Source organism: Phytophthora ramorum (assembly GCF_020800215.1).
Source record: "Phytophthora ramorum isolate Pr-102 chromosome Unknown Phyram_PR-102_s0002, whole genome shotgun sequence".
NCBI lineage: Eukaryota > Oomycota > Peronosporomycetes > Peronosporales > Peronosporaceae > Phytophthora > Phytophthora ramorum.
Genome location: NW_027150648.1, coordinates 963,564 through 1,032,890, shown reverse-complemented (window position 1 = coordinate 1,032,890; position 69,327 = coordinate 963,564). Strand labels below are relative to the sequence as shown.

Sequence of the window (69,327 nt, the reverse complement as noted above, 5' to 3'; positions counted from 1 at the left end):
CTGACGTTCATTACGCTATCTGCACGTCCGGCGAATCCGGCTTCACCGAAGTGAGTAGCGGTCTGGACATTGACGCGGAGTATTTGGATGGACCGGTGAGTATTGAGAAACAGGAGTTGAGCGATGGGTCTTCTTCGTGCGAGATTGTAGCGAAACCGACGGCGTTGACGCCGACAGCATTTGCTCTCCTTACCGGTGACGTCTTGCCAACTACTGTATCGAGAAAACTGGAGGCAGCCTCGCACGTGGCGATGGATGAGACGGAATGTCAGTGTTTGTCTACCCGTCGCCCTTGCATCTTCTTGCACAGTTTGGGCACCCCGAATGATGAAGCGGAGCTGCAGGATACGCCATAGTTGACCAAGCGAAAGTTTGGCGATATTCACGGCCATGATCCATGCTGTTCTACGATCATGTACGCAGCCCTGAACGCGATAGATGCTGGCTGGAGGAATGACACGCTCCAGCAGAAGGTCTGCGACCACTCATTTTCAATGAGTGAACTCCTCGGGCACACTATTGACAACACCAATATCGTGACGCACTCGGTGGGCGGTTTGGTCATGGCTGGCGCTCTTGCCAAGGGGAAGTGCAAGTTTTCGCAGACGACGTCGCGGGTGGCCCTGAGTCTCCAGATGCTTGGTAATATGGCGACCGACTTCCTGCTGGATGTATGCAACGACGAGGACCCACCACCACCACGGGTTTGATGAAATTGATTTGTCAATGCCCCATAACAAAGTTGCGCACCTACCAAAACGAATGGTACAGCACTCCATCCATCAATGCGGCTTATGTGGCTGCTCAAGAAGCGTACCGTGGGAATGTGACGGCTGCGATGTGCAGCGACAGTTTCGTTGGTCTTCTGTCGAGATACTTCGCCTCCTGCATCTTTGCTGGTGGCACAAGTCCTCGGAGAACGATGGTCTCGTAGAGTTCCAGAGCTGCTTGGGGGGGGGGGGGGGGGGCTCGACGAGAATATTTTTGGCAGTCATTACCTTGATCGATTCTACAGGCCGCAGTTAAATCACGCTGACACTGCGTTTTTAAAGGGCAAAGGTTTCCTCAAGGACTCGCAAAAGTGGTTTGAGTTCCTGGCGTTATAGCCTAGGTCGTTGAACCCTGAAGATTTTTGGGGGCATGAAGGTCGGATATTTTTTTTATCTAGACCGGATGACTCGGCATGGTACGCACGGCGGCGCTTGAATGGAACCCATTCTAAATCCCATATCACTGCACTTGACAACAACATAGCCAGCACTACGTTGACCTACGCACTTCACCATCATCGATCGAAGTCGGAGACTAGAAAAAACTTTTGAGGCCAACTGCGAATTGAGACAAATAAAGAAGCAGAATCGATAAATTGCATACGCCATTAGACCGGTAGGCCTACGGTTGCGAGTTTCCTGACTTCTGACGTATCCAATGCAGTTGAGAAACGCGGTTTCAGTACGATATGGTTAGTTGTGACGACTCAGCACTTTATTGATCTCCTTTAGTGACGTGAGGAGCTTCAGTTCTCCGAATCGAAGAGGTAGCTAATCGGCGAGTCGAGCGATTCCACCGCGCCACTGAAATAATCGCCGACCAACATATATTTCCTTACTTCGGTGCTTTAGCTAGCATAACGATCATGCCTACAGTTGCACCTACACCTAACAATGCCACTGCGACATCAAAAACAGTCCGATTCCACCCATGCTTGGCCACATATGCCCGGAGTATGCCAACACTCTTTTTGTTGAGCGCCGATGGGTTTTTGCTCAGTAGCCCTTTGAGTTTGCTGCTCTTCTTGAGACCCTCGACATCTTTCGGAGTGAGCTTGGTTGGATCCTTTCCGAGTAGTCCTTTGACGCGGCTAAAAAGGTTCTTGCTCTTCTGCGATAATGTCTTCAGCGCGCCAGCAATTGGACCACCTCTCTCTTCACTTTGGACGTCGACGGGCTTAGCAACACTCGCAGTATCGGAGCTCTGTAGACCCCGTGAACGAAATGCTGGTAAATCCTCGTGATGGACTTCATCTCTTTCCTCGGCCTCAGCTCTGAGTTTTCTCTGTCCGAGGTTTCCACGGTCACCGTCGTGAATGGGTTGATCTTGGCCGCGGTTGTTGTCAGCGATTTGTTTCATGCTCAGTCCATAGCAATTGGTAGCGAACACGACGAGCACTACAACCAACAGGAAGCTAAGACGCATCGTGGATGACTTGTGAATTGCTGGAGGCATCGAAAAAGTTAAATTCAGAGTGAGAAGACCTGCTTAAAACTACAGGCTGCAAGACAGATTACGACTGCTTCCTTGATAGCAGCTTGTGAATCCCATGAACACAAGGGCAAACACATACTACGTGGTCACCGCGTAAACAACCCCCCGGACCCCAGCATTTCGCCACGGTGACACCTTTTCTGTCTGTGTTCGTGCACATCGGAACCAGTGGCTGAGCCAGTTCTCATGTCGTCAGCTTGTGTCTCTGACAGCTCGTTTCGACCAGTCTGGCTCAGACTCTGGGTGGGTCAATGTCCGCTGGAGTTGGCTACGAAAGCTACCCTTTCTAAGTCGTAGTATGTTGCCGACGGGACGAGGTCCATGAGGGATTACAGTTTCTAGACGAAGCTCAAGAGTTCTAGCCTACCGGTAGGTGTGTCTACATAATCGGAAATCGAAGTGTAGAAAGTGTTGGCATGGTCAAAAACTATATTAAATCCCATATTCGTTCTGTAAATGACGCACAGTAGACAATTCTCCGCTAAGTTTTGCTGGGTTTAAGCTGCTCAAAGCAATGCTGACTTCAGATGACGCTCACAAATCTTCGGAAAGGAATGTACTATGTTCCATTCCGGCCATCGGTGGAGCCCCATGCTGTACTTGAGCTACACATTTGTTGTGTACGTACAGCCTGGGGTTTCAGGATGACAACGTAATGTGCGTTTACGCGGTGACCACGTCGTTTGTGTTTACCCTTGTGAATCCCATGATTGCAACTAGTGATCATGGGATAAGTTATGCCCTGGCTTTCAATGTTTTGGTAGCAGCTACACCCATGCTTTTGCACACTTGCATCTGTTTGGTATGGAAACTGTGGGGCACATTTAGCACCAAGTTCGAAATGTCGTTTGCGCTAGAGCTGTCGTTTACAGCCCGGGAAATACAATATAAGCACGATTCGGTTTTTAATACCTAAGGCAAGGAACAAGTGTATTCCGACAAATGAATGTACATTGAATTGATAAAACACACTCCATGCACATCTGTACTACCTGTGCGAGGTAAATTGCGGCTTGCAGTTGCACATTTGCCGGGGACATCTGTACTTAAGTATGGAAGATAGTCTGGTGTCTTGCTGACTGTGCTGCACGAACAAGATTACTGTGTAAGGCACCTTTTGTCGGGCTCTTGACACTTGACAGATTCTGACTCCCATGACATCCGCCCTCGGATACTTGAAAACGCTTGCAGTTGCTCTACAGTATGTACAGTTGTGCACCTCGTTTTACGTCCAATCGCACTACCGTTGCAGAAATGAGAGTCGGACACTACTCGTGCATGTATCGATAAGGTAGGTCGTCGTCGATGGTCTCGTTGATGACCACACATGTCATGTTTGCAACTTTTTGTGGTGGCAAGGATGACTCATCCTTGCAGTGCTGCGCAGGAGACAGAGCTTAGGCACGCGTGTTTCATTCAAAATTAAGCCTCGTACTCCTCGAACCTCCGCTGCCACAAGGAAGCCGCCATGCGTACTACCAGCTATCTTTTGGCTCTTGTGCTGGTTCTCTTTGCTTCAACCTGCTATGGCCTCCGTTCCGACGAACCCACCCACAAAGGTAACGCAGAGACTGCTATCGATCGCATTGAACCCACGGTAGTCAACAAGAATGACACAAGCGGAGACAATGACTCAAAATACCCCACAACTGAACCTCATGCCTTTGACTCGAAGACCCTTGATGAGCAGAAGGAAGAGCGAGGCGTTTTCGACTTCTTCAAGTTTAAAAACCTGTTCCGGAAGAATCTCGCGCCTACGAAGGCATTGTCCCAGAAGATCCTCCCGTCCGACACGGTGATGGCAGTTGTTCAGAAGAATCCTACGACCAGCAAACTCATGGGGATCCTGAGAAATAGCCAGCCGAAGCTCACGGAGAAGGACGTCTCGTTCTTCAAGAAAAACCCTGTATTCGGGAAACTGAAGGCGATTTTCGCAAAGAAGCCGGCGGAGATCACCAAGAAGGACATTCAGCTGATGCAGCAGACTCCTGGTTTGAGCAGAGCGAAGTCACTGTTAGGCACGAACCCGTCGACGAAGAGTTTGAGGCAGGTGCAAACTTATATGAGGGAGACCCGTGGCCATCCTGCAAAGTACGCCATCTTGTTCGTCGCTTTGGTGATTGGGAGTATCTTAATAGGTGGCGGTATCATTTTGTCCTAGCAGAAGAGGACACAACAACAGATGAAATGAAATAGGAGTTCACTTTTCGAGTACAGTAATTGTGAACTATGTTTGATGAGCCAGTAGATTTCTTCGTACATGCTGTGGGGTGTTGCCATGGACATTACGTACAACTTAGAGGAGCTGGATAACGTTCCACACCCCCGGTTCAAGGAAGGTAAACGAGTTTAAGTTAGCTTCCATTTCACAACAGCCAAGAACACACACCAGAGCATCTCGGGTTCGTTCAACATCCAGTTCCTGGCCGAAGGAGTGCAGTTGAGTGCAATCTGCGTTCGTTCCGCTGACTCCGACTTTGTTACTGCTGTCACGACGTCATGGTGGGGAAGGTGACGGAGAACACCAACCCCTGTTTCCTCTTGACGGTCCTATGCGTCAGGAGTGCTACGATGATGTTCTAGGACACTGCTACCGGACCAGGTGGCTTCGAGGTGCCGTGGTTTGGTAAAGCCTCTCACGACGTATTCGTGAAGGCGCTGATCTCGTCGAACTTCAGCCGGAAATGGATCTTTCGTCTCGGCGCGAACTCCGCGTGAGGCCGGGATGGAGAGAGGAGATGAGCTCTGTGAGAAGGGCACGGTGTCGGCTACCTGTCTGGCGTTTACCGCACAAGAATCAACCTGGGCGTGTGGGGCCTGGTGACCCCTGCGCGTTTTCAACATCAACACCAAGGCGCGACGGGTCTGGCGGACCCTTCGTGTCCAAGATCTCACGCCGACAACGCTTGGGGCCTGGTCAGCCCTTCGCGTTTCCGTTCAAGTACCAAAGCACAGAGGACTTGGTGGCCCTCCTGTGTACCTGTTCTCCACCGTGGCGAGAGGACTTGGTGACCCTCTTGCTTCCATGCGTGCCATGCCGAATCACCTGGCCTTGACAAAGAATTCCTAGGCTTTAAAAGCCCTCAGGGATTTCGGGCTTCAACGCCCCCAACCGATACAGGAGTCTATAGCTAGCATGACTAACGAAATAGATGACCCCCCCCCCGCCCCGATTTTATTTTATTATGTAGTCTATCAATACAGAATTTTGCGACGGAGGAGGCGTTGATGACGTCCAAGTCTCCGAAAATCAGCGATATTCTGGCAACTGTACATCTTTCAACAGCAAAACTACTGCAGTATTTATCATTTGGCGGGGGTGCCGCTGAAGCCACTACAGTGCATGCAATGACGACCAACGTTGCTCAACAGCTCACGAAGTGCTTGCTCGAAGCAAGATGGGAATCACTCAGAAGCGAGAGGACTAGCTCCATGTGCTTCAAGTAGTAAGTAGGCCTTCATACTGTCAAAATGCCACTGGCAATGTCAGAGCCTCTTTGCATTTGCTATGACAACCCCCTTTTACTGCGTATGTGACGCGGCTCTGACTGTGAACTGCGATCGCTGAGGCGCTCTTGATTCCGAATCAAAACGGTCTCATGTGAACTTGCTGAAATCAATGCTGGAACATATAAGTACTCAGAAGACCTCGCCGAGATGCCTGTGAGAAGAATGCCGATTCAGCACTGACGAGATCGGGAGATGGGGTGTGCGTGAATAAGAAGACGAGGAGAGAAAGTGATCAAGAGACATCCCGGTCGGGCCTCATCCCAGCCACAATCGATGACGAACGAAGATGCAGTTAGGCCGACTGCATGTCTGGTAGATACCAATGGGTGTCTGCTCGATGAAGAAGAGGGGGGGGGGGGCAGGAAAAGTGGACGAGCGAGATGGAGAGAAAGTCAAGTCCGTCACTTGCAACCAGTCAGGACCGAATCGCCTTGCTGGAATGGTCATTAGAGTTCAATCCGTACCGGGGTCAGTAACACAATATACCCACCCAATATCAGCTCTCGCAGATCCAACAATTCTTACACAAGTTTGATTCCGCTCGGTAAGTGGACTCGGGCTCATTTGACGCGTGGGCACATGTATGAGCCGTTGCGTTGTTGCTCGGGAATAATTGCACTTTTATTCGTCAAGGAATACTGTGGGGTTAAAGGCACGATTCGATCTATCTAAGCAACAATCGTGTTTCGATTCGACGAGAATTTTACCAGGCTGTGTTCACGATTTTGTGAGGCTTATCGAAATCGATACGCTTGGTCGATTTCATGATTATGAAGTTTTAATGATGACGAGGTTTACGAGTTTTTTGCAATGATGCAGATTCAAAGTGATGGGGACGGGTTGTAAGCGCGTGTTTCATTCAAAATTAAGCCTCGTACTCCTCGAACCTCCGTTGCCACAAGGAAGCCGTCATGCGTACTACCAGCTATCTTTTGGCTCTTGTGCTGGTCCTCTTTGCCTCAACCTGCTATGGCCTCCGTTCCGACGAACCCACCCACAAAGGTAACGCAGAGACTGCTATCGATCGCATTGAACCCACGGTAGTCAACAAGAATGACACAAGCGGAGACAATGACTCAAAATACCCCACAACTGAACCTCATGCCTTTGACTCGAAGACCCTTGATGAGCAGAAGGAAGAGCGAGGCGTTTTCGACTTCTTCAAGTTTAAAAACCTGTTCCGGAAGAATCAGGCGCTGAAGACTTTGCCACAGAAGAATCTCGCTTCCGACACGATGATGGCAGTTGCTCAGAAGAACCCTGCTAGCAGCAGACTCGTGGGGGCCCTGGGAAAGAACCAACCGAAACTCACGGAGAAGGACGTCTCGTTCTTCAAGAAAAACCCTGTATTCGGGAAACTGAAGGCGGTTTTCTCAAAGAAGCCGGCGGAGATCACCAAGAAGGACGTCCAGCTGATGCAGCAGACTCCTGGTTTGAGCAAAGCGAAGTCACTGTTGGGGAAGGACCCGTCCAAGGCGACACCGAAGGATTTCAAGCGTGTGGGAACCTTTCTGTCGAAGAACCGTGGCAACCCTGACAAGTACTGGAATATCTTCTACGGCCTCATCTGCTTGGCTATGATGGGAACTTTTCTTTCCATTGCGTTAGTTGGGTTGTAAAAGGTGAGCAATTCTGCATCAAGCGCCCGGGCGTCCAGAACAAACAAATGAAATCTGAGTGGATTGATTTACTATTGAATTATGACCATAAACGACAAGAGTCGTAGTATTTTGCATTGGTCGAATCAAAGAGTCGTCCTTACTTCGGTGCGCTAGTAGCAAGAGCATAGATCAAGACTGCGAGTGCACTTACTCCAAAGCTGCCATCACGGCATCTATATAGACCCGCTTCATGCCATTCTTGGCCAAATACCCCCGAAGTATGCCAGCACTCTCTTTGTTGAGAGTCGATGATTTTTTGCTCAGTAGTCCTTTGAGTTTGCTCTTCTTCTTGAGATCCTCGACATTCTTTTGGGTGAGCTTGGTTGGATTCTTTCCGAGTAGTCCTTTGAAGCGGTTGAAAGAGGAGTTCTTGTCCTTCTGTGCGAATGTCTTCAGCACGCTGGGACTTGGGCCTCTCTCTTCTTTTTGGACGTCCATCGGCTTCGCAGCACTCGTCGTATCGGTGTCCCGTAGATCCCGTAAATGAAATGTTGATAAATCCGCGTTATGAACTTCGCCTCGTTCCTCGGCCTCAGCTCTGGGTTTGATCTGTTCGAGGTTTACACGGGTACCGTGGGGAATGGAGCGAATCTGTTGCCATCGATTTTCTTCATGCTCGGTCCATGGCAATTGGCAGCGAGCACGACGAGCACTACTACCAACAGGGATCTAAGGTGCATCCTGGGTGGTGTCGTGTGAAATGTTGAAGGCAAGGAGGAGGTAAATTCAGAATAGAGAGAGAGGTCAGACTTGTCTATTTAACTTTACGGTTTACAATATGTCTGGAATTTTCGAAGCCAGGATAGCAACGCCGGTATCGGTTCTCGACCCGGTGGTTGTACTTGACTCACCACCGATGGTGGTGCTTCTTTTGGTTGTCTCGATAGTATTTGTAAACAGGTGAGCAATCGCGTGCCCTGAATTATGGTGTGCGGTCTTCTTCGTTCTCGTGTTGCCAACGCACGTATGTGTCTGAGTCCAGCGTTTAGAAATTTTTGAACGCTTCCGTGCAGTGTGACCTTTCCACCGTTGTGAACGACTCGATTGCGTTGAATCCATAGTAGTGTGATGCAGATGGAGCTGAGGATTCACCATACCCTCTTCCAGTCTTCTCCATACTGCTCCGGGTCATCCGCTACTGTTGCCTGGAGTCGCTGCTGGATCGCAGCAGGTATCTTCGGCGGTTTGCATGATATGCAGTTCCTCTTGAAATTGCGTATGTGCTTTTGTGCCCAGTCTTGCCCTGTCCATTGATTGATGAGCGCTCGCCAGCAGGCTTGTGTAGACGCGCAGTCCCAAAAGATGTGGACTAGTGTTTCCTTCTGACAGCTAGGTCATTTTGGCAACTGTTGTTGTTCTGCCGCTCTGCATGGTACAGGTTCAGCTGCTTGACTGCTAATCGATAGTTTACCCACACTTGGTACTCTGTGATTGCATTTCGGTGTGCCCATATTTGCGCCGGTGTCTGCTGCATAACGTGGTTGTGTAGGTCGTCTTGAGCGGCCCAAGATTAATTCAGAATACAAGGATGCCTGAAGGCCAGGTTCTTATCATATTTCCCAATGGTAAACACATACTACGTTGTCCTCGCGTAAACTCAAATTACATGCACAGAGAACCCTGTCCAACTTAACATCATTGTTATCTAATTTCCTTGGTGTTCTTAATCACTTATCGATCCACCGACTCGGTAGTCAGGCTTAAATATGGCTGTGGTTCTCCCTCTACTATCTAACAGACCTGTTATATTTATGGGGAAGTGCGTCCACGGATAGTAATAAGTTAGGCAGGTTCTCTGTGCTCGCATGGCCTCGGAATAATTTCTTATGTCTGAAAGATACAGGTCGCCAATCGCCCGGGCTCCAGCATTCACTATGGCGGCACCTTTACTGTTTGAGCACATCGCAACCAGTGCCTGAACCAGATCTGATGCTGTAAAGTTAAGTCTCTTCATTCGGCACCATTGGATTCAAAGGAATCACTTCGCAACCTTCCACGCAGCGTTTACGTCTAAAGCACTATAGTCAAAACATTGCAACGCGACGATGAACCTTCGTGTTTCCCTCCTCGCTGCGATTGCCTCGCTCGCTGTGGTCAAAGCCGATGTTGAGATGATCGACCATGACACCGTCCAGCCGTTCGATCAGCCAGAGCCCACCACCGACTCCGAGAAGCCTGCCGTCAAGTTCAAGCCGCAGCTCCACATTTCGTACGGATGACACCCGTACCCTGCAGTAAATGCGAATGGTTCTGTTAACGCTGGACTGAAGTGGGCTGGCTGGGACGACGGAGACTGCAAGGGCTCTGGTCTGGGCTCACAAGTGTACTCACGTTCGGACTCGTACAAGGACAAGTGGGCTATCATGTACGCCTGGTACTTCCCCAAGGGCCGACAGTACACTTCTGCGTACCGCACGGGCCACCGCCATTACTGGTCGTATGGAATTGTAACGGGTCGATGGCGACAGCGGCCCTCGGGCAAGATGGACGGCACAGCGACGGCGCGACGGTGGCTGGCGAGGAGATGCGGTGCGGCAGAGTAGACGCAGCTGACGGAGATGAGTGCGGCGCTGAAGCCGGCGAAGTGAGCGAAGAGGCGGACGGAGGGGAGGTATTTGTGTGAGACGGCGGCGGACGAGACAGAAGCACCGAAGGTCCAGGAAGGTCAGGCGCAGTGGATATGGCGTGCGTGCGTGCGTGCGGGTGAAGAACCTGGACTAGAGCGCAGTCGGCGAATCGCAGCCGAAGCAAAGGGATCAGTCTCGAACTTGCAGCCTGGAGCGCAAGCGGGGACAAGCAGCAGACGGCGGACTTCCTGCCAACGACGGTGAAGTGGGAGCAAAGGACGGCGGACTTCCTGCCAACGACGGTGAAGTGGGAGCAAAGGACGGCGGACTTCAGTCCAGCGACGAACGGAGCGAGCAAGGGGTGCGAGGTGCCCCGAGTTGGTCGACGGCTGCACGTAGGGCAGGCACCACTGGGTGTACGCCCGAGTGGCTAGACGAGCGCGGCGACTGGTGCCAGGTGGAAAGCCGCCGAAGGTGTCAGTGGTAGCTAGCAACGGACGGAGTAGGCGAAGGACGCAGAGTAGTTGACGGTATAATAAAGTAGGTGCTTGTCCAGCAGGACGAGTGCCGGCGCAGGGGTCCACAGTTGGTCCCCTGACGGCCAGCACACGGAGTACGAGTCACTAGTGACGGCAAACTGAGTACGCGACCAGCCCGGCGTGCAGGGTTACGGCAAGACACGTTACATGGTGGTCATACAGGGGCCTCTACGACAAGTGAATACGCTAGGGGCTTCCAGTGGGTCGAACACACAGGAATCGACGATGACAATGACGTTCACGCAGCCAGCGCTAGGAGTTACGACGCGATCGGCGTCGAGGACACGGACTGTACGAACAAGGACGCCAGGAGCTGAAACGACAGTACAACCGGCTGCACCCACGAGTGCAGCGACAGCTACAGGAACCCCACCAGTACCCTCGCCCACTGTTCTGGGAGCTGTGAGCTTTAGTGACGAAGCAGGTAATACGACGAGCGACGATGTGGGCTCGGGCATGACGATGCTTAACACCGTGCTACAGCAGCTGCTTACGACCATCGCACGCTTGGACACAAGAGTCAATAGCATCGAGACAACGGGAGCTGCGGCACCAAGGCCATCAGCAACGCCAGGCAGCAGGCAAGCAACGGCTCAGCGGGCACCAACAAGAAGTCGAGCAAGTGAACCAGGCGATGGTGACGCTTCAAGCAGTACGGATTCGCCAGACAGCTCGCACGGAGACGACGCGAGCAGCGATTCACCAAGCAGCGACCCGTCGAGCAGCGACTCGTCGAGGGGCAGCCGTAGGAGACAGTCTGGCGGCAGACCGACACGACGAGGACGTGACAAGGAGAAACGCCGCAACCTCAAAGACTTGGAGTTGCCCACATACACACCGTCCCCGAAGATGTCGGTGTCTACCTGGATTGACCGGGTGGACTTGGCCCTAGAAGGTGCGAGGCATTCAGGACGTGGAACGTGGACGGACAAGGAGCTGTACTTCGTGCTGGGCAACAAACTCATGGAAAGCGCCGCAAAGTGGTGGGTGACGACGAATCGGAAGTTACCCAGACATCAAAGGACCTGGCCGACGCTGAAGAAGGCACTTCTACGACGGTACGGAGAGAGACTAGATAAGTCGGCAGCAGAGTGGCGCGTGACGCAGCGGATCATGATGCCTGGTGAAACGTACGCTGACTTCGCGGCAGGATTACGTGATGCCACTGGCCGGAATCGGGTCAGCGAGCGCGTGCTATTAGCTCAGTTTTACCGATGTCTGGACCGGACGATGCGCTCGTTAGTGAAGCAAGAGCCGAAGCCGACAACACTGGAAGAAGCCGTCGATAAGGCGGTGGAGATCGACGACAGCGGCGAAAACGTAGCGCAAGGCATGCACAACATCGGGCAGGCGTGGCCCACGGCATCCAGTGCTTTCATGGCCCCGATGATGAGCGCCACGAGGCAAACGATGCTGGTACCCGGCGTTGGAAATGCTGTCTGGACAAATTCGGTGACGACACCACGGGAAGCAACGGCTGCGACGAGCGGTGCAGAGTCGGAAAACTTCGCGCTCTTCACGAACCCGGCCGGCGTCCACAACGTCATCTCTGGAGTCTGGGAGGTGCCAGAAGATCGCGTCTGGAACGGCCACTGCTGGGCCGTATCGAAGAAGAGGGTACGGCAGCGAAAAGAAGCCCGAGCGATGGCAGCGTACCGGAGGCTCGCGGGCGAAGTGAACGGGAGAAATGAAGGACGGGCGGCGCGTTACGGGGCAACTGTCCGCCCAGCAATGGCGAGGGACAGGTACTTGCACCTGAAGGCGGAGGTGGCGGAGAATGGCGTCCTGAACATCGAACAGGGCGAGCAACAAGAATCAGCTGAGGACGCCAGACCGTCGGCGGTGCCCCAACACCAAAAGAACGATGTTGTTGAAACTGAGGAAGGCGTAGCGGGCGTGCCGGCAACGACGTCCACAATCGCGACTGTAGTCACGGGCAGCGAGCAAACTGACGAGAACGAGCGGGAGCAAGTTGCAGGCGGCAGTGCTCCACCAGGACGTAGTGCCCTTGAAGCAGACGCGCAGAGGAACAGACGGTGGTGGGCCGAGTCACGACGCCAACGACGGAGTGGAGTTGACTCTACAGCTCACCGACAACGAGATCATGACGGCGCAGCACAACAGTAAGATGGTGCAGAGGTTAAGCGGGGAAGGCCAGTTCCGCGGGCAGAAGGTCGAAACGGCCTACGGGCTGGTGATAATTCATACGGAAGCGGGGCGGCGAGTCGTTCTGCCACCAGCCTTATGGCCGGTCGTGTTCAAGGAGTGCCACGACTCAGTCTGGGCAGGACACTTGAGAGGACCGCACACGTACGCGAGGATCGCAAGGTTGTATTGGTGGCCGGGGATGCAGAAGGAGGTGCGAAGGTGGGTGCGCGGGTGCCAAGAATGCGGCAGTCGCAAGGCCCGCCTCCGCGAAGTGATCCCTACGCTGCGCAGTCTACGCGGCGGTGATGTTGGGGACCGATGGGCACTGGACGTGGCAGGACCGTTCCCAGTTGCGGCAGGTGGCGAACGCTATGTCATCGCGGCGGTGGAGTATGTGACGAGGTACGCCGTCGCTACGTCAGTGACGCAACACACGGCGGAAAACGTGGCAGCGTTCCTGATGAAGGAGGTGGTGCTGCGGTTTGGGCCATTCCGTGAGCTGCTAACGGACGGAGCCCCAGAACTCACTGGCAAGGCCATAGAACAGTTGATCGTGTTGTTGCAAGCGAACCAGATCAACCCGGTGCCGTACAGGCCCCAGATGATCGGGTTGGTGGAAAGATTCCACCGGACATGGAAGGATTGTGTCGCGATGTACATGGCGGACGAGAGGCAGAACGACTGGGAGATGTGGGTGAGGTTCGCGGTGTACGCATATAACTCCGCACGTCACTCTACGGTGGCCTTAACGCCCAACGAGTTGATGATGGGCCGGAAGCTGCGTGCCCCAGGTGTGCTGATGCGGCAAACAGAGGTCAGCGAAGCTGGAGAACTGCTAAACTATCACCGGGAGTTGCTGAGGTCGATGGAGCGGAATCGGGAATGGGCGGAGCGCGCGCGCGTCAAAGAGCAAGCCCGACAAGCGAAATACTACAACCGGAAGGCGAAACGGGGGCGCGAGTTTCACGTTGGCGACCGAGTCTGGCTGTTCAGACCTCCACGGGGGCCGAAGGCGACAAAGTTCGTGCACCCATGGATGGGTCCGTTGCGAATCATAGAGCCAGCAGGCTACGACAATTTCGTGGTCCGGCGTGAGGATAAGACGGGAGATCAGGAGGAGTTTATAGCTCATTCTTCCTTTCTCACGACCTACCACCAGTCCGCTGAGTGGCTGGTGCAGGCAGCGCGAGATCTCGTGGCGCAACTCGATGACGAGAGCTTGGCGGCGGAAGGGAACGATGGCGAGGCGGGACGAGCGTCTATACGAGCAGAGGCGGCGCCCGTCAATACGGCAGCGGCACGCCAATCTACAAAGAGAGGTCGAAAAACAGTGGAGCCGGCGAGCTGGCTCAATAGCTCCGACACTCGCGTGGTGGAAGGACGACGACGGAGGAGGAGGAATCGAGCTGGCCAGTACATCCTCGAGTACGAGGTATGGCGCTTCCCCGAGCTACCTAACAGCGACAAGTCCGCGGATAAGCGTTGGGTGTCCGTCAGTGAGTACGAGGAGCTCTACGTGTCGGGGAGAATCGTGGAAGATCCTCGACGTGAGGAAGGCGTGTAACGGGTCGATGGCGACAGCGGCCCTCGGGCAAGATGGACGGCACAGCGACGGCGCGACGGTGGCTGGCGAGGAGATGCGGTGCGGCAGAGTAGACGCAGCTGACGGAGATGAGTGCGGCGCTGAAGCCGGCGAAGTGAGCGAAGAGGCGGACGGAGGGGAGGTATTTGTGTGAGACGGCGGCGGACGAGACAGAAGCACCGAAGGTCCAGGAAGGTCAGGCGCAGTGGATATGGCGTGCGTGCGTGCGTGCGGGTGAAGAACCTGGACTAGAGCGCAGTCGGCGAATCGCAGCCGAAGCAAAGGGATCAGTCTCGAACTTGCAGCCTGGAGCGCAAGCGGGGACAAGCAGCAGACGGCGGACTTCCTGCCAACGACGGTGAAGTGGGAGCAAAGGACGGCGGACTTCCTGCCAACGACGGTGAAGTGGGAGCAAAGGACGGCGGACTTCAGTCCAGCGACGAACGGAGCGAGCAAGGGGTGCGAGGTGCCCCGAGTTGGTCGACGGCTGCACGTAGGGCAGGCACCACTGGGTGTACGCCCGAGTGGCTAGACGAGCGCGGCGACTGGTGCCAGGTGGAAAGCCGCCGAAGGTGTCAGTGGTAGCTAGCAACGGACGGAGTAGGCGAAGGACGCAGAGTAGTTGACGGTATAATAAAGTAGGTGCTTGTCCAGCAGGACGAGTGCCGGCGCAGGGGTCCACAGTTGGTCCCCTGACGGCCAGCACACGGAGTACGAGTCACTAGTGACGGCAAACTGAGTACGCGACCAGCCCGGCGTGCAGGGTTACGGCAAGACACGTTACAGAATCGTCTGGACCGATGTCTTGTCGTCTGATAACTCGACCATTCTGGGTGTGTCAATATCCGCTGATATTGGATTTGGGAAAGCCACCCCTCCCAAGTCGAAGTATGTTGTGGATGGTACGACCGTCAAGTTCGACTCTTTTTGGAGTTTCTGGGGCAGTAAGCTGGGAGTGAAACTCACGACCAAGGAGGGAGAAATGCAGGATCTCATCACGTGGGAGCAGATGACGGAAGAAGCACGAACTGCATTGACTGATGCCGACTTCGACGTCGAAGGAAGGTTGTGATGCCCATGAGTGATAATGTTTTCACGACGAAGCTCAAGAAGGCCTACCCGTTTTAGACTACCATAATCGGACGTATACTTTTGGAGTTTAGTCCTTACTATTTCATCACAAATTGACAGGACAATCCTTTCATTCTGAATTTACCTCCTCCTTGCCTTCAACATTTCACACGACACCACCCAGGATGCACCTTAGATCCCTGTTGGTAGTAGTGCTCGTCGTGCTCGCTGCCAATTGCCATGGACCGAGCATGAAGAAAATCGATGGCAACAGATTCGCTCCATTCCCCACGGTACCCGTGTAAACCTCGAACAGATCAAACCCAGAGCTGAGGCCGAGGAACGAGGCGAAGTTCATAACGCGGATTTATCAACATTTCATTTACGGGATCTACGGGACACCGATACGACGAGTGCTGCGAAGCCGATGGACGTCCAAAAAGAAGAGAGAGGCCCAAGTCCCAGCGTGCTGAAGACATTCGCACAGAAGGACAAGAACTCCTCTTTCAACCGCTTCAAAGGACTACTCGGAAAGAATCCAACCAAGCTCACCCAAAAGAATGTCGAGGATCTCAAGAAGAAGAGCAAACTCAAAGGACTACTGAGCAAAAAATCATCGACTCTCAACAAAGAGAGTGCTGGCATACTTCGGGGGTATTTGGCCAAGAATGGCATGAAGCGGGTCTATATAGATGCCGTGATGGCAGCTTTGGAGTAAGTGCACTCGCAGTCTTGATCTATGCTCTTGCTACTAGCGCACCGAAGTAAGGACGACTCTTTGATTCGACCAATGCAAAATACTACGACTCTTGTCGTTTATGGTCATAATTCAATAGTAAATCAACCCACTCAGATTTCATTTGTTTGTTCTGGACGCCCGGGCGCTTGATGCAGAATTGCTCACCTTTTACAACCCAACTAACGCAATGGAAAGAAAAGTTCCCATCATAGCCAAGCAGATGAGGCCGTAGAAGATATTCCAGTACTTGTCAGGGTTGCCACGGTTCTTCGACAGAAAGGTTCCCACACGCTTGAAATCCTTCGGTGTCGCCTTGGACGGGTCCTTCCCCAACAGTGACTTCGCTTTGCTCAAACCAGGAGTCTGCTGCATCAGCTGGACGTCCTTCTTGGTGATCTCCGCCGGCTTCTTTGAGAAAACCGCCTTCAGTTTCCCGAATACAGGGTTTTTCTTGAAGAACGAGACGTCCTTCTCCGTGAGTTTCGGTTGGTTCTTTCCCAGGGCCCCCACGAGTCTGCTGCTAGCAGGGTTCTTCTGAGCAACTGCCATCATCGTGTCGGAAGCGAGATTCTTCTGTGGCAAAGTCTTCAGCGCCTGATTCTTCCGGAACAGGTTTTTAAACTTGAAGAAGTCGAAAACGCCTCGCTCTTCCTTCTGCTCATCAAGGGTCTTCGAGTCAAAGGCATGAGGTTCAGTTGTGGGGTATTTTGAGTCATTGTCTCCGCTTGTGTCATTCTTGTTGACTACCGTGGGTTCAATGCGATCGATAGCAGTCTCTGCGTTACCTTTGTGGGTGGGTTCGTCGGAACGGAGGCCATAGCAGGTTGAGGCAAAGAGGACCAGCACAAGAGCCAAAAGATAGCTGGTAGTACGCATGGCGGCTTCCTTGTGGCAACGGAGGTTCGAGGAGTACGAGGCTTAATTTTGAATGAAACACGCGTGCCTAAGCTCTGTCTCCTGCGCAGCACTGCAAGGATGAGTCATCCTTGCCACCACAAAAAGTTGCAAACATGACATGTGTGGTCATCAACGAGACCATCGACGACGACCTACCTTATCGATACATACACGAGTAGTGTCCGACTCTCATTTCTGCAACGGTAGTGCGATTGGACGTAAAACGAGGTGCACAACTGTACATACTGTAGAGCAACTGCAAGCGTTTTCAAGTATCCGAGGGCGGATGTCATGGGAGTCAGAATCTGTCAAGTGTCAAGAGCCCGACAGAAGATGTCTTACACAGTAATCTTGTTCGTGCAGCACAGTCAACAAGGCACCAGATTATCTTCCATACTTAAGTACAGATGTCCCCGGCAAATGTGCAACTGCAAGCCGCAATTTACCTCGCACAGGTAGTACAGATGTGCATGGGGTGTGCCTTATCAATTCAATGTACATTCATTTGTCGGAATACACTTGTTCCTTGCCTTAGGTATTAAAAACCGAATCGTGCTTATATTGTATTTCCCGGGCTGTAAACGACAGCTCTAGCGCAAACGACATTTCGAACTTGGTGCTAAATGTGCCCCACAGTTTCCATACCAAACAGATGCAAGTGTGCAAAAGCATGGGTGTAGCTGCTACCAAAACATTGAAAGCCAGGGCATAACTTATCCCATGATCACTAGTTGCAATCATGGGATTCACAAGGGTAAACACAAACGACGTGGTCACCGCGTAAACGCACATTACGTTGTCATCCTGAAACCCCAGGCTGTACGTACACAACAAATGTGTAGCTCAAGTACAGCATGGGGCTCCACCGATGGCCGGAATGGAACATAGTACATTCCTTTCCGAAGATTTGTGAGCGTCATCTGAAGTCAGCATTGCTTTGAGCAGCTTAAACCCAGCAAAACTTAGCGGAGAATTGTCTACTGTGCGTCATTTACAGAACGAATATGGGATTTAATATAGTTTTTGACCATGCCAACACTTTCTACACTTCGATTTCCGATTATGTAGACACACCTACCGGTAGGCTAGAACTCTTGAGCTTCGTCTAGAAACTGTAATCCCTCATGGACCTCGTCCCGTCGGCAACATACTACGACTTAGAAAGGGTAGCTTTCGTAGCCAACTCCAGCGGACATTGACCCACCCAGAGTCTGAGCCAGACTGGTCGAAACGAGCTGTCGGAGACACAAGCTGACGACATGAGAACTGGCTCAGGCACTGGTTCCGATGTGCACGAACACAGACAAAAAAAACACTTCCGCAAAACTCAAGATTTACAGCTACAACCGGTTATTGACAAAATCATAACCAGAGCAGGAAATTCAATCTGGGGAGGAGCGGCTCTTACACAGAGCCCTAGCAACCTATGGGACCGACACGGACTCTTCACAGACTTTCAGAACTGGGCACTCTATAGAGTGGCAATCGGAGCACTCAACCTCTGGCACACGGGACGAGAAATCAACCAAGGATGTCAACGAGAAGGCTGCACAGCCACCTATGAGACGATCGACCACGTAGTTTGGGAATATGCACATGCACAAGCAGCATGGGCACAATGAATCGACAAATAGACTGGAACAACAGCTAGCAACGACAGACGACAAGAACTAGAAGAGGCAAAGGGTCACGGACAGACCCCCCCCCCCCCAATTACGACAGAATTTCTATCAGTAGCTCAACAATGTATTACCCGATGGACAACGCACCACACAGTAGCGATGAACACATTGTGGAGAATCTGGACATCAGCACAAACCCAGATGAGCAAGTGAACAAAGGATGGTTTTTACTCAGAGAGGAAACCGATATGACATGACACGGAGTGACAGCATCAACATCAGGTTCCCGACCCAAGGAACCCGACAAGCCAACGCGGTGGAAATACTGGATAATGGGCTCCAAAAACTAAAGAAGTTCGGACACTGACACAAACCCACAAGACTCGACAATTCCACCTGCAACAACCCAGCACAACAACAGACCCGATGCAAAGCTACTTGTCCAACTTCAAATTACGAGATCAACCAGAACCATCACCTCCCAGACAGAGGCACGACATCAAGTCGCGTCTTTTATATTATCAAAAGACTTCTATAGAAAACACATAAACATCAAATAGAAGGCCACTTAACCACCACTGAACGAACCGAGATGCTCTGGTGTTTGTTCTACGCAAAATCTCTCTAAGGAGAGTCACTAGTGCAAGGTTGCATGTGCCAGCATTCGTATTATCTTGTTGTGTAGTATCGTCACGTTTGCTTAGTCTCCTATTACGATACCTTATCTGCCGCCACGGAACGTGCATATCGGTGTGGCCTGCAGCGACGAGAACAGTTAAGACAAGAAGGCAGCTCTCGGATATGTGGCTGAATCTCTGATGTGAAAGTTAGAGATCCAGTTCAATTCGCGGTCAATCAGAATGGTCAAACACATAGGCTAAATGCCAATAGTACGCTCTGACTTGATACGGTTGCTGTTCTCGACAAGAACCAATGCCAAATGTCAAAGAGTGTTTGGTGAATCAATACGAAGATCATAATGGTCGACGCAAATGGAACATTTGATTCACAGTCCTACTTTTACGCACTGCCATTCGACAGCAGTCCTTCCCAAATTAGCATCACCACGTAAGCCTTACTTCCTTTTGAGATACACTTCTCGAAGAACCGGAGGCGCTGAGAACGAAAAAATCTTGGAAATGACGCTTTCGTCCAATCGATGCAACGAGCACCACCTGTTTGATGCCGCATGTTTCGTACTTTCAGGCTCTTTCGATAATGCTTGCCGGGACCCAACAACGCTTAAAAAAGCGAGTTTGATTGGCATTGGTAGCTGGAGCGACCGATCAGTGGGGTTGTGATGATACCTCTAAGTACTGGTAATGCTGAGATGGTACACACACCTCAAGACATTCCAGTCTTTGATTTAGTTCCAGTACCGCAGCATTGCTACCACAGTCCTCTCACGTAGCCTCTCCTCATCATTTTCATACAGATGAACACGAAGCCAGCGGATAATCGGAGCGAGCGGGTTACTCAAGTCAGTCAAATCCTGAGCCAGCAGCAGATCATCGTCCAAATGACAACTCAACTCAGAGACTAGTTCATGTCGAGCACGGTATTCACTGAAGTCTAACTGTGCTTCAGCGATAGCCCCGCAAAGTGAAAGCTTTTCGAGATTGGGGCAACTTTGAAGGATCTTATTAACATCCGGCTCCATCGGTAACCCTGCCAACGTCAGAGACTTTAGCGGACCGCCAACCGTTCTGATAAAGTGAGGAAGACCAGTAGACATGGCTGCCTCTGGATCAGGATTCCATAACCTACGCGGCGAAATAAATCGAATCTCCAGTGATGATACACCACCCAAGCTTTCTTGCACCGATGGGTTACTCGAAAGTATCAGATTTCGACGCTCAACGTTGCCCAGACCAAAGCCAAGAAGTATGACGTTCACCCACTTGCTTTTACCATCATCACTAAAAAATCGAAGTGATGGTATAGGAATGTCAAAACTAATGTCATCAACGTCCAGGATAGGCTGTCCATCCATATTCATTTTCGATCGAATTGGAGAACCGGACTTCAACGTTGCGTCTCGTTCCGGGACCAGACTAGGTAAGTTGCCAAAACACATATCTTGCTCAGGATGATCGGACTTGAGAATAGCAGCAAAGCCCTCCATGTCCTCAATGCTCAAGTAGCCAATCCAGACCAGTGAAAGCGATTCTATTGACGACCTCGTGCGCACTCTCTTGGAAAATATTCCGTAGGCCAACCACTGCCCGGTGCCCACTGATTCTGGGGTAATTTGGCCCTGCACAAAAGTTTAGAGAGAGCTTTCGTACTGTCTGACAGACGACCATCGCTGATGGCACTTGTTCAAAGTCATACATCATGAAATCCGAATAGTCCAGAACGATTTCGTCAATCTGGCGGGAGCTTACTACCTGATTTGTCGTCTCACTTACAGAATACCAGTTTGTGTTCCTCAGTTCATGAGTGCGATGGGTACTGTCGAAAAGTCGTGACAACAGCTTCCTCAAAGCAACTCTTCTCGTGCAGTATTCGAGTTCTTCCGCCACCACCAGCCGCACTGAAAGTCGTGAGAATCGTACACTGCTACGTACCAAGTTTCCTATCACATCGGCCATTTCAAGAGAAACTCGACTGTCAGAAATATCTACAACCAGTGGTTCCAGAACAAAAGCGCATCGCAACTTTCCATTTTCCACGTCTGCGGTTCTCTTCTGCTCGTAATCCACCCACTGCTGTCTCACGACACCTTCAGTGGCTTGAATACTTAAAAGCGGGTTTAGATACCCAACAGGCATCCTTTATCTTCTGGAGATTGGTTCCTCCATCCTTATAAAGGCCAGATCATTTGAACTGGAATCTTCAACTCAACCCCTCGCTGCTTTAGCTTCAAATCCCCACTCAACGTTGCGATCTTCTCCAAAGGCTTCAAATACTCGGGGCTTGGATTGGCGCGTTGGTTAATGCCACAAAATCAAACGATATCTTGCTCCAGCATTTCAGTATCTCTCTCCTCGCTTTCCGTGATATACAACACTTCCACCTTCTCTTCATATTCTTGTTCTCCTGGGTTTCCGAAATTCACTCCGCACTTCTTCTCATGCAGAACTCTCCACCCACTTTTGTCGACATAGGCAACAGCTGCTAAATGTGCCACAGCGTCACGAATTTGCTGAAAATAACCATGAAATTCCGCGTCGTTGTTGTAGGGCGTGCCTCTTAACGTTAAATTTCTGTCTCCCATCGAGGTGGCGTCAGTGTCGAACCGCGTGGGGACTTTCACTAGGAGGTTGCGTTTAGGGGGAGTTTGGTGCGTGGCCTGGAGATACACCGTGTAGGACACTCGCCCTCGTAGAACGGCGCACTATGGCGCCAAGACGGCCCTCCACTCCCACACATGGCAATCCACATTCTCAAAAGTACTCTGTAGGTATCCCAAAATTACAACGTGGGCACGAAAATGGTCAACCCTAGAATTCCAAGTCAGAGCCGGTTTGGTCGATGCTTGGCAATACTATTATAGTATCAGCGTTAGCACAGAGTGACTGATGTAGGCATCCGTATTCTTGGGTGGTTAAAATTTATAATACGTTCGTCTCGACGATTTGCGATGAGGTCAACTTCCCCAACTTCAAATTTGGAGCGTAGGCTTTGAGATAAAACACCATTGAAAAAACCAGTTCTTCGGGGTTGCAAATGGCCTTGGCTGAACGGCTGTCCTATCCGAGAGTTAATGCTGCAAGCACCACTGTATTCAAACTCGACTTGCGTCCAAAAGCCCGCACATCACTCCCGAAGGTCATTCTGTGTTGCAGTGCAAGTTAACGATAAACATTTTGTCCCTGATCTTCACGCAGAATTAGTGGAAACAGCGGGAGGTGCTGCTGTTTTATATTTTAAAAATAATATTAATAATAAAGTACCGGCAGCAATATGGCGCAAACATGTTGCCAATCCCGAAAAAGATCCAAGCCGGTTCGAGTGCCGATCTCTCCCGAAAGCGTGTTCTGAATCCTATGATGACGGTACCGGTTCGAGTGCCGATCTTTCCCGAAATCGTGTTCTGAATCCTAGTGACTGTACTGGTACCGCGAAAGGCTTCATTTAATGACGGTTGACAAGGACTAAAAATTATGTAGTTGAGGTAAGTGAAAACAGCAAAGTTGCGGTGGCGAGTTGACGTGGTTTTAAAGTGTAAACTTCACATTTTAAAAACCATGCCAGGGATCGCCAAACGCTGCAAGCACTGCTTTGGCGATCGCTGACTCAGATCTGCTTTTCCTGGTCAGCATATGCTTTCCGACATCTGGGCTCATTTGAATGCAACACGGTATTAATAAATAGTAGTAGTAGCTTATATTATAATGCTGTATTATAAATAATGGACCGATTCCCGAAGCATTTTTCCGACTGATTTTCCGACTAAACCTTGGATATACAGATCGCGTACAACCCGTTTATTTGGGTGTGCATATGTTCGGGCTCGGTGGAGGCAAAACAAGTTTAGACACGATTCTACGTGTAGCTCCGCGAATAGGAAAGAGATCAGTTGTGAAGCAGCTTATGAATCTGTTGGGTATTATCCCCCCCCCCCCCCCCCCCCGGGAATCTGTCGAGTTGGTGCAACCATGTAAGGCGCAATCGAAATGTAAGCAAAAGTGTCTATAATTGGCGTTTGCTGTCCATTTATTCACGAAATTGATGCGATAAATCCTGCGGGAATCGGCCCAATACCTAAGTTCGTATTATTAATAATAGACGCTCTTTCTCTTAATAAACGCTCTTTCTCCCAAGGCTACACATCGTTGATGTGCAGCCCGCACAAATCCCACCTGCTGTCCCAATGGGACTCCTATTGGTGGCCTCCAGCTCACATGCTCAGTCCACAACTCGCTAACAACCTCTCACGGGACTTCAGGGAAGACGAACTCGCTAACTGACCATGCGGCCAATCTATCTGCTTCTTGTGGCCTTGGCGCTCTTGCTCGCTAGTACCAACGCTGCGCTGGCAAGTGCTCGCACTTCGGATCGATCACTTGAGGTGATCAGTGACAAACGTTGCCCTCTTCGCCTGTAGCGATTTTGCTGGAGTCGTAGAAGCCTACCGATCAAGGCGTCAGCGGTGACTTCGACTGACACTCTCACTCTGCCACTCAATCGTCGGGGAGGAAGATCGCTGCGTGTGGAACAAACAACAAACGTCGAAGACGGCGACTCCGAGGAGAGCGGCGTGAATTTGTGGACAAAAATTTCCAAGCCTGTGAAACTCAAATTGTGGCGCTGGAGAGGCAAATCACGACGACTTTGTCAAAAGCGAGCTCGGAATGAAGGCCTTGTCAGGAGCAGCGCTTAAAGCGCATCCGAACTACCGTACCTATCTGAACTTCAAACTCGGCAAGTGGTACCGAAACGAGAAGCTTACCACGCTTGGTGCCTGGGAGCGCTTGAAGCTGAGTGACATTCCTGTTGACAAGCTTCGCAGTACCGACGACTACATGATCTACGTCCGCTATGTGAATATCTTTGACGATAATGCTATGCGAGCAGTGAAGGCCAAGCGCAAGACGCCCCCTCAGTAGTACTAATTTTGATAGTGAGGCGTCCAAGCTGGAGATGTTCGAGAGAGCGTGGATTTGGGAGTGACTAAAAGATCCGACGATTACGTTTTAACGGCGCTGGGAATGAAGGAGGTATCAGAAGAGGAGGTGCTACACCACGCAAAACTTCGGATTATTACATATATATGAAAACATCATTGGAAATGACGTATCTAAAGGGATAGATGAATCATCACACTGGTCAAAGTTCAGGTTAACCCTTTCGCGCTAAAAGGATACTTTTTTCGCCCTTTAAGGGTTTTTGCAAAACATGGTGCGAATGAGACGTGTCCAGGGGCGCATTTTGTGCCCTTTTAGCTTTTTGAGGTCTGACGTACTCACGTATTTTGTTACTACCAATCACAGCAGAGGGTGCAAGCGCATGCCTTGGTCTGGCTCTTTAAAATACGTGCGATGTCACCCATTTGCGTTCATAAACTGAGGATCCCCCATCATTTTTTTTATCTTACCGATTCAACCCTCCCCTCAGCGCCAGTCCTTACAAACAGCTATACACATGCACCATTCAGTTGCAGTGGAGCTATAGTTAAATTAAGACACACGCACTACCTCAGCCATGCGCACCAGCTTTCTCGATTGGGAAGACAAACAACTTGTTCAGATCGCCTACGAGTTTGAGAAGGAAGGCATTCGGATCACATGGGCTTACGTGGTGCGTCGCATGACCAAGTCTAAGCGGACAGCTGCCAAGCTTCGGCTGCGCCTCGCATCTCTCAAGCGGACGTATGGTAAGTTCGTCAAGGACTTTCCGCGCTGCTTTTTCGGTGAATCAGCGCCAGAGCGGTGTTTGCTGTCGTCTGCAGATGCCCGGCACGTGGGGTCGTCAGGAAGCGTAGCAGTGAGGCGGAAGGTGGAGCCATCATGGTGAGGCGACAGATGGGCGCAGTGACGAAGCGGTCGGCTGCGGTGATGAAGCCGTCGAGCAGTGCAGTGATGGAGCAGTTGGGCGGCGCGTCGGATTCGTCGATCACTCCGGCGATGGAGCAGTTGATTTGCGCGTTGGAGCTGTCGGCGTGCACAGTGGTGAAGAGACCTGGTAATGCGTTGGAAACGCAGTCGGTCAGTGTAGTGCTGGACTTCAGGCTCCGCCCCGATTGCCAGCAACGTCATGTTTTTCGTTGCTCCTGCTGCATGACGCAATACGAGTCCTGGCCTCGATATTTAGCAATATTACTGCGGGAGACATTCGCCAGGACACTGGTAGAACGCAAAACAATGCGGGGGAGTTGCTGCCATCCGGGGTTGCTGCCATGATCACGGATCTGGGGCCATTGAACACGCATGACATCTTTCTTGATGTGGGCGCTGGTATTGGCAATGTACTAGCTCAAGTTGCTCTTACTACCTGCATCAGCAAATGTGTTGGGGTCGAAGTTCGCTCTGATTTGTGTACTCTCGGAGAACAGCACATTCAAAGACATGCTGATTCATTCCCACTTCTGCGGAAGGTGGTCATGAAGGCTACAGACGTACGAGACGTGGCACTATCTGTACGAAGTCCAACTTGTGATGCTACAATTATCTACGCGAATTACTTTCTTTTCGAAGAATCAGCAAAGCTGTTTGTAGCCCAAGAACTTAGCGCCATGCCAAACGCACGAATTATTGTTGCGACTGCTCGCTTCTGTCCGCGACACAGTGGTAGATGTTCGGAACCATTCTGTCTCCGCTGGAAGCTAGCCGACGAACGGATGGTTGAATGCAGCTGGAAGTCTAATTTGACCCCGATCTATATTTTCAACAAAATATAGTGATAAAACCACCAATACTACAAACTTCTTGAGCACTGCGAGGAACGCGTCTGCACGAACACCAATAGCTTGGCCGACAGCATGTTCACACCATCACCCCGACCGTCACCGCTAGCAGCGGTGGCAGAACCACCCCATCCAGCAGCAGCAGAAGCACAACCTGGCCAGCATCGCGCCAGCTTCAGCAGCTCACCCACCGACGACAGAAGCTATAAGATAATTTGACGCACAACGTCTGGCTTTGGGCTTGGTTCAGGTAGGTTGCGCTTGGTAGGATTACTTTCAGCAGCGGTGCTTTTAGCTTGAGCTAGAGACGAGCCCCTGCGAATGTTACCTTTCACGGTGAACAGATCTTGGAGCAAATAAAACCTGTGAAATTTATCCCAACATGTCCAAGATTGCTGTGGACACATCCAGCTCGGTGGGTGCTTCTCGTTTACTTCTTGACACAAGGACACACTGTGAGTAAGGCAGTATGTTGTTACCTCTGTCGGGTAGCGATCCTCCCAGCCGCACACAACACATCTGCGTCGCTTCCGGCTCTTCTTGCTGTGAATTTTCTTCGAGGCAACGGCAGTGCATCGCTGGACGGGAACGTTTGCACTGGGGATCGACACTAGTGTCGGCGCAACGCCTTCAACATCCACGGCCTCGTTTAGTGAACTACTTCCGTACACCATACGACCCTCGCTGGGAGCTTCAATCCACTTGCCATTCATGAGCTGACACGCCAAATCCATGACATATTCGCGATGTGGATCACGCGCAGGAGGACCGACTCCTGCTAGCCGCCGCGTCAAATACGCATTTGATCGAGCAATATCTATCATTGCTGAGGCAAGGTTTTTATGCCACTTCTTGAAGGAGTAACCATCTGCAATGGAAAATCTGCCTCGGATCTGGTCCAACCTGTCCACCCCTTGCATTTCTGGTTGTACTGACCTATGCATGTCGGAGCAGCAAATTCTTGTGACGAATTGCCCACCATTCTTGTAACAGGTGTAATCGTAGATGGGTCGGCATTCGACACCATGTTGACGATGTCGCCGTCGCACCACGACGCAGCGATCATGCTATAATCATGGGAGATGGCCTGGAGGAGGTCGCCGCGCGTACATTTAGAATCATCCAGGATCGTGTGACGAGGGAAGTGCTTGCTGTTAGATTTGATGGTTCCTCGACCGTAAAGACCTTTGAGCTTCAGCTCTTGAAGCAGTTGGACCGAAGTGTAGTAATTGTCCATGTTGATGATGCGGTTAGTGCCGAAAAATGGCCTCACGACCTCCAACACGTGCTGTCGAATCTTAGACACCTTGTCAAATTCTACTCGCAGCGACAGTGCTTCTTCCTGTACAACTACGCCATCGAGCCGGTCGCCAACATCACACCTACTGCAATGTAGCTTGTAGTTTAGAGCGATCCAGGTAGATGAGCAGCAGGCAACATAGAACCGAAAATTGTATTTACCCGTTGGCTTCATGGGATTGAATACAAGCATGTGCCTTTCTTGTCGAGCCCGACACGCTATACTGGCTTCGTCCAAAGCCACATTACGTCCAACCTTGACATAGAGACCACCAGTCACTTTCAGCAAGTTTAGTAGAGGTCGGATACGAGCAGCAGCGTCACGATCCAGTGTGGTCGGTACAGCATTGAAACTCAGGCAGCACCGCAGAAGTTTGAAGCGACTTAGAGACATCACGCTATCCAGCGAGACGGAGTTCCCACCAAATATCAGGTCTTCTGGTTGTTGGCCCCAGTAGTTCGCATAGTCACCTTTGTCGTTCAAGGCCATATAAAACATGATGCCTAGAAACGCCATCAGCTCCGCGAGTGTGAATGGTGCTCCAAATTTGATGTCGTGCACAATAGCATACTTGTTCGTCTCGAACAGCACTTGGCGCCAGAAGTACAGAGGCAGGTACGCAAAAAAGCTGGAGGTGGCCGAGTGTTCAAACAGGTGTTTATACTGTGGTAGAAGGGTCGTTTTCGTTGAGCCGTCGGCAAGCTGGTAGAGGTCAGTCGGCGCGTCAACTTCTCCGTTGGGCTCAAATCGCAGATTTCGATTCGCTTCGACTTCTTCCATATTGGCAGGAAGCAAAACACCCGGATCAAATTCTCTGTATTCTTCCACCACTTGCAAATTGTCGTCATCATCCACGTCAATGTCATCGTCGGCGTCACCCGTTACTATCCCTTGCCGGTCGGGGTTGTCCTTCAACCGGGTAAGCTCCTTCAGCTCCAGATTGAACACATCCGACACTCACATGTTCCACAGCGTTCTGGAACTGAGCATCCAGCCAGTGGATCTCAAACAGTGACGCAAACTTTCCTCGCATCGGACGTCGGCAAACACGTCCCACAATGTATGCCGGTCCGATAGGGCGGTAGAGCTTGGACTTCATCCAGGTCTCGCGCTCCGGAGTGAATGCCACCAACTTATTCATGTATACCTCCTGCAGCATTATCGGAGGTGTCCTCGCTGGCTGGGTCAGATGTAACGAGTAGGGCGTTTGCCCCCGAGTTGTGGCTTGTGGCGTCCCAGGAACAGCGCTTGATACTACAACAAGTATACAAATATCCATATTAATACATACATGATGAATGCTTAAACAGCAGACGGCAACAAGACAACTACGCACCCATTCCATCGCCACGTCCTTCATCACTGCCACGTCCGCCGACGCGGCCACCACTGCCACGGCCGCCGTCACTGCCTGCCATGTCACGTCCGTCGTCGCCACCAACATGTCCACGAGCGCGAGCAACAACACCACGTCCGCCGTCGCCACCAACAATGCCATGTCCGCCGTCGCTGCCACCACCACTGTCCGCGTTTGTTTTGAGCTCCATCCACACTTGGCCTGGATGCCGGCAGATTACCGCTGCCGTCTTTGTTACTGCCTGTTGCTGCTACGCACCACCACGCACAAATATCATCAGCTGCAGTCACTACTCTTGAATCAATCGGATACGCACCCGGTGCCACGCCATGGCCGCCATCGCGGCCATCACTGCCTCGCCCGCGCTCGCGCCCTCCTCGATCTTCGTCCACTCTTGACCTGGATTCGGCAAGCTCGTTGCTGCCGTTGTCGTTTCTGCCCCCTGATGACATAACAACCCCTCATGCGTCGTTAGCACCACCGCCGCGCACGTTCACACAAGCAAGACTCGTACTTGTGAGGGCGGCAACATACCGAAGAACAGCGGCCTCGCCAAGAAGGTAATCGACGCCTTCTTGACCGTCTGCATCACCACCCGGTCGAACGTAGCGATAGCGCAGGTCCAGACTACGTCTGGGAGGCGGTTTAGAATACCAGCCAGACTTCTTGAGCCATGTCCACACGTCATTGAATGCGACGACACCGCCCAGATCGCTTGCTGCGCTCGCTAGGTGGCGCACCCGTCGACGTGGACGCTTCTCTATGATTTTTCGCGCTTCATCGCGGTCGCGCTTCGGCATCCCCGCGAGGGAGAAAAATCGGTTGTGTGGCCTGCGAGCGTCATGGGTTTTATGTCTCAAGGCATAAATTAATAGAGTTATGATGCCAGACATAATTTATTCATTACTCTAATTGATACCAATCGGTTTGGGAAGGTGATCATTTTATAGGTTCGCGCCAAAAACTAAAATTCACCCCAGGGTCTCTTTGGATGAGTAAATCGGTCAACGGCATAGTGAGACAGAGATATTTACTCCCATTGGTGCTTATGGATAGAGCGGGAACAGACAGGCATAGGATTTACCAATCAGATGCATATATGGAAGACCAAATCAGTAAAACTCACAATTCATAATAGCCAAGCGCACAGCAGTTCAGCGCTCATCTCTGCTAACCAGCCTTGTAAACTCAACTCTCTGGTCTATCTATTCCTCTGCTAAACTACCTTTCCCCACTGCACTAGACGTCCATACGACTGTATATTGTGCTCCCGCACAGACCGCGGCTAGCCTGTGGCAGGCTGCCTGCCTCGCTAATCCAGGGCAACTAGCTTGCGTCGTCATCGTAGTGACGTGTACGCAGCTTCAACCGCGTCATCGCGCGGAGACGAGACTGGTATGGTATTTTACGAAGGCTGCGATTTCTTACCGCGTAAATTTCGTTGCATTTCAACCAATGATCGTCGAATTCGTCTAGTCGCCGCAAGAAAAAAAAATGAGCCAATCCGCTGCGTCTTTGGAAACTACCATGAAAACCTTAAAGGGCGAATTTTGTACCCTTTTAGACCGTCCGGCTTTCTCTATCCCGCATCCGGGAGGATAGTGAACAGCACTCAAGCCTCACGCGAGTACCGTGAAAACCTTAAAGGGCGAATTTTGTGCCCTTTTAGATCGGAGTATCTTGACCTTGTATAGTATACTTTATCCAAGGGCGTCGCGAAAAGGTTAACTTAACTGTAAGTTATCCTCGACTTATTGCAACGCCGAGCATTGTTTTAGATACTTCGAAGTAAAAGTTTGCGAGTAGCTTTTGGTTTGATGGCCATTTCCGGGTCAAGCGGTTATGTAACATTTCGGCATAGTGCACCACAACCGCCTTCATTTTAAAACAGCCCTGCCGACTTCCTTCAGGTCACGTTGTCATGAGTGTTTGACGTCCCGAAATAAGAGATCTGGGCCATATGACACGCGCTATCGACGAGTTTCTGGACGTCTTCTCGCTGAAGTGGAAACCTATACACACTCTGCGCCTCGTGTCGGCCATTGCAGTTTCTGCGCGCTCGAGAACCTCCGAGTCGTGACACAAGCTACAACGGCCCATTTTGAACGATGCGGCTTCTGCACAAGGTGATATGAGCACTCTCAAACATTTAAGCAAAGGGCTGGTGGAATATTTTTATCGAGCGCACCAAGACAGTAAGTGCATCTTCAGCAGGAGGACATCTGGAAATTATGAAAGGGCTGCATGCCGACCGGAATTTGGGATTACTGGTACCGAGGTGGCATGGAAATTTGTGGCGCGATCTGGAAGTACGACGTTGAAGTGATCGAGTGGCTGAAGGTAAATGCTCAGCTTGACCGAGAATACGCGGCAAAATTGCTGTTGGGGGCTGCTGCACAAGGAGATCAACGTCTTGTTGAATGGATACAGGATGCATCGGGTTGGAGCACATGTATTTGACAGTACCCAACGTTCCTCTCGTCGCCCACACTCCGAAAATGCTTTGAATCGCTTTCTCTAAATACTGTAAGTAAACCAACATTGGAGTATCTGGACGGCGTCACGCTGGTAAATTACTCGACAGATCTAGCTGGCACGTTCCAAATGCACCACCTCGAGCCAACTAATCGGGCGCTCGCCCTCCACGGACAGAAAAATCGCGTTCCTGAGCGTGTTTTTATCTTGTCACTCCATTGCAGTTGCACGCAAGAAACAGAGAAGTGGACCATCGCGAGCGCCACCAGTACGTTTTCAGCTAGACCAACACGTGCTATCCAGCATTTTTGCGTTTGCAGCGCCCGTGTTTTACGTGAAGTGTACCTCCATACCGCCAGAGACGATGAAGCATGGTTTTTTTTGACTGACGTTCCAATATGATGGAGCATCAGTACTAGAGAGTTGAGGAGCAGAGTAAAGTACATGTAAGCAGTTCAGGTAGCCATGTTCATTAGTATTGTTTGTAGTTAGCTTCCTGTTTTGGTTATCTTCAGTTTTACTTCATTCTCTTCTCCAGCGCCATATCTACTATTTGCACACGAAGTGCAAGTTGAGTTGCTCTATGCCAAAAGACTTCTGTTGCTGGATGAAAAACGGCATTCTAGGTGGAAGATGAGGAAGTATTTGATGAAGACGTTCCTGTTATATTTCAGCTGTTCATGCTGAAAGGAGCGACCAAGTTCAGCTTTCCCAAAAACGTCAGAGCGGACCTCATCCGCTGGTTTGGCGTGAATCCAAGGGAAAATCCGACTGAAGAATATCTCAGCACTTTGAAGAAAATTGCGACACTGGACAAGAACTTGCAGCCACACAAGCCTGGAGTGGATACAAAGATTCCCGTGCGAATGGTAATTGGATTTACTTCGGACGCTTCAGGAGGATTATAGCGTTGCAAGATGTTTGAAATGCTGAAAATGCGGTAAGGGAGGAATGGGGAGTTTATCAGCGGAATGCGAAGGTCAAAGACGTCGAGCTTGGATCATTGCGATGCACATATGTGATGGAGCCAATAATTTTAGACCACGGCGACGCGGCGGTGCCTCCCTCAGTAGCCGATATGGTCATTGAGTTGATGCCCGACAATGCATGGTTGTCTCAAGTGCTCAACGCCTACGTGAACGCGGATCCAGAAAGTTATACTTTGATGAAACAGCAGGTGAACATTCACCATCACTCCAAATCGGAGCCGTTGATATGAACTTTGACAACCAGCCTCCGAGCCCATGATTATGAGGCAATGTGTTCCGCTGTCGTGAACAATAAGATAACCAAGAATATTTCGATGTATGCGAATAGAAATTCCAGCCTTGGTGGTGGAAACAGTGAAGACACGTGGAAGGGACTTGCTTATTCCTTTTGAGCCCGTGAAAACTCGTCGCTGGAGTCTTTGGCACTCACTTCCATTGTCACTGCCACCATCGAGGACATGGAGGGTTTTACTGCTATCCTGAATTCGGATCATCCCGAAGAAGTCCTTTGTGGCTAAAGACAGAAGCTAAGACCGCACTTCTGAGTGCACTTCTTCCCCAGAGAGTTTCATTAACAAACGGAAACGCGAGGACTGTGAGTCTATATTTCGCATTGGCGCGCTGGATGATCCCGTACTGTCCAACATTTTTCGGTTCGCTGCTCATATTCTACGTCAGGTCTATTTCGACAAGCCTATCGGTAGAGCAAGCAGTCTTTTTGAGTTTGAAAATTGCCGCGCTCCAGTACCGATTTAATAAATCCGCAAAGGTGATTGCTCTCTTAAACATCCCTTTAGGGGATGTTTCATTGAACTTCAGCACGACACAATCAAAGATAGCAAGTTACCGTTAGCAAATTCTGGAGCATGAAAGGTGGTACATTCATAATATCACGGTCACCGACTTCGAGCTTGAGATTTCGAAAACTGGTTGATCTAACAAATAATCCAACATCTCACAACTTTGAAGAAATATCTCGATGAGAGCCTTAGCTCCTTTGGGATCGATACCACAATTCTGGGCGAGTGGATGCCTTATTACCGAAACGAGCGCCTCTGTTGTGGAACTAAAGAGTCAATCACCCAACAATGGGGTGATTGACAGCGACACCACATTTCAGTTTGTTTAACCCATCAACCTCCTCACTTCACAATCTTATATGTCTCTGTCAGAAGCTGCTGCGGTGGATGCGGACGCCAGTGCTTCTTCGTCCCTGTCGCTCTTCGTCCTCTGCAGTCGCGTCTCGTCGCCCAAGCGGCAGAACGAGGTGCTGCAGCTGCAGCTTCTGGACGCCTCGACGCTGTTGGAGACCCAAGTCGCTCCCAGTCACAAACCGCGAGCGCTTGACTGCTCGGGCGTTGAATATGTCGATGCAATCGAGACAGCGCTCAGTCCTTTAGCGAAGGATGAGGCACCTCGCTTCGAGCTCCGGTGGTCGAGAGAGACACGGACGTTGACGCTCATGGAGCGCGCAGGGTTCGCTATGAAGTTCTCGCGTATTAATTTCCAGAGGTCAGACGACGAGGACAAGTGGAGGGAGTTGCTGCATCTTGTGGCGCAGCAGCAGAGAGAAAATGGGGAGAAACTAAGAGATACAGAGGGGAAAGTCGCGCAGCTGGATACGCTGTTGAAGCAGAAGGAGGCGTTGCTGGACACGGCGTTGACGCACAAGCAGAAGACGGAGGATACGTTGTTTGAAGGGTTTTGTGCCGTGCTGAACGCCAAGAAAGATGAGATTAAGAGACTGCAGAATGAGATGGAGAGGGCTCAGGAGGTGGCGGCCTATGATATGCAATCGGATGCGAAGAGGAAAGTCCCGGCGGGGAAGAGAGCGAGGAAAAAACCAGGCGCGAAGCTCAAGAAGGTGGAGAAAGAAGAAGATGATGAAGATATGAGTGACGGGTCCAGTAAGGAGAGTGACGATGAGAGCACGGTGACGGAGGGGGAGGACGATAACGAGAGCGAAAGGAAGCGCACGAAGAAAGACGCTATTAGTGCCTACAGCCAGGTGCCAGCTCTACGCTCGAGCTCGGTGCAGATCAGCTCCGCGGAGGACCTGCTGTCGAGTATGGATGATATTATCAAGAACGAAGCGGAAGCGGATGAAGCTGTGCAGCGAGGTAGCAGCAGTCAGGATGTGAAGTCAGAACCAGTTGTGTCTGCTGGCAGTTCACGAACAAAAAGGGCTGCTACAGTGAAGAAGAAGGTAAGCCCTCCGCCCAAGCCGACACCTGAACCGGTGAAGCCGCCTCGTTCAATTCCACAAGTGGATGAACCGATGGACTCGGAAGAAGAAGATATCCTTGACATGCTATCGTAGCCAGGCTTTGGTATTATTTCACGAATGAAAGTCAGTTTTGCTCTAGCAACTTGTGGGGTCTTGTGTCAGAAGAAATGTCTTGTTCAAGAGATGCCGACCTCGTGTCTGCAGCTCTGCAAGTTCCATCATATTGTACCGATCACCCTTTAGCTCCCCGTGTGAAACTCACGTTCCAAAGGCCAAGTCGCGCGCTAGCGAAACAAAATATGACTTGCAGGAAGATGATATCTCCAACAAGTTTATGAATGACCAATGGAGATGATAGAGTAGCGATGTACGACCAGAACACCTTTGCTCTTCATGCATATCTGATTATGATGCTGATGCCAGCACTATTGGCTGCCTTTGTACCTTTTGCTTTGGTCTCCCCATTTCGAGCATACCAACGAATTATTATGGCTTACAAAACGAAACTCCTTTTCCCTCAGTCAATGAGCTATCAGCCAGAAACTCGCAGTCATCCAGTTGATGCTTGCAGTACCGCAGTAGCCATTCCATGATTCCTACTCGAGCAGCCGACAAAATACATGCTGGGGGATCGATATTCTACACCTCTCTCTGCATACAGACAGATGCAGCACAATGTCAAAGTTTCCTCGGGACACAGCATCTTTTATTACTACAGGACTGCAACCCTCGGCTCGATGTCTGTGGATCCGTCCAGATACCCGGCACTCACTGCAAGCACTTCCATGGCGCGAGTAGAACATCATTTTGTGCACTTGGAATACAAAAACTTCACAGCCTCAAGGTGACCCCTGCCTGCAGTAGTGTCCATTGCTACCGTACTGCATCCTTCAGCTCGATTCGCATGCAAACATTCCACGATTTCTAACTGGCCTCTGCTGTAGAAGCGGCCAAATCCATGGTTGCAGATGTGCATCCCTCATTTCTATTCCCACTCAACCAAGCGACTCCAGCTAAATAAACCACTTTCAGCAGCGCCGTCCATTGCTGCAAATGTGCAGCGTCTGTGGTTCCTGGAATGGGCTGTTGAAGAGGAAGTGGTAGGCGACCGTACCGGGACAGGGGTTGCAGCTGATCATGACAGTTTACAGAACGACAAAGGCCACTGCGTTTGAGAATGCTGTCCAATGGAGATTTGAAAATGTTGAAGTGGTTTCATGAAAAAGACTGCAGCAACAGCACGATCAAAATTAGCAGACCGATCTTCCAGCTCACAATGCATGAGTATCCACTGTACCACTCCCCAATGGTACTTGTGCTGGGCCGTCCTCTTGTCTCCATCAGCTGCAACCCGATGCATCCTGTATCCACTCAACAAGACGTTGATCTCCTTGTGCAGCAGCCCCCAACAGCAATTTTGCCGCGTATTCTCGGTCAGATTGAGCATTTACCTTCAGCCACTCGATCACTTCAACGTCGTACTTCCAGATCGCGCCACACATTTCCATGCCACCTCGGTACCAGTAATCCCAAATTCCGGTGGTCGGCATGCAGCCCTTTCATAATTTCCAGATGTCCTCCTGCTGAAGATGCACTTACTGTCTTGGTGCGCTCGATAAAAATATTCCACCAGCCCTTTGCTTAAATGTTTGAGAGTGCTCATATCAACACTCATGACAACGTAAACTGAAGGAAGTCGGCAGGGCTGTTTTAAAATGAAGGCGGTTGTGGTGCAGTGCCGAAATGTTACATAACCGCTTGACCCGGAAATGGCCATCAAACCAAAAGCTACTCACAAACTTTTACTTCCAAGTATCTAAAATAATGCAATAAGTCGAGGATAACTTACAGTTAAGTTAACCTGAACTTTGACCAGTGTGATGATGATTCATCTATCCCATTAGATTCAATTTTGTCCTCGCATATTTCACGTAGTATCGGGAGTTTGCGTGATTTATCAGCACCTCTCCTGATACCCCCCTCATTCCCAGCGCCGTTACAACGTAATCGTTTGATCTTCCAGTCACTCCCCAAATCCACGCTCTCTCGAACATCTCCAGCTTGGACGCCTCGCTATCAAAATTAGTACTCACTAGAGGGGGCGTCTTGCGCCTGGCCTCCACTGCTCGCATAGCATTATCGTCAAAGATATTTACATAGCGGACGTAGGTCATGTAGGCGTCGGTACTGCGAAGCTTGTCAACAGGAATGTCACTCAGCTTCAAGCTGTGACAGGCCTCTGTCATACGGGTGCCACCGCGTGTGCGCGGTGGCCAATCAGAGTCGAGCGTACAACCGTTGGTTGGGACGGTCTCGAGTCTCGACACTGCATGTCCACATCAATCAATTAGAGTTCATTTTACCTACTTCCTCGCAACTACAGTATACGTCGGTAACGGGTTCTGTTAGCCCGTTACACCTGGTAGCACTTCGTCGTCCGTTCAACGCCCAAGATCAAGATGAACGACATCTCGAGTATGTCGTTGGAGCACGAGAACTTCCCGCACCTGACGCTGATGGAGTGGGAAGCACTCCACCGCCTGGCAGCGGTGTCAGGCGACACGGTCGTCAAGACGCTCCTGACGACTGGAACGGAACACGAACAACGCTTGTGTGCTCAAGAGTTCTTAACGCGTGAGCTCGCTGATCTACGTCGGCGTGCGACGACTCCCACGCCGTCCAAGAACAAGACCGACATCGTCAAGCTCGATGTCTCCACATACAGCGGCGAAGGCAAGACCCGCCTTCACCTGAACCGCTGGTTCTGCGAGGTGGACATAGCGATCGAAGCTCGGCAATTGTCTACCGAGCTCGCGCGCACGCGCTTCCTGCTTTCCAAGTTGTCCGGGAAGGCGAAGGAGTGGGCGCTCGGCCGACTCGTGGCCGACGCCTCCTGCTTCCCGACGATGGCAGCTATGCAGGCTGACCTGCGACTCGCGTTCGAGCCGCCCCAAGATGAAAGCGTTCAACGGTCGGCATTCCTTTCGCTAAAGCAGGGACGTCTGACCATGCTCGAGTACATTCAACGCGCGCGCCATCTCGCCTCGTGTATCACGACGCAGCCAGTCGACATGGCCACACAAGTCCACGTCTTTGTCTCCGGTATGAATGCTGGCTACCAGCGCTTCTACTTGACCCGCAAGACGCCATCGACGCTGGAGGAAGCCTTCACTGTCGCTTTGCGTGAAGACTATAGTGTGTCGGCATCGCAAGCTTTCGATGTCTCACGGCCTCTTGTCCCTGACCCAGAGCCCGAACCCATGGAGGTGGATGCTATCCAGTCCTATCGCGGACGTCGGGAGCCGACGTCGCCTTCACGCCAATCCTCCACTCGGGGGTCGCGTCCTATGAAGTGTTTTCGATGTGGCAAACCTGGCCATCGCGCGGCGGTGTGTCGTGCTCCGTCGCCCATGGCGGCGAACGCTACGACTGCGAACGACGTCGCCGCTCCAAAAAACGGCGACGACCAGTAGGTGCGGGGCGCCCTACTGGGTGTGTACGGAGCGATGGTTCTCTGGTGGCAGAACCTCCTCCTAGCCCTCCCGTGCTTCACGCACGCCTATCAGCCACCACATCTGGCAGCGACTCGAGACTGATCGTACTCAGTCTCCACGTTGAAGGTGCACAGCGCCCAATACGCGCCCTGCTGGATTCCGGCGCGACGAACAACTTCGTTCGCGCCGCGAGTTTGTCGGCATTGCCGGCGGACATGAGCATCCGCGAGAGCGGCGGTGAGATGATCGTAAAGTATGCTGACGGGAAGCCGCGGCGTACGCCACGGCGATCTGCCACCTTCGCGTACGAGTTTGACGGGTTCCGCGGCTCGGAGGAGTTCTTGGTGATCGAGCTGAGTGGCTCCTTCGACTGCGTCTTCGGAATCCCGTGGCTCGCTCGCCACCAGCCTGCCATCGATTGGCTCGCTGGTACAGTCCGCCCCCGCGATATCGACGTGAATGCCGTCGAAGCGTTCCTGTGCGGAACGCCAAACCAATGGCCGCATGTTACAGTCATGGACCCCGAATCCATGGCCCATGCTGCACCCGAAGCGAGCGATGGCCCTTCATGTGCAGTATGCGAAAACGCAACCTGCGCCGGTCCTGAGCAGGAGTCTCAGGACGCGTCCGATGTGGTCGAGCATGGGTTCCCACGTCCCGATGAGCAGTGGTTCTCGGATGAAGACGATGATGACGTGGTCGAGCATGGTTTCCCACGTCCGGATGAGCAGTGGCTCTCCCCCGAAGAAGAAGATGACGTGGTCGAGCATGGGTTCCCACGTCCGAGTGATGATGTGGTTGAGCGTGGCCTCCCACTTGCGGTCGAGCATGGATTCCCGCGGGTGGTCGAGCGAGAGCTCCCCGAAGAAGTTGACGCGGCCGAACAGCTGGCTCCGCGTCTTGGTGCCGATGTCGAGTTCCGGCACCCCGAGTCTGCTGACGTGATCGAGCATGGGTTCTCACTGTCAGCTGTGGAAGACTCTCCACGCCCGGTTCGTCGTCGCGGTCGTCGTAAACCGCGACGACCTCGTGCGCCGTCGCGGGATCCAGTCGAAGCTGAGACCGAGATGATCTCAGTCCTGGTGGGGAATGACGCGGACGAACCTCCGCGTGCGTGCAACGTCGAGGTCGCACGTCCTCCATGCGACGCTGCCGAGATCACTCGACTGCCTGGCCTCTCGTGGAAACATTTCCTTCGCGACTTGAAGAAGGGCGAGATCGAACAAGTGTGCATGATCGTCGCCGAAGACGCCGCATCCATCGCAGCCGTCGAGACCCACGCATCGGACTCAACGTCCGACGCTCGCACACGTCCGAAAGGTGCTGAGCCAAAGAACGCCCGCGCAGCACGATACGCTGCCCAGTCGTTGCCGGCTCTAGAGGCTGCCGGCAACCCAGTCGCTCCTCTTGTACGCGAGTTCAGCGACATCTTTCCGGACAAGGTTCCAGCCGCCCTTCCACCCGATCGTGGCGTTCGGCACGAGATCGACCTCGTGCCAGGCGCGAAGTACTGTGTGACGCGGCAGTGGCCGCTTCCCCGAGATCAAGTCGAAGCGATCGACGCTTTCTTCGAAGGTCGCCGGCAAGCCGGCCACGTCCGCGAGAGTCTGTCCCCGCATTCCAGCCCGACGTTCTGCGTGAAGAAAGCCACCGGCGGATGGCGGATCGTCCACGCCTTCAACAAGCTCAACGACGCCACCATCCCGGCGCAGACGCCGATTCCGAGGAAAGACATGGTGCTCGACACCATGTCCGGCAGCACCAAGTTCAGCGCCATCGACCTGATGGATGGCTTCTACCAGATCTTGATGCGCGAAGCCGACGTGCCGTTGACTGCCGTCAGCACGCCCAGTGGAATGCTCTGGGAATGGCTCGTGATGCCGCAGGGGCTCAAGAACGCCCCTGCCACCTTCAATCGCATGGTGTCAAATCTGCTCCGGCCGTTCCGCGACTTTGCGCCCAGCTACTTCGACGACATCTTCATTCACAGCCGTGCCGCGGGCGGCATGACGGACGTCGAGATGCACCTTCAACACCTGAGGCAGGTGTTCGAAGTGATGAGGGAGAACAAGCTGTATGCCAACTTGAAGAAGTGCATCTTCTGCGCTCCCGAGATCCCAGTGCTCGGGAGCTACGTCAGCACGGAAGGTGTCCGTGCTGACCCGGAGAAGATCGAAGCCATCTGCGCTTGGCCCGCTCCTCAGGATCAGAAGCAGCTCCGGCAGTGGCTTGGTCTCGCGACGTATACTCGAAGAACTTCGCGGCAATGATCCGTCCGTTGTCGCAGCTTCTGAAGGCAGATGCCGCGTGGTCGTGGCGTCCTGAGCACCAGTCGGCTTTTGACGCGGTGAAGACGAGCTTGTCCACCGCGCCCGTACTCATGCTTCCAGACCACTCGAAGCCCTTCCATGTCGTGTGCGACGCGAGCGACTTCGCGATCGGCTGCGCCTTGATGCAGTTCGATGACGAAGGGCGCGAGCGGGTCATCAGTTACCAGTCGCGCCAGCTGAAGCCGGCAGAGCGGAATTATCCGGTCCATGATAAGGAGCTGCTGGCCATGCGGTACGCCCTCATCAAGTTCCGCGTATATCTCCTCGGCGAGCAGACCTTCGCGATCTACACCGACCACGCGTCGTTGAGAACAGCGACGAAGAGCCCTCACTTGTCCCAGCGCATGGCGCGCTGGCTCTCGCTATTCTCCGAGTACAACTTCGTCGTCCACTACAAGCCGGGCAAGGCCAACATCCTCGCCGACGCGCTCTCGCGTCGGCCAGACTACGTGCAGTCGGGTCGACACGCAGTTGGCGACGAGGATGACGACGAGTGCGCTGTGTGTGTTGCTGAAGAGGTCGCTGCAGTGGAAGTCGCAGCGACTACTCCACTCCGAGACCTGATATCGGCCGCGTACGAGGCGGACGCGGCGTGCTCCGAGATGATCAAGTACTTGGGAGACCCGTCCGACACGGCGCGGCGCCGATTGTCCGCACGGAGCCGTGCCCGCATTGATCGATACCAACTGGAAGGAGGCCTGCTGACATACAGCGTCGATCGCGCCGATCCGCCGCGCATCGTCGTCCCGCTGGACGATGACCTTCGGGCTCGGCTGATTCACGAGTTCCATGACGCTCCCAGCGGCGGCCACCTCGGACGCGAGAAGACTTTCGCGTCGCTCTCGCGAGACTTCTATTGGCCGCACATGTACAAGTGGGTGCGGAAGTAGGTACGCTCCTGCGAAGCGTGCCAACGAGTCAAGCCGTCGCAGTCGAAGCAGGCCCCGCTTCGACCCCTCCCAGTTGCGGCGGATCCGTGGTCTTCCGTGAGTATGGACTTTGTCTTCGGGCTGCCTCGAGATGCTCAAGGCCGCACTGGGATTCTCGTCTTCGTAGATCGTTTCAGCAAGATGCTTCATCTTGCTCCGGTCGCTGTCACCATCACCGCGGCGCAGTCCGCGGCGATCTTTCTCGACATCGTCTACAGGCACCATGGACTGCCGACCTCGATCATCTCCGATCGCGATCCCCGCTTCACCGCCGCATTCTGGACCGAGCTCTTCAAGCTAGTGGGGACGCGGTTGAAGATGTCCACCGCGTCACACCCAGAGACGGACGGCCAGACCGAACGCGCAAACAGGGTCGTCGAGGACGTGCTGAGAAGCTTCGCCACGTCGTTCGAGTCGTGGAGCTCGTTCCTGCCTATGGTTGAGTTCGCTCTCAACAACGCCGTTCACACGTCGACCGGTCTCACGCCATTTTACGTCAACTACGGTCGCCATCCCCGCGTTCCAGCGCTCCTCGGCATGGAGCGCTCGATTCCCCAAGGCGGCGCTGACGACGAGAACGACTCGGCGCACCTTTCCAATGCCGACCAAGTGCCCAGCGGCACTGAGGCCGCTGACGGCGCTACCTCCGCCTTGATGAACGGTGTCACGACTCGGCACGGTGCCCGAGCCTCAACTCGAGGCATGCGTACGCGTGCCGCCACGAGGGCGGCACCATCCGACATCGCATCTTGGACACGTCGGACGCTGATCAACCCACGTCAGCGTCCTCGTGCAATTGCATATGAAGACACGTCCGGCGCGGCGACCCCGCCCGCGCCGCCTCCAGCAAACTTTGACCCCATTCCGTCCCCACAACCGCGCGACACAGCGGCTGTCAGCAAGTTCTTGCAGCGACGCCAGAGTGTGGCGCGCTATGTTCGTGACGCGATTGCAGTGGCAGTCGATCGTCAGAAGGAAAACGCTGATCGACGCGGCCGCAAGAACATGGAGAAGTTCGCCGTCGGCGACCGCGTCTTGCTATCGACGTCCGGCATTCAACCCATTTTGGTTACCAATTTGGGCGCGAACAAGCTCGCGCCAAGGTATATTGGACCATTTCAAGTGTTGAAAGTGTTAGGAGATGCCTACACGCTACAGCTACCTACAGCGCTCCGGCTTCATCCTACTTTCTACGTCGGTCGGCTGCGGCGATACCATCCCGCGCTTATCCCCAGCGACGACGCTGCCACTCCCCAGCGTTCCGGTCTTGGCCCCGCTGCGGCGATTGGCGCCGCGGCACTCGGCGACGCAGCTCCTGGTTCTCATTCTCCAGCACGTCCAGACGACGCGCCTTCCGATCCAGACGCTGCGCGATCGCAGCGTCCTGTCCGCGATTCTCCGTTTGAGCGGGACGGCCCCGCTCCTCTCGTCGATGGTGCTGGTAATATTCGCCACGTGGTCGAGGCCATTCTCCAGCACGATGATGCCCGTGCTGCCCCTCGTTCCGGCCGTCGGAGTCGCGGTGGTCGTCACCGCGACGACCCCGTCCCCAGTCACCGCCAGTATCTTGTTCGCTGGCTTGGCCCCATGCCGGATAGCTGGGAGCCCCGTGCGATCCTTCTTGCCGACATTCCGGACTGCGTGGCGGCGTACGAGGCAAGCCTTGGAGAGGGGGCAAGTCCTCCGGACGGCGCGGCGCGGCGCCACGCCGCGCCTAGACGCATGAAGCGAAGCTTCGAATCTTCCTATCAGTCGACGCTCGGACTCGGTGAGCGGATACTCCTCAACCTGGCGCTGCCACTCTTCTGCACTCGGTCGCGGGAGATCGAACCCGCGACATCGTGGACATCCTGTCTTGAAGTGCACGAAGCAGGATTTGCGGTCGGCGTCGTACGACGTCTCACAGATTTCGAGGGCCAGAGCACTGACGGACAAGCGCGAGTGCGTGGCCTCGCGCTGCTCGAGTCTCTGCGTGAAGATCTCCTCACCCTCAATGTTCCAGCGCTCCACGAAGGACGTCCACGATCGGTCCATGGACCGATAGGTCACGGTGCCTCTCGCCGCGACGGGCTTACTGCGAGTCGATCTCCATCGGTTGAACAACGCGATCATCTCGTCCGCACTCCGATCACCTTGCACGGCGCTGCAATCGTGCAGCGCCCACCGCTCCAGTGTCTCTTCGTACGTGAGGTCTCCAGTGTCCATCGCAGCTCCAATTCTCGACTGACGAAGATCCAAGCTTCGCCTTCTCTGCGTGTTTCTTAGCCTGAATGGGGAATGGTGTGACAGGCCTCTGTCATACGGGTGCCACCGCGTGTGCGCGGTGGCCAATCAGAGTCGAGCGTACAACCGTTGGTTGGGACGGTCTCGAGTCTCGACACTGCATGTCCACATCAATCAATTAGAGTTCATTTTACCTACTTCCTCGCAACTACAGTGTACGTCGGTAACGGGTTCTGTTAGCCCGTTACACAAGCGCTCCCAGGCACCAAGCGTGGTAAGCTTCTCGTTTCGGTACCACTTGCCGAGTTTGAAGTTCAGGTAGGTACGGTAGTTCGGATGCGCTTTAAGCGCTGCTCCTGACAAGGCCTTCATTCCGAGCTCGCTTTTGACAAAGTCGTCTGATTTGCCTCTCCAGCGCCACAATTTGAGTTTCACAGGCTTGGAAATTTTTGTCCACAAATTCACCCTCTCCTCGGAGTCGCCGTCTTCGACGTTTGTTGTTTGTTCCACACGCAGCGATCTTCCTCCCGCGACGATTGAGTGGCCATGAGTGAGAGTGTCAGTCGAAGTCACCGCTGAGCGCTTGATCGGGTAGGCTTCTACGACTCCAGCAAAATCGCTACAGGCGAAGAGGGCAACGACGGTGACCAATAGAACTTGGGAAACTCCCATGGGATACAGGAACACAAGCAATGCGTGGCGTTCAGAGCGAATTGGGAACTGTCAGAGGCTGGCCATTCATTGACCACCAGTGGTCGTTTATCCATTCCGCCAGAGTCTGTAAATCCTGCATTAGATACAGCATCTTATGCTTTGCTGTAGCCAGGTTTATGGACTCAAAGATCTGGCTACATCATGTAGCCTACATGTACCGTTACACGCAACAAATAGATCATCACTGAAGAAGGAGAAAACTCAAGATGGGATCCATCCAGACTTATCTTCAATACTAATCCATGTATGGAGTAGATAATGACTGTCAGCAGCCGCCCTGTTTTTTTAACAAGAGCAGGTGCCCTGCATCATCATTTCGGTCCGGGTGTACCATGTCAACATTGAATCGACTTCGATGCGTTTGAAGTGGCGTCCATAACTACAGATGTCCCCGGCAAATTTGCAACTGCAAGCAGCAATTTACCTCGCACAGGGAGTACAGATGTGCATGGGATTTGAAACTGGTCATCTGGGGAAGTACATGTACTACAGACAACGATGGATAAATCCGACAGACACTAAAATCCGACAGAACGAGTTGTACTTTTTACAGTGGGAATCGATCTAGCCAATCATACTAGTATTCTATTATTATACATGCTAAACCATTTGCTTTTGCGTATTTTCTACAACTTTACGGGTATTTTATGCGATGCTGCGCGTGGTTTATGCAGAATCCATGATGACATTAAGCCGATCCCGACAGAGAAGCAGCCCTTTTACAATGAATTTAGTATGGGGGATGTCAGTCAGTGGTGTCGGATTTATCCGTCGTTGTCTGTAACTCAGTGTACTTATGCATCTATATGACACCTGAGCGAATCTTGCAGCCTCGCAGTCTTTATTGGTCCGACCTTTGCAAATTTGCCGGGGACATCTGTACAGTGAAGGATGTGTATTATTAAGTATAGAAAATATCGTTACATGTATTACTGGTGAGATTACCGTATTTTCACACGAACCGATCTGAGCAACACAACAAGAATCCAACACAAAAAGATATGGGCGGGACAACAGACCGGCCCTTTCTGCCGGCCAGCCCAGCGCAGAGGAAATATAATTTTCAGACGTTAACATCTGACCAGCACCATAACCCATTTCCCACAATACGCAGGGACGGGTCAGTCTCGGAAGCCCCGCTCACCGGCTGCGCCCAGTCGCCAATCCTGATGACACCGATGCGCACCGGGCTCCATTTAATGTGGACCACACCAGAAGAACGTGCTGTGGTGCACGCCACAATCTCCCTGACGAGGAAGCTTGCAGCGCATCCGCGCGTCCAGCACTCAGCCATCGACGATACCGAGCCTCAGCGCTGCGGAGCTGCCTCCGCAGGCGCTCCACGCAGGCGACGTGATAGAGTACTTCTCGCGCGCTTTCGTGTGGGGGGACAGCAGAGGGTTTCACCGCGCCGTCGTCACCAGTGTTGACGGCGGCGGCAGCGGTAACTTCCCAATTTCGGTGGACACCGCCTAGGCCATGCCGACCGATATGATGGTCAAGCTGGTCAAGGCGCGGTCCAGCAAGCCCGTTCCCGGTCTTTGGCGCAAGACGCGGACGTTCCAGCTGGTACCTGGGACCTTCGTGGCTCCAAACCGTGCCGGCGCGCTCAAAACGGCGCTGGAAGGACCAGTCACAGCCGCTTATGAAGCTGTCCGTGAGGCGCTAGAGGACGCGTGCGGCGAGATCGTCCCAGAAACACCTCAGAGCAGCGTATGCAGCTCCCCGGACCGAGTGTCCGGGTTGGAGGACGTACCGGCGCCCGGCGCTCCCAGCAGCGCGATTTCAGCGCCAGCGGTGTAATGGGTCTGCTTAGACCCACAACTTAAGCTTACACGTGTGCGCACGTGTATGAGGAAGCGTAGGAGTGATTTACTTAAGTTCAGTATACTTGTATCCGCAAGTATACTTAAACCTAGATAAAGGAACTGAACGATAGCTTTGGTGCCAAATGAGAACTATATTGATTGTAAATGGGGTTTCCTCCTAAAACTGATATTTCTAATGAGAGGTTCTGCCTGGCAGAACCCCTATCTATTGAATGACTCTTATTGGTAGAAAGGTGTTACTTTCTACCAGTCATATGTCTTTTGCTATGAATGTGGACCACCCTGTGGAGTGGTCACCCGAATGTATTCCTTAGTGCATGTTGCACTAAGGTAGGAGGTGAACCGAATGTGTAGCCCCGCTACACCATCCCCCCGTTAGGATTTGACGTGCCGGTCTCGACACGTCAATCCGTATTTTCTTCGGGAGAACACGTGCTCATTCCCAATGAGCACACCAACGACGTCTTCGTCTAAGACGCCGGCCGCTTCGGCAACAGCAAGTGCTGTCGTCGCCCCCAAGGCGACGACGGCCGCTGCCTCAGCCACGACCGCTACTGACATCGCCTCGACGGCGATGTCGACAAGCGCGGCAACAGAGAGTCGCCTCTCTGTCGCTGGATACCACTCGAGATGGCATGTTTCTCATGCCATCCGAAACAAGACAGGCAAGATCATTGCTGTCGAAACCGGAGTGGGTATCTACTCTCCGGGTGGAGAGGGAGTTCCCCTCGACTACGGAAGCGAAGTCGAGGAGGGAGAACTCGAAGGAGACAAGGACACCTTGTCTCCGGGCCACACTGACCCCAATGTGGGTCTACATCGTCCACGCGAGGACGACTCGAACGCTTCGGGCTCGAAGCGTTCGCGCAGCGGCAGTGGAACACCGCTCGCTGCCGCTGGAGCCTTAACGACTCCGCGGATGGAGATGACTCCGCTCCATCCGCTGTTGTTGCGGCCTCGTGCACTGAGCCAGTGCGCGAGCCGTGGATGCCGTCTCAACTCGAGATCAGCAGCCGATTCGGTGCGACCGTGCCACCGAATCTGTACGCGCTGTATTCGTGCAACGCCATCGTTGACGATGACGTTGCGAAGCGATTGCACTTTGATCCGATGACGGACCAAAGGCGCGATTACTACATCGGGCTCTTCCATGAGCTCCGATGGTTTGCGAGCAAGAAGACTTCTCGCAGAAGCGAAGTGCCCGAGTGGCAGGCACTTTGTCAGAGTTGGAGTGCCTTTGTTGAAAACTTCAACAAAACCCCCGCTGGCTATCGCGACCGGATTAGCCAGGCGCGGGAGCGCTACGAGGAGTTCTCGAAGCGTGGTAAACTTGAGCGACTGCACCATGGTGCAGTCGGTATTGGACTTCCTTGCGCAGTGCCTTATGACACTGCTTGTGAGTACTGCTACCCCGGAGCAGTACGCATTACTGAACGGGACGTCAACGGGTACACGTCCATGTGTGTACCTGACGATCTCTAGACCCTGCGCGCTAGTTTTCAGGCGCAGGCGTCTTCTAGTGCTGCGGATACTCGCAGCACTTATCCGAGTGCTGTAGGCGATTACAGCGCTCGCCCAAGTTTTACGCCCTTCGGTGGAGGTGGCGGCCTTCGTACGGGTCGTCTGCGCAACTTCCGCGAGCTGAGCCTTCAACAAGCTCAGCTCCTGACGCAGAGCAGCGAACTGCGACGTTTGGAGACGCTCAACAGCCTCCAAGCGAGACTCAAGGTTTGGTTGGCCAAACCCGGGGCGTCTTCCCCCCACCCCCGTTGCGAGACGCACGCGGGGCAACTCGCTGGATCGTCCAGCGAATTGTTGGTCATCGGTGTTGGCTTTTGTGTGCGCCGTGATGAATTTTGTGTGTGTGGGGTGTTGTGTGGTTTCCGTGATTCCCACGTATCGTGTTGGGGAGGAAATCCTCTCCAACGAATACGAAAATGAACCGGACCTCGGGTCTGGTTCCGATGACCAACAATTCGCTGGACGATCCAGCGAGTTGCCCCGCGTGCGTCTCGCAACGGGGGTGGGGGGAAGACGCCCCGGGTTTGGTCAACCAAACCTCGAGTCTCGCTTGGAGGCTGTTGAGCGTCTCCAAGCGTCGCAGTTCGCTGCTCTGCGTCAGGAGCTGAGCTTGTTGAAGGCTCAGCTCGCGGAAGTTGCGCAGACGACCTCGACCTTTACGTTCGAGGTCGGGACGAGGCTCTCTGGCGCCTTGAAGCGCGTCGCCGCGCTCGAGAGCGCTTTGGCGAGTCACCAGACGTAGGTGACTCGTGCTGCACGTACGGCTTCAATCGCCCAACGTAAAATGTTGGGTGCAAGCGCATGCTGGACGGTATGTCCAGTGTGTACGCGTTGCCATGCTTCGCCAACACGGTGAATGGCCCAATGAAGCGCGGAGCAAGCTTGCTTGCTCCGAAATCGGAAACTGCATGTTTAGCTAGGTTCTGTGTAGCTAACAGAACTAATGAACCAACTTTGAATTCATTTGTGTTTCCTCTGCCGGTGTTATCGGCATTCAGCTTCTGTCGATCGACAGAAGCTGCTATTGCATCTTGGACAAACCGAATTACGGCTTGTCGGCGCTGGACAAAGTCCATTGCATCCGAGCTGAACCCCTGGTTCAGTTCGTGCTCCTTGTTCGCAGCAGGCCCGGCCTGCGCGTGATGTTCGTTGTTGTTTAAAGTGTCTACGCTCGTCGTAGACACTGTGTTGTCGTCGCCATGACTGCGCGCAGTACGTGCGCGAGTCGTCACAGCTGATACATTGCTTGTATCAGCGTGCTTATCCGGTTGTTTTGAATTAACCGGATATCCTCCCCCACTTAAGGAAGGAGCTACCGCACCGAGTACGCTCGGTACGCGTGGGTTCCTCATGGCATTCACGTAGAACGGTGTGTGTCCTGTCGAGACATGCACCGAGTTGTTGATGGCGAACTCCGCCATCGGCAAGCAGTCGCTCCATTGATGGAACGAGTGCGCGTAGCTCTTCATGGTGTCAACCAGCACGCGGTTGACACGCTCTGTTTGTCCGTCGGTCTGCGGGTGATCCGCAGTCGACATGGACAACTGCGTCCCAAGAAGTGTAAACACTTCTTGCCAGAATCGCGCTGTAAAGCGCGGATCCCGATCCGACACGATGTCGAGTGGCATACCATGGTGTCTAAACACCAGGTCAACAAACAGACATGCCGTCTGTTTGGCTGTCACCTCGGCTGGTACTACAGCAAGATGCACCATCTTGCTGAAGCGGTCAACAAAGACCACTATACCAGTCCTCCGCTTGTTGTCTTGCGGAAGACCAAAAACAAAGTCCATTGAAATGGACTGCCAGCACTCCGACGGAGTCGGTAGTGATTGAAGCGGGGCCTGCGAGTTGGGCGCAGGCTTCACGCGCTGGCATACCTCGCAAGCACGACCGTACTTGCGTACCCATTTGTACTGGTGACTCCAGTAGAAGTCACGCGTGAGAAGCAAGTATATCTTCTCACGGCCAGGATGTCCCGATGTCGGGGCATCGTGGTACTCGTACGTGGTCTTGAGCTTCAACTCATGATCATCCGGCACGACAATGCGATCTGCGTTGTCGTCGACTGCGCTGTAAAGCAGCAGACCATTGTGTACACGATAACGGTGTACGCGAGCACGAAGGTGTTTGGCCAGCTTCTGACGAGACTTGTCAGAAGGTGTGGAGCAGTACTCCAACAACTGCTTCGCATCCGCATCATGCGCGTATGCGGCCTTCACGTCATCCAACAAGGACGACGAGGGTGTAGTCGTCCTGACGACGTCAACTGCGTTGGCGTCGGCCTCTTGCACCGCATAATCTGGTCGACACGAAAGCGCGTCGGCCACGACATTCAACCTTCCAGGTTTGTACTCAACCTGGAAGTTGTATTCCGCAATGAATGACAGCCACCGTGCCAGTCTTTGGGATATGTGCGGCGACTTGATCGCCGTACGCAACGATGCGTGGTCGGTGTAGACCACGAATGGTCTACTCCCACGTAGATACACTCGAAACTTTGCGAGTGCATACTTCATGGCAAGGAGTTGTAGCGGGGCTACACATTCGGTTCACCTCCTACCTTAGTGCAACATGCACTAAGGAATACATTCGGGTGACCACTCCACAGGGTGGTCCACATTCATAGCAAAAGGCATATGACTGGTAGAAAGTAACACCTTTCTACCAATGAGAGTCATTCAATAGATAGGGGTTCTGCCAGCCATCCAATGGCAGAACCTCTCATTAGAAATATCAGTTTTAGGAGGAAACCCCATTTACAATCAATACAGTTCTCATTTGGCACCAAAGCTATCGTTCAGTTCCTTTATCTAGGTTTAAGTATACTTGCGGATACAAGTATACTGAACTTAAGTAAATCACTCCTACGCTTCCTCCTACACGTGCGCACACGTGTAAGCTTAAGTAGTGGGTCTAAGCAGACCCATTACACCTGGTAGCACTTTGTAGTCCGTCCAACGACCGACTAACACGTTCGTATGGAATACGAACGCGGGGCTGAGAACCTGCCCTCGGACAGTAACATGTCTGTGGGTAGCCCAAACACGTCTGCAACGCATGTTGCGCGTGCAGACTGCCCCCACCTGTCGGAACCAGAGTGGGAGGCCCTCCAACGACTGTCAACAGTCATTGGGGAAGCGGCGGTATCAGCGATGTTGCGCGTGCAGACTGCCCCCACCTGTCGGAACCAGAGTGGGAGGCCCTCCAACGACTGTCAACAGTCATTGGGGAAGCGGCGGTATCAGCGATGTTGCGACGGAGCAACACGGTGTTGCTCTGGGTTTCATCGTGAAGGAACAGCGTGAAACCGCTGCTCGAACTTCGGTGTGGCCGATGGCGACACCGCGCGTGGAGTCATTGAAACTCCACGTAAGCATCTACGTTGGAAGAGAGGGGGAACCTCTCCTCCGTTGGCTTGTCGAGGTCGACACTGCCATAGCGGCTCGACGTATCGTCGACCCGTTGTCGAAGGTTGCGTTCGCCATGTCATGTCTTGGCGGACGAGCAAGGAGTTGGGCGTACGGACGCCGACTCACGGACCCTACGTGCTTTAGCACGTACGAAGAGTTCAGGGAGGAACTCAGACTAGCGTTTGAGCCCCCGCAAAACGAGTTCCGATCGAGGGCGGAGTTCCTCGATCTGCAACAGGGCAAGCATGACGTGCATGCTTACGCCCAAAGAGCACGGTACTTGGTCTCGAACATCGTGACCAACCCGATTGACGAGGCGACAAAGGTCGTCACGTTCATGAAGGGCCTTAGAGATGGGCCTGTGAAGACCTATCTCTTCCGAGAGTATCCGAATACTCTCGAGGCTGCAATTGCGCTCGCAATGCAAGAAGAGTTTAGCCTGCGGCAGGATAAACTGCATGTGAACGCCCCGCGGCTAATGCCACGACCGGTGGTAAGGCCGTCGGGAGGTCCCGAACCAATGGACCTCTCGAGTGCGACCGCTGCTGGTTCCCAGCAGCGTCGTGGATCAACGAATGTGCGTTGTTTCCGCTGCGGAAACATCGGTCACTACGCTCGCGAGTGCACAGCACCTGTGCACGCGGCGAGGAGCCGTCGTGGCGATACTGGGTATCGTTACGGGCAATAAAAAAACTAAGGGACCAGCAGGCACGGGGCGCCCTGCTGGTGATGCGGTCGAGCGTGTCGACATCGGACACGCTGCAATGAAGATCGCTGCCCCCAGTGAGAGTCAATCTCACTGCAAGAAGCAAGATGACAAGCCGAACCTTGTCATCCTGAAGGTAAGCTCGAAGAGAGAGAAGTCTCTTCGTGCTCTAGTGGACTGTGGAGCGTCGAACAACTTTGTTCGACTGTAGATCCTTTCAAGGCTTGACTTCGAGGATGTGAAAACACCTCGAAGTCTATTGGAAGTGAGGCTAGAAACGGGTGTCGTTGTTAGGACCGAGAAGCGTATCGTACGAGTACGCTTCTCATATCAAGAGAAGGAGTTCGTCGACAAGCTTATCGTCCTCGAACTGGACGATAAGTTCGATATGGTATTGGGCATGCCGTGGCTTGCACGGCATGAGCCGGTGATCGACTGGACGAAGCGCACGATCGTGCGCTTCGGGAGCAGCAGCAGTGCGGCAGAGAGCGATGGCGCTGTCGGCGCAGCACATGCACCACGTGGTGCATGAGGCCCTCCACCAGAAACAGCGCGGGATGCGGCTGTCTCCGGTCACCCCAAGCGAACGCCAACGACTGCAAGAGTCGTTGGAAGAAGATGTGAAACGAATCAGCAGGGCCTGATTCAATCGGATTCGAGAGGATCTCGAAGCGTCCGGGGCGACGCGGTCGTGTCGACAGATAATGTCGACACACAATTTGTCGAAAGACAGGCGTAGAGGTAAAGAAGACGCGTCGGCTCCCAGAGCCGACGCTGCAAGCGGTGCGGGACGGTTGCAACCGTCCCGCACCGGAAATGCTTGCGAGCTCGCGTGCAGTCGGGCTTGAACGCGTGCGCCCGCGGGTAAAACCCGCCGGCGAATACAAGGAACAACTGTCCACGGCCGGGCCTGGACAACAAGAAACTCGCGGAGCCGGGCCCCGCACGAGAAGTGAACGGCGCAAGCGAACAGAGCTGCGCAAGTCTCGGTCAGGGACCGAGACGCTACAAGCAGTGTCTGCCGGGCAGACACAGGAGTTGGAGACGACCGTCGAGACATTGAATGTCTTGACGCGTACGAGTATTGGTCTCCAATACAAGAAGATGAGGCTGGATAATCCTCCGACGTTAGCGTCGGAGTTGATGTCGCTCCCAGTCACAAGCTGGAAGCGTTTCGCTCGCGAACTGCACGATGGACGCATCGGGGAGATCTGCATCCTCTCGGACGTCGAGAGGATGACGTGTGAAGCAGAAGAGCTGAATCACCTCATGTCTGAGGGCGCGGACGCCCTCAGCGCGAAGTCGAAGAAGGAACGCTTCGACGAGCAAGGCTGGGACTCGCTCAAGGCGAGCCCCTTTTACAAGGTCTTGCGTGAGTACAAGGATGTACTCCCGGACGACATTCCTGCGGAGTTACCGCAGGATAAGGGTGTTCAGCACGAGATTGATCTCGTGCCGGGAACGAAGTACTGCGTCACGCGACAGTGGCCACTGCCGCGTGAGCAAGTCAAGGCAATCGACGACTTCTTTGAAAGTCGTCGCAATGCAGGACAAGTGCGGGAATCGAAGTCCCCGCACAGCGCGCCTACGTTCTGTGTGAAGAAACCACAGGGCGGGTGGCGCATCGTTCATGCGTATAACAAGCTGAACGATGCGACGGTACCGGCGCAGACGCCGATACCTCGAAAAGATGTGATCATCGATTCGATGACCTCGAGTACTATCTTCAGTACTCTGGATCTGAGAGACGGGTTCTATCAGATCCTCATGCGTGAGAGTGATATCCCTCTCACGGCGGTAAGCACTCCGAGCGGCATGCTCTGGGAGTGGCTCGTAATGCCGCAGGGGCTAAAGAACGCCCCAGCGACGTTCAACAGGTGCGTCACGCACTTGTTGCGCTCGGTGCGCGACTTCGCACCGAGCTATTTCGACGACGTGTTCATTCACAGCCGGGCTGTGAATGGGAGATCGGATGTGGAGATGCACACAGAGCATCTCCGCAAGTTGCTTGAGCTCATGCGAAAGTACAAGCTTTACGCGAACCTGAAGAAGTGCATCTTCGGGGCGACCGAGATACCCGTACTTGGGTGTCTCGTGGGGAAGAACGGCGTACGCCCTGACCCAGGAAAGGTCAGAGTGATCAATGAATGGTCTACGCCTTCAAACCTAAAGGAACTGCGGCAGTTCCTTGGACTCGCCACGTACTTGTGCAAGTACGTGAGCAACTACGCGGGCAAGATTCGCCCGCTGTCGCAGCTCTTAAAGAAAGAGGCTGCATGGGAATGGACTGCTGATTGTCAGCAGGCCTTCGAAGCAGTCAAGCAGGGCTTGACTGAGGCGCCGATCTTGGCGGTGGCCGACCAAGATCGCCCATTCCACGTTGTGTGCGATGCATCCGATTTCGCGATCGGATGCGCACTGATGCAACTCGATCACGAAGGTCGAGATCGTGTGGTTTACTACCAATCGCGTCATCTGAAGCCAGCTGAGCGCAATTACCCGGTACATGACAAAGAACTCCTTGCCATGAAGTATGCACTCGCAAAGTTTCGAGTGTATCTACGTGGGAGTAGACCATTCGTGGTCTACACCGACCACGCATCGTTGCGTACGGCGATCAAGTCGCCGCACATATCCCAAAGACTGGCACGGTGGCTGTCATTCTTTGCGGAATACAACTTCCAGGTTGAGTACAAACCTGGAAGGTTGAATGTCGTGGCCGACGCGCTTTCGCGTCGACCCGATTATGCGGTGCAAGAGGCCGACGCCAACGCAGTTGACGTCGTCAGGACGACTACACCCTCGTCGTCCTTGTTGGATGACGTGAAGGCCGCATACGCGCATGATGCGGATGCGAAGCAGTTGTTGGAGTACTGCTCCACACCTTCTGACAAGTCTCGTCAGAAGCTGGCCAAACACCTTCGTGCTCGCGTACACCGTTATCGTGTACACAATAGTCTGCTGCTTTACAGCGCAGTCGACGACAACGCAGATCGCATTGTCGTACCGGATGATCATGAGTTGAAGCTCAAGACCACGTACGAGTACCACGATGCCCCGACATCGGGACATCCTGGCCGTGAGAAGATATACTTGCTTCTCACGCGTGACTTCTACTGGAGTCACCAGTACAAATGGGTACGCAAGTACGGTCGTGCTTGCGAGGTATGCCAGCGCGTGAAGCCTGCGCCCAACTCGCAGGCCCCGCTTCAATCACTACCGACTCCGTCGGAGTGCTGGCAGTCCATTTCAATGGACTTTGTTTTTGGTCTTCCGCAAGACAACAAGCGGAGGACTGGTATAGTGGTCTTTGTTGACCGCTTCAGCAAGATGGTGCATCTTGCTGTAGTACCAGCCGAGGTGACAGCCAAACAGACGGCATGTCTGTTTGTTGACCTGGTGTTTAGACACCATGGTATGCCACTCGACATCGTGTCGGATCGGGATCCGCGCTTTACAGCGCGATTCTGGCAAGAAGTGTTTACACTTCTTGGGACGCAGTTGTCCATGTCGACTGCGGATCACCCGCAGACCGACGGACAAACAGAGCGTGTCAACCGCGTGCTGGTTGACACCATGAAGAGCTACGCGCACTCGTTCCATCAATGGAGCGACTGCTTGCCGATGGCGGAGTTCGCCATCAACAACTCGGTGCATGTCTCGACAGGACACACACCGTTCTACGTGAATGCCATGAGGCACCCACGCGTACCGAGCGTACTCGGTGCGGTAGCTCCTTCCTTAAGTGGGGGAGGATATCCGGTTAATTCAAAACAACCGGATAAGCACGCTGATACAAGCAATGTATCAGCTGTGACGACTCGCGCACGTACTGCGCGCAGTCATGGCGACGACAACACAGTGTCTACGACGAGCGTAGACACTTTAAACAACAACGAACATCACGCGCAGGCCGGGCCTGCTGCGAACAAGGAGCACGAACTGAACCAGGGGTTCAGCTCGGATGCAATGGACTTTGTCCAGCGCCGACAAGCCGTAATTCGGTTTGTCCAAGATGCAATAGCAGCTTCTGTCGATCGACAGAAGCTGAATGCCGATAACACCGGCAGAGGAAACACAAATGAATTCAAAGTTGGTTCATTAGTTCTGTTAGCTACACAGAACCTAGCTAAACATGCAGTTTCCGATTTCGGAGCAAGCAAGCTTGCTCCGCGCTTCATTGGGCCATTCACCGTGTTGGCGAAGCATGGCAACGCGTACACACTGGACATACCGTCCAGCATGCGCTTGCACCCAACGTTTTACGTTGGGCGACTGAAGCCGTACGTGCAGCACGAGTCACCTACGTCTGGTGACTCGCCAAAGCGCTCTCGAGCGCGGCGACGCGCTTCAAGGCGCCAGAGAGCCTCGTCCCGACCTCGACCTTTACGTCGAGGTCGTCTGCGCAACCTCCGCGAGCTGAGCCTTCAACAAGCTCAGCTCCTGACGCAGAGCAGCGAACTGCGACGCTTGGAGACGCTCAACAGCCTCCAAGCGAGACTCAAGGTTTGGTTGACCAAACCCGGGGCGTCTTCCCCCCACCCCCGTTGCGAGACGCACGCGGGGCAACTCGCTGGATCGTCCAGCGAATTGTTGGTCATCGGAACCAGACCCGAGGTCCGGTTCATTTTCGTATTCGTTGGAGAGGATTTCCTCCCCAACACGATACGTGGGAATCACGGAAACCACACAACACCCCACACACACAAATTCATCACGGCGCACACAAAAGCCAACACCGATGACCAACAATTCGCTGGACGATCCAGCGAGTTGCCCCGCGTGCGTCTCGCAACGGGGGTGGGGGGAAGACGCCCCGGGTTTGGTCAACCAAACCTTGAGTCTCGCTTGGAGGCTGTTGAGCGTCTCCAAGCGTCGCAGTTCGCTGCTCTGCGTCAGGAGCTGAGCTTGTTGAAGGCTCAGCTCGCGGAAGTTGCGCAGACCGTACGAAGGCCGCCACCTCCACCGAAGGGCGTAAAACTTGGGCGAGCGCTGTAATCGCCTACAGCACTCGGATAAGTGCTGCGAGTATCCGCAGCACTAGAAGACGCATGCACCTGAAAACTAGCGCGCAGGGTCTTGAGGTCGTCAGGTACACACATGGACGTGTACCCGTTGATGTCCCGTTCAGTAATGCGTACTGCTCCGGGGTAGCAGTACTCACAAGCAGTGTCATAAGGCACTGCGCAAGGAAGTCCAATACCGACTGCACCATGGTGCAGTCGTTCAAGTTTACCACGCTTCGAGAACTTCTCGTAGCGCTCCCGCGCCTGGCTAATCCGATCGCGATAGCCAGCGGGGTTTTTGTTGAAGTTTTCAACAAAGGCACTCCAACTCTGACAAAGTGCCTGCCACTCGGGCACTTCGCTTCTGCGAGAAGTCTTCTTGCTCGCAAACCATCGGAGCTCATGGAAGAGCCCGATGTAGTAGTCGCGCCTTTGGTCCGTCATCGGATCAAAGTGCAATCGCTTCGCGACGTCATCGTCAACGATGGCGTTGCACGAGTACAGCGCGTACAGATTCGGTGGCGCGGTCGCACCGAATCGGCTGCTGATCTCAAGTTGAGACGGCATCCACGGCTCGCGCACTGGCTCAGTGCACGAGGCCGCAACAACAGCGGATGGAGCGGAGTCATCTCCATCCGCGGAGTCGTTAAGGCTCCAGCGGCAGCGAGCGGTGTTCCACTGCCGCTGCGCGAACGCTTCGAGCCCGAAGCGTTCGAGTCGTCCTCGCGTGGACGATGTAGACCCACATTGGGGTCAGTGTGGCCCGGAGACAAGGTGTCCTTGTCTCCTTCGAGTTCTCCCTCCTCGACTTCGCTTCCGTAGTCGAGGGGAACTCCCTCTCCACCCGGAGAGTAGATACCCACTCCGGTTTCGACAGCAATGATCTTGCCTGTCTTGTTTCGGATGGCATGAGAAACATGCCATCTCGAGTGGTATCCAGCGACAGAGAGGCGACTCTCTGTTGCCGCGCTTGTCGACATCGCCGTCGAGGCGATGTCAGTAGCGGTCGTGGCTGAGGCAGCGGCCGTCGTCGCCTTGGGGGCGACGACAGCACTTGCTGTTGCCGAAGCGGCCGGCGTCTTAGACGAAGACGTCGTTGGCGTGCTCATTGGGAATGAGCACGTGTTCTCCCGAAGAAAATACGGATTGACGTGTCGAGACCGGCACGTCAAATCCTAACGGGGGGATGGTGTAGCGGGGCTACACATTCGGTTCACCTCCTACCTTAGTGCAACATGCACTAAGGAATACATTCGGGTGACCACTCCACAGGGTGGTCCACATTCATAGCAAAAGACATATGACTGGTAGAAAGTAACACCTTTCTACCAATGAGAGTCATTCAATAGATAGGGGTTCTGCCAGTCATCCAATGGCAGAACCTCTCATTAGAAATATCAGTTTTAGGAGGAAACCCCATTTACAATCAATACAGTTCTCATTTGGCACCAAAGCTATCGTTCAGTTCCTTTATCTAGGTTTAAGTATACTTGCGGATACAAGTATACTGAACTTAAGTAAATCACTCCTACGCTTCCTCATACACGTGCGCACACGTGTATGCTTAAGTAGTGGGTCTAAGCAGACCCATTACACATTGCCTATTCCGGCACCGACGTCCATGAAGACGTCGTCCTCGCTCAGTGGTCCCATCGCGGCAAGCATCGAGGCGACACCCGGCTGAAGCAGCTCACCCGCGTTAGTTTGGGTCCTGGCGAATATCACTCGCCGTGATGTTAAAAATGGTGGCCAGAGCGCTGGATGCGACAGGCGTCGTGAGCAGTGACGTGGACTGCACCGCCGGCGCAACAGCCGCCTCCTTCTCCGCAGACTCCTTCTCCTCGACCGTGAGCAGTGACACGGACTGCACCGCCGGCGCGACAGCCGGCTCCTCCTCCACAGACTGATTTTCCTCGACCGTGAGCAGTGACACGGACTGCACCGCCGGCGCGACAGCCGGCTCCTCCTCCACAGACTGATTTTCCACACTTTCTATTGTCTTCAGCTCCGCTGGTGTCCGTTCGGGTGATGGTGGGAGTGTCGGCAGTGAGCGCTGACTCCCAACGCTTCTACAACGTGATGGACATCCGCTCGATGATAGCAGGCACCGCCCTGGCGCTGATCCACTGAAGAAGCACCGCGGGAAGTCCTTGACCGCCTTCCCATATGTCCGCTTGAGGGCCGCGAGGAGCAGTCGGAGCTGAGTGGCTGTCCGCTTGGACTTCGCCATGTGCCTCACCACGTAGCCCCATATCACCCGGATGCCTTCTCTCTCGAACTCGAGCGCAATCTGCACTAACTGTTTGTCTTCCCAATCAAGAAAGCTGGTCCACATGGCGATCAGGAAGAGTGCGTGTCTCTTGATTTAACTATGACCACAGGACTGCTCAATGGTGCCTATGTCTTAGTCTTTGTATTGCCAAGACGAATGGCACTGATTGGCTGACTGGTTTGGTAAGATATCAAAACATCATGAGATCCCCGGTTTATGGCCACAAATCAGGTGACTCCGGCGACGTGGCGCTATATATTACGAGCCAGTCCTTCGCACATGCCAGTACGCAACCTTTTGATTGGCGGAAACAAAAGACGATAGCGCCGACGCGCTTCAGAGCTAAAAGGGCACAAAATGCGCCCTTGTAGGGCTCTCTCGCCCACCGTGTTTTGCAAATGTGCTTAAAGAGCGAAAAATGTACCCTTCTACCGCGAAAGGGTTAATAATACACACCCTTCACTGTACAGATGTCCCCGACAAAAAAAAAGGTCGGACCAATAAAGACTACGAGACTACAAGATTCACTCAGGTGTCATATAGATGCAAGCTTGAAATATGATGCGTTTAAATTTTGTAACAAAAGGTGTTATAGCCTGTATCAAAACACGCGACTCGCTGCTGCCAGTAGTCTGGTATACTCAGTTGTCTATAGAGCTCAGTATTGGTGACGCAATGGTTGGTTGAGTGGCGCTAGCATGCCATCGCTGGCTGGAACGTAGATTCTCAAACGTAATTTCGCCCATCCTCGCCCAAAGACCACCAATTACCATGGAAAAGTCAGCCCCGCTAGCAAGACCAACCTAACTGGGCTTAGCGTCTGCAATTTTCACTATCGCACATACAGCGAGACACGATGTTGTACGACAAGATGTTCGACACCGTGCACGTAAACAAAAAACTTTTTTACATCACTCAGGCTTCCTGCTCCTGCCTGACGAAGAGGCACCTGTTCGACTACTTCGCAGCAAGCGCTACATCACTGAGGTGATGTTCTTGGCTGCGGTTGGCCGTCCGCGCTTCGACCCCGTAACACACCAGGTCTTCATAAGTACACTGAGTTACTCTGAATTTATTGTTTGCATGCACAGAAAGCTTCCCGTAATGACATTTTCCCACCAAGTTGCATCTACCTCAGAACTTCAGTTGGTGAAAGCGGCTGTCGTTGATGCGACAGACTGAAAGCCCGTTGCCTTGGGCAACTTGTTTGGCGATGTCATCACGGGCTTCAAACCACTTGTGCAGTTGCCGCTTCGGGCTTCCGCTTGGAGAGAGGGATAGAAGCGTGTTACTGCTGCTGCCATGCCGTTCTGCTCGACGAAGGTATTAATAATATACTTGCGCTGGTAGCTGATAGCAGTGCGAAGGCACTGGCTTGGCGAAGCCTCGAAGCCTTTCACGCGTGGGCGGCTTCCTCGGGGCATTCTTGCAGACTGAGTAATGGCGAAGTGCAGTGCTGATGAATGGCTAGCTCGCTGCGTAACCAATCGACTGGTGGTAATATATCTCCGGGGTGCCTTTCGATATGTCTGATAGATGATCAAAATGGAGTAATCTGATAGGTTGATATTTTTAACCGTCGCTTGCAAGGGGTGCCTTTCGATAAGAATTTTGCGGTGTATCCCATCCCGATCAGTTTCAAATCCCATGCACATCTGTACTCCCTGTGCGAGGTAAATTGCTGCTTGCAGTTGCAAATTTGCCAGGGACATCTGTAGTGACGGACGCCACTTACAGCGCATCGAAGTCGATTCAATGTTGACGTGGAAGGAAAAAACACATAAACATCAAATAGAAGGCTACCTTACCACCATGTCAAATGTTGACGTGGTACATCCGGATCGAAATGATGATGCAGGGCACCTGCTTCTTTTAAAATGGTCGGCTGCTGACAGTCATCATCTACTCCATACATGAAGTAGTATACCGTATAACCTGTGTAGTATCCGACACCCTTCTGACTTTTGGGTTTGGCCCCCTTAAAAATGATAATTCACAATCCCTGTGGAAAAGCAGACGTTTTGCTAAAAACCACCGAATTAGCACTCGCGAATGCTGCCATTAGATTCAGGAGGGGGGGGGGGGGGGGGTTACCCAGAAAACCCTCCCAGCGCGGGGAACAATTCGAACAAAGTCCAACGATTGCATTAGACGCTTACTTCTCCTCTAGACATCATATCTACTACGTCTTCTTCATCAGCAACCTCACCAACATCAGGATCAAGGAGCTGCAAACGCTCTAGTTCCTCAGCAAGAGCATTAGACGAGGCCTCGAACATTGGGTCGACAGGTGGCAAGGCAAGTATGCCGTTAAACCCGTTCGAGATCGTCGAAGCGGACAGCCCCTCCTACGCACTGGCAACCCAGTGAACCACATCATTCCTGGACGGCGCCTTGACCTCGCTGCTGCTGCTCTCCCTCCCCACCATCTTGGTCATCATCCAGCTTACCCAGCGCTGCCGCAGACGCTGCATCAGCGGGCGGTTCCAAGCAATGTCCGCCGGCTGGCAGACGCCTGTGTGCCCTGCTGGTACGTCCAGCAAGTGGATGTTTAGGTCATGAGCGCGGTTGCGTACCTCCGGCGTCCAATGTGCAGAGAAGTCGTCGAGGAGTAGAAGGACAGGCTGTTCTGGATGCTGACGTCCACCGAAATGATACTCCAGCCAAATGAGAGTCAGCGACGTGTTCCACCAACCCGTGTTATTAACGTAGATTTGGACGCCATGTCTGTCCTGGAGGCTCTCGATCTGCTTCCAAAGATGCTTGCCGAAGCCGTGTCTTAGGTCCACGTTATCGGCTTGCGTCGCTGCGACCTTGGATGGGCGGCCCTTCAGTATCAAAAACGGCGTCCGCTTCTCGCCGAAAGAGGACCCAAGCAGCATGCACGTCATCCTCTCCTTGTCCTTGCCACGTGTACAAACCCACACCGTTCGTGCGCCGCGCTTGTTGAGCGTCGTGCGCGGCACGTACTCGAAGACAACGGGCGTTTGATCGGCGTTGTAGGCGACATCAACGCCTAGGCGGTGCATGACTGCGCGCATCCTGGTATTAAAAGCAAAAACAGCAGCCTCGCCGTCTGCGGGGCTCTTCTGTCCTAGGCGCGTACGCGCACGAATCCAGCCCGCCAAGCCCATGTACCGGTGAAAACGCCGCGCGGTATACCAGCTGCTGCCGCATACTCCTGGGCCTTGAGCTGGAGCATTAGAGTCGAAACTGGCGCCCCATCGGCGCGGTAGGAGTTGACCCAGCGAAGAAGCTGAGACTCCGTCTGAGACGACAGCACAGTGGCACTTCCTGCAGGTCTGAGCTTGCGCAGTACGCTGGACGAGCTGCTCTTCCCGGCCTTCTCGATGGTATCGCGGCGTTTCCGCCACAGGTAGAAGCTCTTGCGCTTAGTCTCGAGCGAGGAGCCTTTGGCCTCAGGGTAGAACTTGGCGAGTGCAGAGGACACTCCGTGAGAATTAGAATGGTGAATGACATGGAGTCGAAACTCATACGTCGGCGTTGAGCGCTTGTACTGCCGAGCGCGGCGGCCTCCATCTTCACTTGCTCGTGCTCGGCCCATGAAGAGTTGGGAAATGACTGAGCTTCAGTGGTCTGGTGCCTAACTTTTATCGATCCTTGGCCACCATTTTTGGAGCTGTCGGAAATGACAACGATCCGGTGGTGTCGAAATTTCAGTCATTGGATTGGCTAATATGGCTTGTCGGATATAACATTCTATCAGATACTACACAGGTTATACGGTAGATAATTCGGGATGGATCCCATCTTGAGTTTTCTCCTTCTTCAATGATGATCTATTGTACATACATGTAGGCTACAGCGAAGCATAAGATGCTGTATCTGATGCAGGATTTACAGACTCTGGCGGAATGGATAAACGACCACTGGTGGTCAATGAATGGCCAGCCTCTGACAGTTCCCAATTCGCTCTGAACGCCACGCATTGCTTGTGTTCCTGTATCCCATGGGAGTTTCCCAAGTTCTATTGGTCACCGTCGTTGCCCTCTTCGCCTGTAGCGATTTTGCTGGAGTCGTAGAAGCCTACCCGATCAAGCGCTCAGCGGTGACTTCGACTGACACTCTCACTCATGGCCACTCAATCGTCGCGGGAGGAAGATCGCTGCGTGTGGAACAAACAACAAACGTCGAAGACGGCGACTCCGAGGAGAGGGTGAATTTGTGGACAAAAATTTCCAAGCCTGTGAAACTCAAATTGTGGCGCTGGAGAGGCAAATCAGACGACTTTGTCAAAAGCGAGCTCGGAATGAAGGCCTTGTCAGGAGCAGCGCTTAAAGCGCATCCGAACTACCGTACCTATCTGAACTTCAAACTCGGCAAGTGGTACCGAAACGAGAAGCTTACCACGCTTGGTGCCTGGGAGCGCTTGAAGCTGAGTGACATTCCTGTTGACAAGCTTCGCAGTACCGACGACTACATGATCTACGTCCGCTATGTGAATATCTTTGACGATAATGCTATGCGAGCAGTGAAGGCCAAGCGCAAGACGCCCCCTCTAGTGAGTACTAATTTTGATAGTGAGGCGTCCAAGCTGGAGATGTTCGAGAGAGCGTGGATTTGGGGAGTGACTAAAAGATCCGACGATTACGTTTTAACGGCGCTGGGAATGAAGGAGGTATCAGAAGAGGAGGTGCTACACCACGCAAACTTCGGATATTATTACATATATATGAAAACATCATTGGAAATGACGTATCTAAAGGGATAGATGAATCATCACACTGGTCAAAGTTCAGGTTAACCCTTTCGCGCTAAAAGGATACTTTTTTCGCCCTTTAAGGGTTTTTGCAAAACATGGTGCGAATGAGACGTGTCCAGGGGCGCATTTTGTGCCCTTTTAGCTTTTTGAGGTCTGACGTACTCACGTATTTTGTTACTACCAATCACAGCAGAGGGTGCAAGCGCATGCCTTGGTCTGGCTCTTTAAAATACGTGCGATGTCACCCATTTGCGTTCATAAACTGAGGATCCCCCATCATTTTTTTTATCTTACCGATTCAACCCTCCCCTCAGCGCCAGTCCTTACAAACAGCTATACACATGCACCATTCAGTTGCAGTGGAGCTATAGTTAAATTAAGACACACGCACTACCTCAGCCATGCGCACCAGCTTTCTCGATTGGGAAGACAAACAACTTGTTCAGATCGCCTACGAGTTTGAGAAGGAAGGCATTCGGATCACATGGGCTTACGTGGTGCGTCGCATGACCAAGTCTAAGCGGACAGCTGCCAAGCTTCGGCTGCGCCTCGCATCTCTCAAGCGGACGTATGGTAAGTTCGTCAAGGACTTTCCGCGCTGCTTTTTCGGTGAATCAGCGCCAGAGCGGTGTTTGCTGTCGTCTGCAGATGCCCGGCACGTGGGGTCGTCAGGAAGCGTAGCAGTGAGGCGGAAGGTGGAGCCATCATGGTGAGGCGACAGATGGGCGCAGTGACGAAGCGGTCGGCTGCGGTGATGAAGCCGTCGAGCAGTGCAGTGATGGAGCAGTTGGGCGGCGCGTCGGATTCGTCGATCACTCCGGCGATGGAGCAGTTGATTTGCGCGTTGGAGCTGTCGGCGTGCACAGTGGTGAAGAGACCTGGTAATGCGTTGGAAACGCAGTCGGTCAGTGTAGTGCTGGACTTCAGGCTCCGCCCCGATTGCCAGCAACGTCATGTTTTTCGTTGCTCCTGCTGCATGACGCAATACGAGTCCTGGCCTCGATATTTAGCAATATTACTGCGGGAGACATTCGCCAGGACACTGGTAGAACGCAAAACAATGCGGGGGAGTTGCTGCCATCCGGGGTTGCTGCCATGATCACGGATCTGGGGCCATTGAACACGCATGACATCTTTCTTGATGTGGGCGCTGGTATTGGCAATGTACTAGCTCAAGTTGCTCTTACTACCTGCATCAGCAAATGTGTTGGGGTCGAAGTTCGCTCTGATTTGTGTACTCTCGGAGAACAGCACATTCAAAGACATGCTGATTCATTCCCACTTCTGCGGAAGGTGGTCATGAAGGCTACAGACGTACGAGACGTGGCACTATCTGTACGAAGTCCAACTTGTGATGCTACAATTATCTACGCGAATTACTTTCTTTTCGAAGAATCAGCAAAGCTGTTTGTAGCCCAAGAACTTAGCGCCATGCCAAACGCACGAATTATTGTTGCGACTGCTCGCTTCTGTCCGCGACACAGTGGTAGATGTTCGGAACCATTCTGTCTCCGCTGGAAGCTAGCCGACGAACGGATGGTTGAATGCAGCTGGAAGTCTAATTTGACCCCGATCTATATTTTCAACAAAATATAGTGATAAAACCACCAATACTACAAACTTCTTGAGCACTGCGAGGAACGCGTCTGCACGAACACCAATAGCTTGGCCGACAGCATGTTCACACCATCACCCCGACCGTCACCGCTAGCAGCGGTGGCAGAACCACCCCATCCAGCAGCAGCAGAAGCACAACCTGGCCAGCATCGCGCCAGCTTCAGCAGCTCACCCACCGACGACAGAAGCTATAAGATAATTTGACGCACAACGTCTGGCTTTGGGCTTGGTTCAGGTAGGTTGCGCTTGGTAGGATTACTTTCAGCAGCGGTGCTTTTAGCTTGAGCTAGAGACGAGCCCCTGCGAATGTTACCTTTCACGGTGAACAGATCTTGGAGCAAATAAAACCTGTGAAATTTATCCCAACATGTCCAAGATTGCTGTGGACACATCCAGCTCGGTGGGTGCTTCTCGTTTACTTCTTGACACAAGGACACACTGTGAGTAAGGCAGTATGTTGTTACCTCTGTCGGGTAGCGATCCTCCCAGCCGCACACAACACATCTGCGTCGCTTCCGGCTCTTCTTGCTGTGAATTTTCTTCGAGGCAACGGCAGTGCATCGCTGGACGGGAACGTTTGCACTGGGGATCGACACTAGTGTCGGCGCAACGCCTTCAACATCCACGGCCTCGTTTAGTGAACTACTTCCGTACACCATACGACCCTCGCTGGGAGCTTCAATCCACTTGCCATTCATGAGCTGACACGCCAAATCCATGACATATTCGCGATGTGGATCACGCGCAGGAGGACCGACTCCTGCTAGCCGCCGCGTCAAATACGCATTTGATCGAGCAATATCTATCATTGCTGAGGCAAGGTTTTTATGCCACTTCTTGAAGGAGTAACCATCTGCAATGGAAAATCTGCCTCGGATCTGGTCCAACCTGTCCACCCCTTGCATTTCTGGTTGTACTGACCTATGCATGTCGGAGCAGCAAATTCTTGTGACGAATTGCCCACCATTCTTGTAACAGGTGTAATCGTAGATGGGTCGGCATTCGACACCATGTTGACGATGTCGCCGTCGCACCACGACGCAGCGATCATGCTATAATCATGGGAGATGGCCTGGAGGAGGTCGCCGCGCGTACATTTAGAATCATCCAGGATCGTGTGACGAGGGAAGTGCTTGCTGTTAGATTTGATGGTTCCTCGACCGTAAAGACCTTTGAGCTTCAGCTCTTGAAGCAGTTGGACCGAAGTGTAGTAATTGTCCATGTTGATGATGCGGTTAGTGCCGAAAAATGGCCTCACGACCTCCAACACGTGCTGTCGAATCTTAGACACCTTGTCAAATTCTACTCGCAGCGACAGTGCTTCTTCCTGTACAACTACGCCATCGAGCCGGTCGCCAACATCACACCTACTGCAATGTAGCTTGTAGTTTAGAGCGATCCAGGTAGATGAGCAGCAGGCAACATAGAACCGAAAATTGTATTTACCCGTTGGCTTCATGGGATTGAATACAAGCATGTGCCTTTCTTGTCGAGCCCGACACGCTATACTGGCTTCGTCCAAAGCCACATTACGTCCAACCTTGACATAGAGACCACCAGTCACTTTCAGCAAGTTTAGTAGAGGTCGGATACGAGCAGCAGCGTCACGATCCAGTGTGGTCGGTACAGCATTGAAACTCAGGCAGCACCGCAGAAGTTTGAAGCGACTTAGAGACATCACGCTATCCAGCGAGACGGAGTTCCCACCAAATATCAGGTCTTCTGGTTGTTGGCCCCAGTAGTTCGCATAGTCACCTTTGTCGTTCAAGGCCATATAAAACATGATGCCTAGAAACGCCATCAGCTCCGCGAGTGTGAATGGTGCTCCAAATTTGATGTCGTGCACAATAGCATACTTGTTCGTCTCGAACAGCACTTGGCGCCAGAAGTACAGAGGCAGGTACGCAAAAAAGCTGGAGGTGGCCGAGTGTTCAAACAGGTGTTTATACTGTGGTAGAAGGGTCGTTTTCGTTGAGCCGTCGGCAAGCTGGTAGAGGTCAGTCGGCGCGTCAACTTCTCCGTTGGGCTCAAATCGCAGATTTCGATTCGCTTCGACTTCTTCCATATTGGCAGGAAGCAAAACACCCGGATCAAATTCTCTGTATTCTTCCACCACTTGCAAATTGTCGTCATCATCCACGTCAATGTCATCGTCGGCGTCACCCGTTACTATCCCTTGCCGGTCGGGGTTGTCCTTCAACCGGGTAAGCTCCTTCAGCTCCAGATTGAACACATCCGACACTCACATGTTCCACAGCGTTCTGGAACTGAGCATCCAGCCAGTGGATCTCAAACAGTGACGCAAACTTTCCTCGCATCGGACGTCGGCAAACACGTCCCACAATGTATGCCGGTCCGATAGGGCGGTAGAGCTTGGACTTCATCCAGGTCTCGCGCTCCGGAGTGAATGCCACCAACTTATTCATGTATACCTCCTGCAGCATTATCGGAGGTGTCCTCGCTGGCTGGGTCAGATGTAACGAGTAGGGCGTTTGCCCCCGAGTTGTGGCTTGTGGCGTCCCAGGAACAGCGCTTGATACTACAACAAGTATACAAATATCCATATTAATACATACATGATGAATGCTTAAACAGCAGACGGCAACAAGACAACTACGCACCCATTCCATCGCCACGTCCTTCATCACTGCCACGTCCGCCGACGCGGCCACCACTGCCACGGCCGCCGTCACTGCCTGCCATGTCACGTCCGTCGTCGCCACCAACATGTCCACGAGCGCGAGCAACAACACCACGTCCGCCGTCGCCACCAACAATGCCATGTCCGCCGTCGCTGCCACCACCACTGTCCGCGTTTGTTTTGAGCTCCATCCACACTTGGCCTGGATGCCGGCAGATTACCGCTGCCGTCTTTGTTACTGCCTGTTGCTGCTACGCACCACCACGCACAAATATCATCAGCTGCAGTCACTACTCTTGAATCAATCGGATACGCACCCGGTGCCACGCCATGGCCGCCATCGCGGCCATCACTGCCTCGCCCGCGCTCGCGCCCTCCTCGATCTTCGTCCACTCTTGACCTGGATTCGGCAAGCTCGTTGCTGCCGTTGTCGTTTCTGCCCCCTGATGACATAACAACCCCTCATGCGTCGTTAGCACCACCGCCGCGCACGTTCACACAAGCAAGACTCGTACTTGTGAGGGCGGCAACATACCGAAGAACAGCGGCCTCGCCAAGAAGGTAATCGACGCCTTCTTGACCGTCTGCATCACCACCCGGTCGAACGTAGCGATAGCGCAGGTCCAGACTACGTCTGGGAGGCGGTTTAGAATACCAGCCAGACTTCTTGAGCCATGTCCACACGTCATTGAATGCGACGACACCGCCCAGATCGCTTGCTGCGCTCGCTAGGTGGCGCACCCGTCGACGTGGACGCTTCTCTATGATTTTTCGCGCTTCATCGCGGTCGCGCTTCGGCATCCCCGCGAGGGAGAAAAATCGGTTGTGTGGCCTGCGAGCGTCATGGGTTTTATGTCTCAAGGCATAAATTAATAGAGTTATGATGCCAGACATAATTTATTCATTACTCTAATTGATACCAATCGGTTTGGGAAGGTGATCATTTTATAGGTTCGCGCCAAAAACTAAAATTCACCCCAGGGTCTCTTTGGATGAGTAAATCGGTCAACGGCATAGTGAGACAGAGATATTTACTCCCATTGGTGCTTATGGATAGAGCGGGAACAGACAGGCATAGGATTTACCAATCAGATGCATATATGGAAGACCAAATCAGTAAAACTCACAATTCATAATAGCCAAGCGCACAGCAGTTCAGCGCTCATCTCTGCTAACCAGCCTTGTAAACTCAACTCTCTGGTCTATCTATTCCTCTGCTAAACTACCTTTCCCCACTGCACTAGACGTCCATACGACTGTATATTGTGCTCCCGCACAGACCGCGGCTAGCCTGTGGCAGGCTGCCTGCCTCGCTAATCCAGGGCAACTAGCTTGCGTCGTCATCGTAGTGACGTGTACGCAGCTTCAACCGCGTCATCGCGCGGAGACGAGACTGGTATGGTATTTTACGAAGGCTGCGATTTCTTACCGCGTAAATTTCGTTGCATTTCAACCAATGATCGTCGAATTCGTCTAGTCGCCGCAAGAAAAAAAAATGAGCCAATCCGCTGCGTCTTTGGAAACTACCATGAAAACCTTAAAGGGCGAATTTTGTACCCTTTTAGACCGTCCGGCTTTCTCTATCCCGCATCCGGGAGGATAGTGAACA

General features: G+C 52.9%; 8 protein-coding genes across 8 annotated transcripts; 5 read left to right on the top strand and 3 right to left on the bottom strand.

Annotated features, from left to right (window-relative positions):
* Positions 1 to 1,605: 1,605 nt before the first annotated feature.
* On the bottom strand, positions 1,606 to 2,226 carry KRP23_1769 (uncharacterized protein; the record flags this gene model as incomplete). Its single annotated transcript, XM_067896047.1, has 1 exon — positions 1,606 to 2,226. The coding sequence occupies one exon, from the start codon at positions 2,224 to 2,226 to the stop codon at positions 1,606 to 1,608; it is 621 nt and encodes a 206-aa protein (XP_067749102.1).
* Positions 2,227 to 3,733: 1,507 nt separating this feature from the next.
* KRP23_1768 (uncharacterized protein) lies at positions 3,734 to 4,426 on the top strand (the record flags this gene model as incomplete). Its single annotated transcript, XM_067886422.1, has 1 exon — positions 3,734 to 4,426. The coding sequence occupies one exon, from the start codon at positions 3,734 to 3,736 to the stop codon at positions 4,424 to 4,426; it is 693 nt and encodes a 230-aa protein (XP_067749101.1).
* Positions 4,427 to 6,686: 2,260 nt separating this feature from the next.
* Positions 6,687 to 7,394, top strand: KRP23_1767 (uncharacterized protein; the record flags this gene model as incomplete). Its single annotated transcript, XM_067886421.1, has 1 exon — positions 6,687 to 7,394. One exon carries the CDS (start codon positions 6,687 to 6,689, stop codon positions 7,392 to 7,394), a length of 708 nt encoding a protein of 235 aa, XP_067749100.1.
* An 8,856-nt stretch (positions 7,395 to 16,250) lies between these two features.
* Positions 16,251 to 16,958, bottom strand: KRP23_1766 (uncharacterized protein; the record flags this gene model as incomplete). The annotated part of the gene is made up of 1 exon (XM_067886420.1): positions 16,251 to 16,958. The coding sequence occupies one exon, from the start codon at positions 16,956 to 16,958 to the stop codon at positions 16,251 to 16,253; it is 708 nt and encodes a 235-aa protein (XP_067749099.1).
* A 6,943-nt stretch (positions 16,959 to 23,901) lies between these two features.
* KRP23_1765 (RxLR effector protein Avr1) lies at positions 23,902 to 24,156 on the top strand (the record flags this gene model as incomplete). The annotated part of the gene is made up of 1 exon (XM_067886419.1): positions 23,902 to 24,156. One exon carries the CDS (start codon positions 23,902 to 23,904, stop codon positions 24,154 to 24,156), a length of 255 nt encoding a protein of 84 aa, XP_067749098.1.
* Positions 24,157 to 33,232: 9,076 nt separating this feature from the next.
* Positions 33,233 to 34,393, top strand: KRP23_1764 (uncharacterized protein; the record flags this gene model as incomplete). Its single annotated transcript, XM_067886418.1, has 1 exon — positions 33,233 to 34,393. The coding sequence occupies one exon, from the start codon at positions 33,233 to 33,235 to the stop codon at positions 34,391 to 34,393; it is 1,161 nt and encodes a 386-aa protein (XP_067749097.1).
* A 9,057-nt stretch (positions 34,394 to 43,450) lies between these two features.
* Positions 43,451 to 43,948, bottom strand: KRP23_1763 (RxLR effector protein Avr1; the record flags this gene model as incomplete). The annotated part of the gene is made up of 1 exon (XM_067896046.1): positions 43,451 to 43,948. The coding sequence occupies one exon, from the start codon at positions 43,946 to 43,948 to the stop codon at positions 43,451 to 43,453; it is 498 nt and encodes a 165-aa protein (XP_067749096.1).
* An 18,759-nt stretch (positions 43,949 to 62,707) lies between these two features.
* Positions 62,708 to 63,469, top strand: KRP23_1762 (RxLR effector protein Avr1; the record flags this gene model as incomplete). The annotated part of the gene is made up of 1 exon (XM_067896045.1): positions 62,708 to 63,469. One exon carries the CDS (start codon positions 62,708 to 62,710, stop codon positions 63,467 to 63,469), a length of 762 nt encoding a protein of 253 aa, XP_067749095.1.
* Between the last annotated feature and the right edge of the window lie 5,858 nt (positions 63,470 to 69,327).